The sequence below is a fragment of the Mustela putorius genome, unplaced genomic scaffold, assembly GCF_011764305.1.
Source record: "Mustela putorius furo isolate JIRA1106 unplaced genomic scaffold, ASM1176430v1.1 tig00003853_pilon_pilon_pilon, whole genome shotgun sequence".
NCBI lineage: Eukaryota > Metazoa > Chordata > Mammalia > Carnivora > Mustelidae > Mustela > Mustela putorius.
The window spans coordinates 19,248,916-19,319,055 of record NW_025422005.1 but is presented as its reverse complement, the minus strand read 5'-3'; the positions used below and the strand labels follow the sequence as shown (position 1 = coordinate 19,319,055).

The 70,140-nt window shown below is 47.5% G+C and overlaps 3 protein-coding genes across 6 annotated transcripts; all 3 read right to left on the bottom strand.

The window, feature by feature from the left end:
* Positions 1-12,662: 12,662 nt before the first annotated feature.
* On the bottom strand, positions 12,663-16,563 carry HMGN2 (high mobility group nucleosomal binding domain 2). The gene is made up of 6 exons (XM_004741100.3): positions 16,355-16,563; positions 15,333-15,377; positions 15,134-15,163; positions 14,729-14,779; positions 13,992-14,087; positions 12,663-13,531 (listed from the first exon to the last, which is right to left on the bottom strand). The coding sequence occupies exons 1-6, from the start codon at positions 16,367-16,369 to the stop codon at positions 13,496-13,498; spliced, it is 273 nt and encodes a 90-aa protein (XP_004741157.1). The 5' UTR covers positions 16,370-16,563; the 3' UTR covers positions 12,663-13,495.
* Positions 16,564-17,706: 1,143 nt separating this feature from the next.
* Positions 17,707-50,232, bottom strand: DHDDS (dehydrodolichyl diphosphate synthase subunit). 4 transcript variants are annotated; one of them, XM_013047296.2, is made up of 9 exons: positions 50,140-50,232; positions 49,513-49,627; positions 47,101-47,217; positions 44,106-44,248; positions 40,244-40,360; positions 39,217-39,318; positions 29,692-29,806; positions 27,389-27,496; positions 17,707-19,977 (listed from the first exon to the last, which is right to left on the bottom strand). In XM_013047296.2, exons 2-9 carry the CDS (start codon positions 49,573-49,575, stop codon positions 19,738-19,740), a joined length of 1,005 nt encoding a protein of 334 aa, XP_012902750.1. In that variant the 5' UTR covers positions 49,576-49,627; positions 50,140-50,232; the 3' UTR covers positions 17,707-19,737. The 4 variants fall into 4 exon arrangements, with proteins under 4 accessions (XP_012902750.1, XP_012902758.1, XP_012902755.1 ...); XM_013047304.2 differs by having other exon boundaries at positions 17,707-19,974; XM_013047301.2 differs by having other exon boundaries at positions 50,124-50,206.
* Positions 50,233-51,989: 1,757 nt separating this feature from the next.
* LIN28A (lin-28 homolog A) lies at positions 51,990-66,211 on the bottom strand. The gene is made up of 4 exons (XM_004741101.3): positions 66,059-66,211; positions 65,411-65,595; positions 55,621-55,805; positions 51,990-54,867 (listed from the first exon to the last, which is right to left on the bottom strand). The coding sequence occupies exons 1-4, from the start codon at positions 66,087-66,089 to the stop codon at positions 54,648-54,650; spliced, it is 621 nt and encodes a 206-aa protein (XP_004741158.1). The 5' UTR covers positions 66,090-66,211; the 3' UTR covers positions 51,990-54,647.
* Between the last annotated feature and the right edge of the window lie 3,929 nt (positions 66,212-70,140).

Sequence of the window (70,140 nt, the reverse complement as noted above, 5' to 3'; positions counted from 1 at the left end):
GATTCTAGTCTTCACTCGGTCATTAGTGTGGCCCAGGACGTGCCACTGGGCCTCAGAATAGTGTGGAGGTTTCTTATTTTTTTCTAAAGTTTTATTTATTTTGGGGGCGCCCGGGTGGCTCAGATGGTTAAGTGTGGAACTTCGGCTCAGGTCCTGGGTCCTGGGATCAAGTCCCGCATCGGGCTCTGGGCTCAGAGGGGAGCCTGCTTCTCCCTCTCCCTCTGCTGCTCCCCCTGCTTGTGCTCTTCCTCTCTGTCAAATAAATAAATAAAAATCTTTAAATTAAAAAACTGTTTATTTTAGAGAGAGAGAGAGCACATATGAGTGGAGGTGGGGCGTGGAGGCAAAGAATCCTAGCAGACTCCCTGCAGAGCCCGACAGGGGTCTGGATCTCATCTCCCTGAGATCATCTGACCTGAGCCGAAATGAAGAGTCAGATGCTCAATTGACAGAGCCACTCAGGCGCCCCGCGTGGAAGCTTCTAGAGCAGCCTTCCTTCAGGCTCATTGCATCCAAGTCAGATCAGGTTTAGTCCCTCACCAGCTATGCAATTTGGAGCAAGTTACTTAACACTCCTAGGGCTTCAGTTGTCCCATCTGTAAAATGGGAAGCATGATGTTACGAGCTTGTTGTGAGAATTAAATGTGGTAAGTCCGGCATGTTCTGCAGAGGCTGGCAGGCTTCCGGCGGGGGCTCGCTAACCATGCGGACTCGTTGGCGTTGGCTGGCTGCAGCAGGACGTGGCAAGTGATCCTTGGGGTTCTTTCTGGAAAGTCACCACCTTTCATGTCTGACCCAGCTTCTCTGAGGGCAAGTTAAGAGCCGTCCCCTCCGATTCCATCTTACGTGCAGCCTGGAAGAATGACAAAGCTCTCAGATAACTGGGAAAACCTTCTCTGCCCCCTGCGTTGCTGTGGGAGGAGGAAGGGAATGTTTCTGCTCTGGCCAATGTTAATGCCCCAACTTCTCGGTCCAGAGCCCAGTCCAGGCTCTGATCATTTACGTTCCCATCTTCAAAGCCAGCTCACTCATTCCCATCGCAAATGCCCTCTGAGCATCTGCAGAACTGAGTCAAGGGTCACAGAGTGGGTCCTGGAGCCAGATGGGCCTGGACTGGACTCAAGACTGGATCCCACTGGGTCTCCCAGACCCTGTTTCCTCACATGTAAAATGGAGAAATTGTTTCCCACTTCTCACGTGAATGAGGATAAGATCAAACAATCTCTTGAATCCTTTGGGGCTGTTTTTAGCTGCAAGCGATGGGTTATCTGACAAAACGAATCAAGGCATTTCATTCTCTCCCAGAAGGATCTAGATTTGGTAGCTCTGAAGCTGGCTGGGCAGCTGTCTCAGGCTTGTTCTTTTTGCTCTGCCATCCTTAGGGTCTTGAACTTATGATCCCAAAGTGGTTGCTGCAACCCCACACTCCATATCCTCATTCAACATACTCAAGCAAAAGGGCGCCTGGATGGCTTGGCTGGTGAAGCCTCTGCTTTTGGCTCAGGTCACGATCCCAGGGCTCTGGGATGGAGCTCTGGTCAGCGAGGAGGATGCTTCGCCCTTTCCTTCGGCGGCTCCCTGTGCTTGTGCTCTCCTGCTCTCTCTCTCAGATAAATAAAATCTTAAAAAAAAAAAGAAAAGAAAAGAAAAAGAAACCACACTCAAGCAGGAAGCCAGCAGGAGTAGGAGAGAGCAACAGCCCTTCTCCTCTAGAAACTCCTTTCTTTCCTTGAACGATCTTTCTCTAACTTTAGCAGGTACAAGACTCAGCTGAGCAGCTTGTCGAATCCCGGAGTCCCAGGCTCCTTCTCCAGAGATCCAGACTCCAGGGGTCTGAGGCAGGACTCAAGAACTGTGTGCTGAGGGCACCTGGGTGGCTCAGTGGGTTAAAGCCTCTGCCTTCGGCTCAGGTCAGGATCCCGGGGTCCTGGGATCGAGTCCCGCATCCGGCTCTCTGCTCAGCAGGGAGCCTGCTTCCCCCTCTCTCTCTGTCTGCCTCTCTGCCTACTTGTGATCTCTGTCTGTGAAGTAAATAAATAAAATATTAAAAAAAAAAAAAAGAACAACAACAACAAAAAAGAGCTGTGTGCTAAGTTCCCAGGGATGCAGAGGCCCCAGAGTTCACCACGGCTCACACTGGGGAATGTGTCTCCCCCTAGTGCTAACTTTGGTCCTTAAGAAGGAAGAGGCTGGGGCATCTGGGTGGCTCAGTAGGTTGAGTGTCTGGCTCTTGATTTCAGTTCAGGTCATGATCTCAGGGTCCTGGGATTGAGCCTCATGTCTGGCTACCTTCTCAGCAGGGAGTCTGCTTCTCCCTCTCCCCCTTCCCCCTGCTCATGCTCTCTCTCAAATAAACAAAATCTTGAAGGAAGGAAGGAAGGAAGGAAGGAAGAAAGGAAGGAGAGAAAGAAAGAAAGAGAAAAAAAGAAAAGAAAAGAAAGGAAAGGAAGGAAGAAAGAAAGAAAGAAAGAAAGAAAGAAAGAAAGAAGGAAAGAAAGAAAGAGGCTGAAAAATGGGTCCAAGCGCTGGTCCTTTATCGGGAAGATGCAGGCCCAGGGAGCGCGGGGTGGGGGGGCGGGGGAGGAAGAGACGAAGCAGTGAGCCGTCCAGGCTACTGCTTCCCAGCAAGCGCAGAGAGGCACGGCTGAGCACTGAGCAAATGTAATAATGAGCACAGACCCTGAAGGGAGGAATTTTGGAGAAAAGGAGGCAGTTAGCCCAGTTCCCTCCCTTTCCACCTACCATTTCCTCCTTTTCGATATTTGCCGCCGGGGAGCTAATGTCTCCACAGTTCTGGACTGAATCACCTAGGCATTGGCAGCCTCTGAGGAAGTCAGATCTCATGGGCCCTTGGAGTGGTTTTTCATCCAGAATCGAAAACGGAGGGGGGACTTGGTGCAGGGTGGGATCCAACAGGGAGCACTAATGAAGCAGCTGAGAAATCTGTGGGAAGCCACAGGCTTCGTGTCCACTGCAGGCGGGATCGTGCGGACCGTGGCATCTAGTTGGGTCCAGAGCAGATTTAAGAAAATTGAGCCAACAGTGGGTTAAAGCCTCTGCCTTCAGCTCAGGTTGTGATCCCAGGGGATCGTTCCTCCTCTCTCTTTCTGCCTGCCTCTCTGCCTACTTGTGATCTCTGTCAAATAAATAAGTACAATCTTAAAAAAAAAAGAAAGAAAGAAAATTGAGCCAATAGGATTTACTGATGGATTGATAATGGAGTGTGGGGGAGAGGGGGAAGTTAAGGTTTGGGGGGATGATGGTGCTGTTTACTTAGATGGGGAAAGCTTGGATGGGGTGTGGGGGGGAGTTACTTTGTGAGGAAAATGAATTTTCTGCCTGTGTTCAATGCGTGAAGTCTACTAAGTGATCTAAGCCTGGCCCTGAGCCGGGGAGGTTCTATCTGAGGATCAGAGTTTGCATCCCTGTCACATCCATGGTATCTGAAGTCAGACTACTGGTCGTGGTCACTTAAGAAAAGAGGTTGTTTGAACAGAGGAGGGAGAGACGAGGCGGAAACACACAATGGCCTGTTTAACGGGTGGTGGGAGCAAAGGCCTCCTCATCTGAGTGGGCTGAGGAGAGAATGGAGGGTTGGGACTGGTGATGGGGAGCTTTGGGGAGCTCTGCCATAAAGGGGAACAGAGAAATGGGGCAGGGGCTCAAGAGGGCCACGGTAGGATGCTTTGGGTGTCTGCGGGTGGGAATGAGCCAGCAGGGAGAAGACGGATAATGCAAGAGGAAGAGGGGACGGCTGCCCGGATTGAGTCTCGGAGCTAAGAGGGATGGAACCAGACCACCACAAGTCGTAGAGAAGAGAGGGGATCCCCCCACAGTGGGGGATGAGGGGTGTGGGTCCACTGCTCTGCAGGCAGGGAGCAGAGGAAGGGGACAATGAAGTCCCTCGGCTCTGACTCCATCTTCTGTGACTGAAGTTTGAGTCACTGAAGTCATTGAAGAGGGTGTTGGAGATGGGAGAGGAGACCAGGGTGAGAAGCAGGCTTTCCGCGTGAGAAAAGGTGACTATTTCAGGGAACTGTGGCAGGAGAGCTTGGCAGTGTCAGGGCCCACTTGAAGTGCGGACCTAACTATGAGGGGCATCGGGTCAGCGTGGTTGGGTCGGGTCAGCTGCTTGGGTGGAGGTAGCGGCCGGGCTGTGAGGGAGAGCCGGGCCGGAGTGGATGGGGTGTGCTTAGAGCTGGGCAGTGAAATCTGAGCCCAGGAAGGAAAGTGGAGACAGGAGAGAAGAGGTGACTGGTGCAGAAAAGGTGCAGAGAGGTCGGCTCAGTGGGCTGGAAATCTCAGTGAGGCTGGAAGAGGGGAAGGTTCTTCTAAAAGGCAATAATAAAAAGTTAACCACAGGACAAAAACACACCTTTCAGAATACCAAAAACAAACAGCTAAAAGAAAAATGAAAAGAGGGGGCTCCTGGGTGGCTCCTTTGGTTAAGTGTCTGCCTTTGGCTCAGGTCATGATCCCAGGGTCCTGGGATCGAGCCCCACGTACGGATCCCTGCTCAGTGTGGAGTCTGCTTCTCTCTCTCCCCTAACCCACTCCCCTGCTTGTGCTCTTGCTCTCTCCCCACAAAAAAAAAAAAAAAAAAAAAAAAAAAAAAAAAAAAAAAAAAGTTTAAAAAAAGAAAAGTGAAAGGAGGAAAAAATAGACAACAGAAGGACTCTATATGAAAGACTTGGGATACATGTAAATATAACAGAAAACACTATGATGGATCGAGGCCAAACATATTTACCATTTTATGCTGCTGTAGAACTGAGGAGCTTCTACAATGGATTTCTACAATATATTGGCTTTTGTTTTTTTCTAAGATTTTATCTGAGGTAAGGAGAGAGCATGTGCAAACTGGGGGTGCGGCAGAGGGACAGCAGCTCAAGCGGACTGTTGTGGGGCTCAGCCTCACACCCCCAAGACAGTGACCTGAGTCGAAATCAAGAGTCAGATGCTTAACTGACTGAGCCACCCAGGTAGCCCCAGGATATACTGTTAAGTGACATGCAAGACGGAGAAATGTATTGTATGCTTTTTTTTTTTAATTTATTTGAAGATTTATTTGAGAGAGAGGGTGAGTGAGTGTGGGGTGGTGGTGGGGCAGAGGGGAGGAGCAGAGGGAGGGAGAGTCTTAAGTAGACTCCACCGGCGAGCCCCACGGGGAGCTTGGTCCCACCTCCCTCAGATCACAGGGTGGAATCCAAGAGTTGGACGCCCAATTGACCACACCCCCAGGCACCCCTAGATGCTCACTTTATGTAAGAAAGGGGAACAATAACATATTCATCTGTTTAAATTTTTAAAAAGATTGGAATAATTAAATCAAATTAAAGAGGTCACTAAATGGGGGCGCCTGGGTGGCTCAGTGGGTTAAGCCGCTGCCTTCAGCTCAGGTCATGATCTCAGGGTCCTGGAATCGAGTCCCACATCGGGCTCTCTGCTCAGCAGGGAGCCTGCTTCCTCCTCTCTCTCTCTGCCTGCCTCTCTGCCTACTTGTAATCTCTCTCTGTCAAATAAATAAATAAATAAAATCTTTAAAAAAAAAAAAGTCACTAAATGGGAAGGGAGGGAATAAGGTGGAGGACATAGGAACAGAAATTAGACTTGAAGAGATCTTGTTTTGTAGATTAAGACTTGGAACTCTATTTAATGTATTAAACTAGAATTTTTTTTTTTTAATTCTATAAGGAAATACAAGTTGACATTTTCTCATGTCCGAGACACGTAGAAAGGATGGATCTGCATGTACATTTCCAGGTGTAACTCCACTTTGCTCACATGTCATAGATGGCTTTACAGGAATATTTTTATTGTGACATTTCATCATTTCCTTATTCAATACCGCACATCGTGCTTTGGTTCATCATTCCCTCTGCGGTAACCCACTGAGCGCCGCATGGGGCCCCTCCCACATCTGCGTGGCATCCTCCCATGGCGCCTGTGTTAATCTTCTCTGGGTTGTTCCAATTCTAGTTTGTGTGCTGTGAGGGCAGACCGAGAAATTCTTTTTTTTTTTTTTTAATTTTATTTATCCATTTGAAAGAGAGAGAGAATTAGAGAGAGAGCATGACAGGGGAGGTCAGAGGGAGAAGCAGACTTCCTGTGGAGCTGGGAGCCTGATGCAGGACTCGATCCAGGGACTCGGGGATCATGACCTGAGCCGAAGGCAGTGGCTTAACCAACTGAGCCATCCAGGTGCCCCAACCCGAGAAATTCTTAAAAAAATGGAAAAATACATAAAACAGGTTAATGTAAATGCGCATTCAGTGAGTAGCAAGCCACACAGAGGAACCACAATAAACTGGAAACACCGTGAACCAACTAGCTGTGTCTCAGGAAATATTACCAAAACAAAGAACTACAAACAAAACCTTAAACTCCCTTTCGTTATTCTGATACTGTTGTGTGATATGGAATTTAACAACTGAGTAACTGTGATTATCTATTTCATAACTCAGGGTACAGATGAGAATCGGGATTCTTATGTTGGGGGAAAATATACAGATGGAAGATACAAGAGTTAAGAAAAGTCTCTTAAGGGGAGCCTGGGTGGCTCAGTGGGTTAAAGCCTCGGTTCAGGTCATGATCTTATGGTCCTGGGATCGAGCCCCGCATCCGGCGCTCTGCTCAGTGGAGAGCCTGCTTCCCCCTCTCTCTCTCTGTCTGCCTCTCTGCCTACTTGTGATCTCTGTCAAATAAATGAATAAAATCTTAAAAAAAAAAAAGTCTCTTAAGTCTTGAACTTGAATGCAAAGTACAGATGTGTTTTATCTTAAGAAGAAACCATGTCGGGCGCCTGGGTGGCTCAGTGGGTTAAGCCACTGCCTTCGGCTCAGGTCATGATCTCAGGGTCCTGGGATCGAGTCCCGCATCGGGCTCTCTGCTCAGCAGGGAGCCTGCTTCCCTCTCTGCCTGCCTCTCCGACTACTTGTGATTTCTCTCTGTCAAATAAATAAATAAAATCTTTAAAAAAAAAAAAAAAAAAAAGAAGAAGAAACCATGTCAAAAAAAAAAGAAAAGAAAAGAAAAGAAAAGAAACCGTGTCCTAGCTTCGTCTACCAAAGGCCCTAAATAATGACCAATAAAGCAGTAGACCTTCTAGAACCTTGATTTTGGTGTTGCAATGCCATTCACCACTAAACGGAACTAGGATTTCGTTTTTTTTTTTTTTTCCTGGAAATAGATCACCCCAGGTCTGGAGCAGGAAATGTACAACCTAAATGTGGAATAGCCTATCATAGTAGTTAGGAGGGGAGTTACCACACGCTACCATCAAAAGGGTTGTTATCAAAAGGACTCGGCAGGCACTTGAGGCCCCCCCACTGGGCAGAAAGAACAGTTTGAGCATCATTAAGTGTAATTAAACTACAATGAATTGAAACATGTAAAATGTTTAATTCAATGACCATGAAACTAACAACATTAAAAAACCACTCACTGGTCACTTTCGAATGGAGGATGCTAGTAAACCCAGCTCGTTATTTTGGAAACTGGCCAAAGATTTGGGCATTTATCCTTTTTCTGATACGAACTCTAATTCCAGCTAACCGAAGAGCAGATGAGTCAAGAAGTTTCTCTTCACGCTGGTATTTTGGGCATTATGTGAGGAAGGGATGGTAGAATTAGAGGGTCCTCATTTTGCAACCCTTGATGAATTAATCAATCTAGGAACTGAGCTTCAAGGGCCGCAGTATCTAGAGACAACCAGGTGTGATGCGTCTCCAGCACACGCCGCTGTGCGGTTTTCTTACCACTAAATCTGAATCCAATCACACATCCAGATCTACTCCTATTTAGCAGGAAATACAAAGGATAAAGAAACCTTTGAAATGACACCATGGAGGCAGAAGAGCAAAATCCAGACTGGGAGAGAGATGGAGGGAACTTACAGGTGCCAAGAGACAAGAAATATGCCAACCATTTGCAATACAGAGATGCTCATTCAAACAAATACATTACTAAGAAAAAAAGCAAAAAGACACCCAGTTAGAAATTTGAGAGTTTGAAGACTTCATAATACTAAGGAATTAATGTTATTTGGGTATGCTAATGGTATTATGTTTTCTATGAAGTCCCTATTTGTGGGTGGAATGGTGTGTTCCATTATGGTAAGGGAGAGGAGCCAGTGGTATAAATTAAGCGAACTTAGCTACGAGTTGATAATTGCTGAAACTATGTGATAGGTACGTGGGGTCTTGCTCAGTCTACTTTTGCACATATTTGAGGGTTGGATTTTTTCTTTTTTTTTTTCTTGGAAGATTTATTTTAAAGAGAGCTAGAGTACACGTGGTGGGAATGGCAGAGGGAGAGAAGCAGACTCCCCACTGAGTGAGGGGCCTGACGCAGGGCTCCATCTCACCACCCTGAGATCATGACCTGAGCTGAAGAGTCAGATGCTTAACTGATTGAGTCGCCCACACGCCCCTAACTGAAATTTTCCATGACATGAAAAACAAGAATTTCCAAAGTCAAGTCCTCGTGATTTAGGCGGTCCCTGGAAACTTGTGATGATGGGGAGGAACGAAGGTATCTGGGCTATCTTTCAGGTCTCTTGCTTGAGGAACAGAACAGGTGCTGGTTGACTAAGCTCAGGAAAAGTAGGGAGGTGGGGTTGTGAAGCACACGAGGAGTCCCACCCCGTCACGCTGACTTGGGGTGCCTGCGGCCCATCAGGGTGGGACCACACAGGAGCGTGGTGGAAATACTGAACTCGAGAGAGATGTGGGCAGGGGTGAAAAACTGTGTGTCACTGGATGACGTCACAGGGAGAAACTGCAGAGAAGGGACTCGAGACGAGGTCAAACAGACAAATAGTATCTTAGGAACTGGCAGGCCTCAGAGAGGTCTAGAACAGTTTTTAAAAAGAGGGGAATACTTGAGCCTTATCTCACACTGTATATAAAAATTAACTTAAAATGTTTTAAAGACCTCAAATTAAGAGTTAAAATTATTCAGAACTCTTAGGAGACACCAGTATAAACCTCTATGACCCTGGACTGGGCAATGGATTTAGACAGGACACATAAAAAATAAGCAATAAAAAATTGAGTAAACTGGACTTCACCAAAACTAAAAACTGTTGTGTAACAAGTAAATGAAGAAAACCCAGAGAATGGGAGAAAACATCTGCCAATCTTAAATCTGGTAAGAATCTAATACCCAGAATATATAAAGCACTCCCGCACTGTACCAATAACAAGATAAATAGCCCAATTAAAACATAAGCAAGAGGGGTGCCTGGCTAGCTCAGTCTCCGGTTTTCTCCAGGCTCTGTGGGCCTCTTGATCTTGGGGTTGGGAGTTCAAGCCCCATGTTAGGTGTAGAGTTTACTTATCAAAAAAATAGGCAAAGGATTTGAATACTTAAAAAAAAATAAAGATATACAAAGGTTCATTAAACATGGAAAGATGCTCAACTAGGCGTCCTAGGACGAGGAAAACACAAATCCGCACTGAAAGATCATTGCCTACCCACCCAGATGCCTGTAATAAAAAAAGAAATGGGAAAATGTGTGCTGATGAGATGTGGAGAAATTGAAACCCTCGTGCACTGGGGCTGCTGGGAGTGGAACCCGGTGCAGCTGCTGTCCCAACACGGCCCCGCAGCTCCTCGGGGAGTGGCGGAGCCTCAAGACCCCGCAATCCTACTCCAAGGTATAGATCTGCAAGAGCTGAAAACATTGCTCCATGCCAACAGTGTGTTCTCGGTAGAGAAGGCGTCAAAACAGCCCTAAAGTGGAAACAACCCAAATGCTCTCAAGTGATCAATGAATAAACAAACTCTGGTACAGGTCTGCCCCACTATCCAGAAAGCAGAGCTCCCCCATGAACTCACAGACCGAACAAATCCCCACTCATACAGATGGACACATTTGAGTTTTCCTGGACCCCAGAAACACCTCTCCGGCTGGTCTGAGACCTGAGAACATGCTTGCTAACGTATACACAAAATAAATCGAGATACAGCATGGATGCTCACGCAGTTCAGATTATGAGACTGATGCACTGCTACTGCGCTAAGGCACTATGCTCACGCAGTTCAAGGGTGTTCTGGTGCTTTGGTCTGGAGTGTAAACAGTGGGAAGGGAACCTGGAGGGGCCACCTCCGCAGCTCAGTGGGGAGCACTGCCTGGACTCAGGAATGGCTCAGTGCTGCTCTTTTTTCAATTTTTTTTTTTTTAATAGGTCTTTTGTAAAAGCAAAGTGGCATAATGTGAACTTTCCAAAAGCATTAAGAGTTTACCTGTAAAAGGGAGTATTTGACAAAAGGGATCGAGCACGCGCTAGAACACCGTGAACCTTGAGCACCTCGTGCTTCCAAGCCAGTCACAAGCCTACACTTTATAGAATTGTCCAGAATAGGCCAATCTAGAGAGACGAAATAGATTCGCAATTGCCTAGGCCAGAAGAGGGAACAGGGAATGACTGCCAAGTCTGGGGTTTCTTTTTTGAGTGATGGAACATTCTTCAATTATATAGTATTGTTGCACAACCTTGTGAATATTCTAAAAACCATGAATTGCATGCTTTAAAATGGTGAATTCCTAATGAATTTCTAGTTCAACTTTGGGCTTCTGCTCAGCAAATGCAGTGAGGCCAGTCCTGGGGAAGCCTGGAGACAGCACGGGCCCTGAGCCCGGGCGGCGGCTGGCCACTTGTGGCACCTGTCCTCTTCTGTCATCTCTCCCCCGCCTCCCAGTTAATTCCAGCAGTTCTGGCCAATCCGAAGCAGAATCTGTGGTTTCATCCCTCTCGCCAGGATTGGTTTAGGGGCAGGCAGGTGGTCCAGGTCTGCCCAAAGAAACCCCGGTTGCTGAGAGGCTTCTGGGTAATCTTCAGGAGAAACCAGTCTTCTGCCTCTGGACACCAGAGTGTGGAGCTGAGGCCTGGAGCAGCAGACCTGGGGGAGGTGGGGTGGCTGGACAACATGCCACAGCCAACAGGGCACAGAAACTGGAAAGAACCAGCTGGGTACTTAGAACTACCTGAGCTCAGAACGTCATTTAGGGAGATTGGTCTTCCTCCTTGTAAGCCATTTTCTTTTACTTAGAGCCCAAAGCACCCATTCTATCTAGTCCAGGTTATGGTGACTGCTCCCCAGAGATGGGATAAAATGGGCTTGGAGACCGGGACAGGGCTGGCACGGAGCCTGACTACAGCTGGCTGAAACAGCTTCACCATGTGTTCTCAAGATTGGGTTCCGGGTATGTAAGCCCGGGTACTCTCATTGTCCAGGGCTAGTCCACTCAGCAAGTATTTCCCATGAAGGAAAAACGAAGTTCAAGCTTACCCTACTTATCCTAATTCCTAAGGAACAGGAATAAAGGGTTACTACTGGGTTTAACGTCAGCCAGTCACTTTGCGTTTTAACTGTAAAACACCGAATTTTTGACACAAAAATTAAAAGAGGCTTGGGCTGAGGGCCTAGCATGGTCCACAGCTGAACACATCTGACTGAATCTGAAGTCCCACAAACAGTGATTAAAGCAACCCCAGCTGTGGCTTCCTCCAACTCTGCAACTTCTGCTCCAATACCAAGCCGCTGTCTCCCTGACAGCAGTAACGTCCCCTCCGCAGAGGACACCTCCCTCAGAGTAAAAACTAGGTGTACAATTTAGAACGATTTCACCAACAGAGAAAGCAAGCGGCTGCAAGTTGCCTAAGTGGACAAATTCTCCAAAAGGTGCCCCCAAACAGAAGTCAGAGGTTATTTTTGAATAAAGCTGGGAGTCTGAACCCTGACTTTGCTACTCACTCTTGTACACGGGACCCTGAACCAGTTTCTTCATCTGAGCTCATTTCCTCACTCATAAAAAGGGCGTTAACACTTGCATTACACAATTGTCTCAAAACCGAAGACTAGAGATAATGCACCAGAAAATGATCAAGAAAGTGCTTCATAGACTAGTGCCACCTTTCCAAGGGGATAAACAAAGCAATGTTTTTTTTTTTTTTTTATCTCTACTTTGCTTTATTTCACCCAAACAATAGAGGTGACTTATGAAAGCACATTCCAATTGCAAGCATCGATTTATTACAAGCTCTATTTCCCCAAGAGCTAACTTCTTGCTCCTTCCTCTGGAGGAAAGGGGGTTCACTGCAGGGTTTCTTAACGGAAGCAATCAGAGTCCCCATTAACAGCTCTGGTTTGCAGTTAGAGCAGTTCACGAGCAAGGACAAGAATGTAATCAATTCACAGAAGACTTCTGTGTCTGTCTTAAGAACAGAGTGCCCGTCGGTCTTAGACGTCTACGGCCGATTGTATAGACACAGAAGCACTTTTTCCGGACACAAGGACTATAGTTGGTCCTCCTAATTTTCTAGTTTTAGGGAGATTTTAAATGTGAATGAAGTGGAAGGCTCTTCTGCTGTCCACTACCAGGCCAAAACCTAGACCTACCCAAACTCTGCCTTGAGAAATACACTTCACGTAATGCTGCACAACCAAGTACAGAAATCGCTCCTCTGCTTCCGGCCTCCACCAGCAGTCCGCTCCAGGGATCTTTCCTAGTTGCGCCTAGCACTGTGTCCTACAGCCGGACGAGACCAGAACGGCTGGACCGGAAAACCTCTACACCTCACACCAGAATGCGTCCTGTGCCAAGAGACCTGGAGAAACCAGGCTCCCCCACTCCTGGGAAAAGATTAGAGGCAGCATTCCAAGCCAAACTGTATCCAGCTTTATTAAAGATACTTTTCATAAACAATCATGGTATTTCAGGCAGGACATGGGCAGACAATCGTTAACAGTATACAACAACTTTCAAACTCCCTTCTTCAATGGACTACCAAAATCAGAAAGCCACTATAAAACCCAATGCAGTCTTCATGTGATGCTCGGAGCAGGGACGTTTAGAGTGAGGGCGGACAGTTCACATTTAGCATGTTGTTTAACAACTTTTCACAAGCCGACCCTGACTTTCAGGAAATGAAATGAAAATGGCAGGATTATCCATCTGAAGATCCACGAGCTAAAAAAGGAACTCTTTTGAGGGACGCCATCTCAGTGGTGACACTTTGTCAAGTCCAGATTGCCTGACATACTGGGAACCATGTCTTGGGGGGTCAGGTTCCAACAGGTCTCTGGGTTTAAGGGAGTCAAGTCTATGTTGAAGGCAGAGAGGGAGAAGAGGACATAAAAACTGAATTTTAGTTTTTTCCACACCACCAAGGGGTCTGTACCCAGGCGGCTCAGATGTGTCAACGTCAAGGAACCCCTCCTCCTGGGAGCCAAGAGGAAGTTTCTCAAAACTAGGAGGGGAAGGCGTTTTCCCCTTGTGTCAATTTAGCTTCAGAGATATTCTATTAGTGACATATGCCCTTCCCCCAAAACAACAATGAAGTGTTCTGTGTGCTAACAACATAGCTTAAAAAAAAAAAAAAAAAAAAAAAGTAAAACAAAATTCTGCATTTTTATAAAACTTGATAAAAAATAGTATTTCAAACTGTACAGTCACCAGAAGTACACAGTTATCAAAAATGCACACCCTTCACTTGGCATCTCCAGCACCTTCAGCTTTCTGTGCCTAGAAGAAGAAGAAGATCAATACAGTGTCACCACCTACAGATTTGACATGATTTTCATTCATATCCCATCACTAGCACTACAACTGCACCCACACCCAAGTTCAGATTTTAGATCCTTCCAGACTCAGTCCTTGTTTTGAGAACTTGGTAACCTTCCCTCTGGACCTCACTGGACAACTGGGCAAGGGAACACATTTGCATCAGAAGAGGAGTTTATCCTCAGCTTGAAAACACTATGGTGTAGCGTGAGCTCACAACACGGAGCTCACACAACAGTGCCCATTATTGGACAGCAGAGACTTTAGGATTCCAGAATGTAAGCTCATGGAAAAACCACAAGCAAACTCTGGGCTGAAAAGCACACTTGGGGCGATACAGGAGCAGGAGAAAGATAAAAGAAGCTTCTGGAATTGGTAACTGACTCAGAGGCGGCTCCACAAAGTCGGACAGCTGTTGTACCTGGTCTGTTTTGGCATCTCCGTTTTCTGCAGGGTTATTCCCATCCTTGCTGGCATCAGCTTTCCCCTTTTTCCCTTTGGGTACCTTCTCTCCCTTCTAAAAAGGAGAAGGGAGAAAAAAAAGAAGAGAAAAGAAAAGAAAAAAAAAAAAGAGCAGTTTCCTCAAATTTTGCCTGAGCAGGGTATGATCTGCAAAGTTCTGTACGACACAGGTTTATCAAAGATAACACCCACAGACTATAAACCCTCCCCCATTGATAAAAATGGATCAAAACAAGACCAAATTATCATCTGCTGTGGTCTTCAGTATACAAGTTTTTATTTGAGTGTAAAAAATAGAAGAGACAGTGCCTTGAATACTCAGGTTTAATATGTACAATCTCTTGTAAACTGGGGACTCCCCCGCCCAGAACCCTGTTGCCCCGTTATTTTTATCTTGATAAAGTTCTTGATTAGAAAACCCGTACTACAAAATGTCAGGGATAAATAAGGCAAGCTACCAAAACAAGTTAGAATGTCCATTAACAGGGTCATCAGTCTGCTGAATTAGGACACTGAAGGACAGGCCTCATCCTGCGAAAATGATCAATTCCAATATAACTTTTAAAGCCCAGTTCAAATAACTTTCTCATATCAAGTCTGTGTCAATGGATGAAACTGTTAGGACAGCAGAACTGCCAGCAATGTGGGAAGCCGCAGCAACTCCGAGGAGCATCCTAGTCTTTCAGTTCCACTCACCTTTGCAGGGGCCTTTTTAGGCTTGGGCTCTGGCTTTGGAGGAGCAGGTTTCTTTTATTTCAGGAAAAGAAAAATAGAATATTAGTATGATGGGCCAAAGAAACAATCTACCTCCAAATCACAGTACTACTGGCACATAAGTTTCTCTTATTTCCTAAAGCCTCTGGGGCTGGCTTTCCGTTAGGAGTTTCCAATCTCCAGGAACCCATTTAAGTAATATGCCAAGGTGTCCCACTTTGGCCACAAGCCACCTGAATTTCAGAACCAGCGAGTATCAATCAGGTGAGAGCCCACAAGACAGTAGTTCACTCAAAAGCTGCCACTAACCATAACCCACGAGAAACAAAGGGAATTTTTAATACTTTTCATTCAGGGATAAACATAGTTTAATAGCAGAACACTTACAGCAGATAACCTTGCAGATCTTCTCTGTGGCTATTAAAAGAAAAAAAAAATAGAAACAGGACAATTAAAAACCAAAAGGTAAAAAATTTTGTTATCAGTTCGGTCTAGACTATAGGAAGCGCAGAGAGCATAGGGAAATTCCGGACTAGAGGTGTGATTAATTACCAGCAAAGGAGTCCCAAAGCTGTTTAAGACTCACCTCGTCCTTCACCTTGGCTTTATCTCCTTTAGCATCCCCCTCAGCCTGCAAAAGACAAACAAAACCTAAGAAAGTTGTAGCTTCGAAGGCAATGCTTACGACTCACTACGCGTAACAGTCCTAAGGAAAAAAACTGAAGGGGAAAGTCTTGCACACAACTTTTCCAAGACATACAAATCTTCCAGTTTTAGCATCCCCCGCTCCTATGAAAATGTCCTGAATGCTCAGCAATCTTACTGCTCCACTGTGCAAGCATCATGTCCGAGATGGCCCAAAGCGCGCAGGAAAGGCGGGTGTCCGAGCCCCAGCAGGCCTGGAGCCGCCCCGGGCAGCGCGCGCTAAACTGGAGCTCGGAGGAGCGCAGCCCGCGCCGCGGCGCCAAGCAGAAGCAACAGCTGCAGATGGTGCAAACAAACCCCTCCGGAGGCGGGGCCCGGGCGCCGTTACCATGGCAGCCGTCGAGGGCGGGAGACTGGAGGCGCGCGCAGCCGGGGGAACTCGTAGGCGGCAGCGGCGCGCACCGGCGCGAGTCTCGTGCGCCCGGGCCGTGGGCGGAGGCGGGGCCACACAGTGAAGCCCCGCCCCAAGGGACACGGGCCCCGCCCCCTCACGGCGGCGGTTTTTTGGCGGCAGCGCGCTCCCCCGCCCGCCAAGCCCGAGCGCCGCCTTCCCGCCCTTTCGGGTTTGAATTGCCCGCCCGCGGGGAGGGGAGGGGGCATGGCGATGGGGGAGGGGGCGCGGGGCGGGCACGGCGAACCCGAGGGGAGCGGGATAAACAGCCGCCAACATGGCTCCTCCCGCCGCGGCCGCCGCTCCTCCAATATGGCCTCTGGCGCCCGCGGGCAGCCGAGCCGCGCAGGGTTAGCCCGGGGCAGCCTGACACCGTCTCGAGCTCCTGTGCAAGGCGTCCAAGCCTGCTCCAGCCCGGCGCCGATTCTCGCGTCCCGAAGCCGGGGAAGCGGCGGCGGCGGCAGCAGCGGTAGCGGCGGCGGCCCAGCGCCTGGGGCCCTCGCGCCACGTACCTTTCTCTTGGGCATGGTGGCGACGGCGGCGGGACGTAAGCGCTGGACGCAGGGATGCAGCGGCGCGCGGGCTTTGGCCGGTCCGGGGGTCGTTCTCGCCTCTTCTTCTTCACACTGCTCGGGCTCCGGGGGGTTTATAAAGTTTTTATAGCGCTGGGAGCCCCGGACCGGTTAGAACCGGATTTCACCTCCCGCCGCCGCTCATTGGCCCAGCTGGGGTCACGTGGGCGGGGTTTAAACTCACCTCCTCTGGAGGGAGTGAGGAGGGGGGTACGGGGGGGGAGGGCGCGCGAGACGGCGGCGCGCCTAGGGGGTGGGGGCGCAGTGGGGGAGGCGCGCGTCGATGGCTGTAAACGAGGAGGGGGTGTGCGATTCGGCGGGCTCTGCGTTACAGCTCCCGCCAAGCGCTGGCTTTTGCAAACTACCAAGTTCCTTCCACCTTATGCAACCCAGCTACCCACTTCTCCAAGCCATGCGACACTTAGGGCGCATCTCGGCCGCTTTCCTTCCTGTTCCCGCTGGGGGCCCCAGAAGAAGGGTTTGCGAGGCCTGGCCGCACCGCCCTTCTCCGCCGGAGGCGGGAGGAAGCGCGCGGCTTGGAGGCACAGGCTCCAATTCCCAGGGCCAAGGCTGACGCTGAAGTGGGGAAAGAGTGGGGAAGCCAGCTTGGCGCAGCCGGACGTGCATCCTTCCAAGCTGCCACTCCGAGGAATCCTTTCGTGCTCTTCACCTGGAAGGCGATCCACTCGAGGTGGGGTGGGGGCTCGAGGGAGGAGACTTTACACGCAGAGGTCCCCTTCGGGTGCTGTGGGGCAGGTAGGAGCTGTCCTTTCAGCACCCGTTTCCCAGCCGCCTCCCCAAATGCCAACGAAGCCCCCCCACCCCAAAGCCTGTCGAGTGGCTCCCTTAGGTCCCTGTATTCCCGGACCTCGGAACCCCGCCACAGAATGATGGAGAGCAGCCGCCTAGGCCTACTAACACTCCCCTCCCCCTACGCTCCACCCGCTCTGGAGACATCAAGCTCAGCTGCCCCCACCCGACGCGGCCACCAAGCCTGGGCGCTGCAATCGCAGCTGGCGAAATCCCTCCTTTCCACCCTGGCAGGCTGGCTTCCTCTCACTTGCGGGAGGACAAGGAGGGTGGACGATAGCAACCGGGGATTAGGAAACAAGTAAAGGAACAGGTGTTGCAATGGCAAAAGGGCTCTTCCACTGGCTCCCCCACCTCGCACGGCCCCCAAAGCTGGGGATCCTGGAGGTAGCCAAGCGCACCTGAGGGAGGGCAGACAATTGCAGCGGCAAAACCAGGTGTTCTTCTATTGTAGTTTGTAGACAAGTTTTACATCTAAGAAATAATTTTTAAAATTCTATTTGAAACCCAGGAGAACACAAGAACACAATAAATATCCTCAAGTGGGGGACTAGCTCACAGGTGAGAGGGCATTTACATAGGTCCCACCTACTTTCTTGAGGCAAGGATTGAGCGGGTTTGTACAAATCTTGCGGGCAGGAAGCAATCACAAGTTCTATCTGCAGCTTCTGCACCTCGGCAGTAGTGGTCCCTCAGCCCCTGCCTGTCCCACTCTGTGTACCTTACCCCCAGAATACAGGACCTAAACCCAGAGACATCAGCTTCATTCATCTCTGCTGTACCCCAGTCATATTAGGGAAAGTCAGACAAGAACGGAGACAGGACTCAATAGTCAGGCTCACTGGGCAGATTCCGTTTGTTGCCTCCAGCCCCTCATTCCCGCCTTAATTGTAGGGCTCTACATTATAGCCGCATAATTCATGCCTCCCTAATTAAGGCTGTCAACAGCCCCATTGTAAAGCTGGAAAATGTACAGCACCTGCTCTCTGGGAGCCGTGTGCCAGGGATTGGTTGTGGGGAATGCCAGGTGTGTGTAGGGGGCTTGCCAAAGGGTGCATTGATTGGCTTCTCAATCGCAGTGTCTGGCATTTCTGTCTGCTTCTGGGAGCAGGGATGATGGCCAAGGGTCTCTTGTGCCAGGTATCCTGGCACAGGAAGGGGAAGAGGAGACTGGAATATAGGGAAGTTAGGTGTTTCAAGACTGCTAGGAGCACTGCTTGCAAGACCCCACCACTCCCCTAGAGGGAGGTGCTGGGGAAACAGTTTGCAGAAAGTAAAACGGGGAGACTGAACAGAGCGGTGGTGTTTGGCTGGTGTGAAAGGCTGGTGCTTGCTGCTCCCGGCACCTGAAGCAGAGCTGCTCAGGCAGACAGCTCTACAAAGGCACTAATCCTCTCAGCAGCTCTGCAGCAAGGCCTGGCCAGGAGACGTTAAGGGACAGGACACAGCCCTCAACTTGGCCCTCCTCTCCCTGCTGGACAGCGTTGGCCCTGACAAGGTGAGACTCCGCCATGCTGAGAATAAATCGTCTCAGGGCCTACTTGGGGCCGGGTCAACAACAGAGAAGCCTCTGAGACAGGCGGCAAGAGGCCAGAGTCTGAGATGGTGAGGACAGCAGTCAGTTGGGAGAAGTGCTTGTTTCTACGCTCTGGGTCCTGTGACGTGTTCCAGGGTATGAGGCCTGTGGTGGATCAGACTCACCAGGGCCTATGGGCCCTTCTGTTACCCTGTAGTCATGGACGGGGCGGTCTCTCAGGGGTGTGGAGCCTGGCCCCATGCCCCGCAAGAGGAGGAGAAAAGCTTGTGTGGGCTGAGTCGACAATAGGTAATTGGATTGTAATCACCCGCCTGGCTTCCGCGCGCCATTGGGGGCGCTGAGCCTTTCAGTGAGCAATCAGCACTGTGCGGTGGGAGGGGGGTAGAGATTCAATAGCAAATCCCAGGTGGAGAGCCCAGGGGGAGGAGCAGCAGATGGGCACATTTTCTTTCTGTCACTCCCTCCCCTTCCTTGCCCAAATAACGCTGGCTGCCTATTAGCTATTTACCAGCGGATCCAAGGTGGAGCCAAATCTTTTGTGAAAGTCGGGTAGAAGATTAAGATGGATTGGTAAAGGGCTAGGGTTTGGGGGAGACCTCTGCCCTGAAATTCTGTGTGTTAAAGGATGTGCTGGTGAAAAAATAAAGTGCATTTGGAGCACACGTAGAGGTGGCAGAAGTGGCAGAGGCAGAAGGATCAGGCAGGGAAGACCTGGAGCTCCCTGCTCTCCAAACCTACTGGTGACCGGAGCTGGCTTTAGTGTACTTGTGGAGACTCTCACCTCAACCCTCTCCAGGGGCCACTGGGCCAGCAAAAGGTGTACCTGTGGCCAGCAGACCGGTCCTCTGGGGCTCCCTTGCCAAGCAAAGGAAACACAATTCATCATTAGGAGGGAGGGGCCTTTCACCAAGAAAAGAAAGGGGAGTGGGGCCCTGGAGGCAGAGGGCAGGTCAAAGTGGCAGGAGGCCAGCCTCACTCAGGCTGATGCAGTGCCCAGACGTGCCAGCCAGTCAGCCCGCTTGAGTTCCAGGGCCTGCAGGAAGCCCTGGACCCGCTCTTCCCGTCTGGCTGCGAGTTTGTGCAAGTGTGTCCGTCGGAGCTGGGCGTCCCCACTGGCCAGGAGCCCCTCGCGCAGCAGCTGCTCTGTCACTGCAGCCTGGTCCCTCTCCAGCTGCTGCCTCTTCCGCTCCTCTGCATACATGTCTCGGGCCTTCTGCTAGAGAAAAGTGGGGATTGGGTGGGGAGATCATTTTTAGGTGTGAGGGCAACTGGGATGGAGGCGGCAGGGAGGTGGGGCACCCAGTGGGCCAAGCTAATAAGCAGGACAACGGTGAATCTGTATCAGATCTGTACCAGATCAGGAAGTGTGCATGGGTGGTACCCAGGAGGCAAGGGCCCCAGCCCTGGCAGCTCGGGGTCCATCGTGGTTTGTTTGAGGTGGGAGCCTCTGTCTTTCATGAAATTCTTCTCAGGCCTACACTTGGAAGAGAACCAGGCAAATTTGGGTCTGACTTCTGGTTCCCCTACCAGCTAGCTTTGTGGCTTTGGGCAAATCCTCTCCTAACCTCATTTCTTCATCTGTAAAGTGGGGGTTGTGTCTACCTTGAAGAGTGGTTTTAAGGATTAGAGATAATATATGCAAAACCCTCTCCCGCACATTAGCAGGCTCTCACACGGAAACAGCAATTTCACAAGTTACTGTCTATTCTCTGCCGCAGGAAATGTTCTATTCCTGCCTGGGGCACAGTCACTAGGTCATCTCCTTTGGCTTCCAGGGTCACTCTACAGGTACCATTGTCCCAACCCCCTCAACTGTTTTTTAAAGTTTGGCTCCAGACTTGCCTCCTGTAGGGAGACCGACCTGACTCTTCCAGCAAAGGATCCTCATAGCAACATTGTGAGAAAGAGCTTCGGCTCCCTTAAGCCACTTACTGCATTCTACTGAGTAGAACAGGTGTTAGTGTCCACAGTCCACTTTTCTGTTAGAAAATAAAGCACAGGAAGGCTTGCCCAAGTGCCCAGGGCTCCTGGAACCGGCTCTGACACCAGGGAAGGGATCGTGCTTGCTGGCAACACTTCTCATTCGCCTGTGTTTCTTCAGACAAACCATCAACTCCCAGGAGGCAGAGACCGTGTGGCTTTTCCTCTCTGGCACTTGGGCACCCGGTACATGTGAAATACTCAACTGACCAGGTGACCTTAAGAAGGCGGGGAGGAAGCTCCTGGAGAGGGGAAAATCCCCCTGGAGCAGGACCAAGGCCTTGCTGTGCCTCCCTGACGTGATGCCACCCTGACTGGCCATGGAGCCTTGGCACCAGAGCTCCTCCTCCAAACCCATCCCACGTGTAAGAAACCACACTCTGCCACTAACTTGGCGTTCTATGCCCTGATGACCCTTACCACATGCTACCTTATAGTAGCATGTGTACCTGTTTGTGTCCTGCTCAGCCTGTAAACCTGGATTGCTCTGTCCTCCCCCTTTAAAGACTATCTTACATATGCACAAGCACTTGACCCTCTCAGTGGAGCTACTTTTTATCTGTTGGAGACGGACATAGAAGGTCAGAGTAGGGAAGTGATTTGTAGGATTTCAGCAATAAAGGTTTACTGCAAGGAAAGATGACAAATGGAAAATCTGGGAAATCCCTCCCTAGGCTCCTGTACAAACCCAGGCATTCAAGGGCACTCTTCTGCTAGGGTGATGAGCTTACACATGGAGTTACAAAGACCAGAAGGGTTTGAGAAGTTGCTGTGAAGGCCCTCCATCTTGCTGGAAGGGATTCTTCCTGGCCTTGGTTGGGAGGAACCCTGGGTTTTGCGTACAGGACCTTACTATGATGTACAGGATATCGTCTCAGCAATCCATGTGCTTGTGGGCCAATTAGGACATGGATCTAAACACAAAGTCCCATAATACAAGGCAGAGAGGCAAGAGAAAAGGTCAAATAGCTTAGAGAAGAGAGACATTGTTGCTGATGAAGGTCAAGGAACAGTGACGCCTCGTGGACAGGCAGAATATGAGCTGGTCTTTAACCAATGGGGCGGATTTGGATAAAGGTGGGGTATATGGGAGGAGGAGAGTACCAGGGAGTGGGAATAATGGCAAAGACACACAGAACTGACTGAAGAGCTTGACCAGGCCAAAGTGAGTCCTCTGCACAATGGGTGGCTTAAAGGAAAAATGAGAAACTGGGAGCCGACATGGCAGCTGGCTAGTCACAGTCAGCTGCTCTTCCCTCACCGCTGCTTGTGGCCAGAGCTAAGTAGGTATGTTCTGGTAGGACAGAAAGGAGGGGAGCACCAAGCCACAGAGGTAGGAAACATGGAGCTGCTTAGTCACTGTGTGAGACTCAGGCTTCTTCTGATGGCACCCCCAGACCGAGTGCCGGACAGGAAGGCTGCAGTCAAGGAAGAGCGCGGCCCCTAACTGCCAGGAATCAGATTTACTGTTAGGATGACAGAGCCAGGGGAGCTCCTTGAGACCCTCTGCCCAGCTCCCCATTGTACAAAGACATTGAGGCTGGGGTGGGGAGGGACATGGTCTAGGTCACAGCAGGCAGAAGTTCCACTGGTTTCTCCACTAAGGCAGCTTCTTGAGAGATTGATGGGCAATGTATCTCTGGAAAAGCTGCACTGGGTAGGGGCGGTGTGGGGCATCAGTGCATATAAATGCCGTCTGTCCGGCCTCCACATAGTCTGGATCTACTGCCACGTATCAGACGTGTTCGAAATCTTCTCAGGCACTCCGCCTCAGACAATCCAGGCTCAAGGAAGTCCTAGCAGTCAATCTCTCTCTCCCTGACCATACTGTCTACTGTCCCTGTGGAACACCCAATCAGGTGTGGGGGTATTAATAATTTCCTTAGAGACTTTTTGTACAGACCTTATGCCATCCTGGTGCAAGGGCTCCACGGAGCTTGCTTGGAGAAATGGGGCTCTGACCTATTCATCCAGACCTCTCCTGAGCATTAAGGCTCTCTGCTCTTGTTCTCTCCTCAGCAGAATTAGGGAGCAAGATGTAACAGCCCCTCCAGAACATAAATCCTCCAGTCCTCGGCTACACTGTCTGGGCCTGCAGAGAGGCTGTGGGCACTTGGTCACAAAACATTCATGAGCCAGGGACAAGTCCTCCCAGAAGCCCCCATTTGCGACAGCCAGTGTGCCAGGGACAGGGGATGCATTCTGGAGGGCTGCCTAGACAGCTACCCCTGCCAGAAACACCACGTACTGAAGTACCCAGGGTCTCCTTGCCTAAGGAACTATACCGGGACAGGACGAGAAGGGTGCTCCGAGCCTACGGCTTTTCTGGAGCCAGGAGAACTCTGATGAAGGGCTCAGAGACACAGATGGGAAACGATACTGGTCACCATTCTCTTTAGACAAACTCTGTTCCAGCAGGGCTCTCGGCACTTTTGCTATATCAGCTTACTGCACCCTAGCACAAACCTGAGGCAGGCCTTCTTTTTTGTTTTAAAGTGGGCTCCATGCCCAGCGCAGATCCCAGTGCAGGGCTTGAACTCACGACCCTGAGGTCAAGACCTGGGCCAAAATCAAGAGCTGGACCCTGGACCCATGGAGCCACCCAGACGCCCCAAGCAGGCATTCTTACTGACGCCACTCCTCTCATTTTACGGATGAGAAAAATGATACTGTGCCGGGTAAAGTCACTGCCAGTCACAGAATGGCAGGATTAGCAGGCGGCGCCATGATGCAAAGTGAGGGATGTCTGAGACAACAGTTCAAGCTTTTAACTTTTCCTAAGGAGAAGACAGCAACTACCTGAAGAATAAAGTAGAAATAAAACAGTCGACTGATCCAGGCCCATGTTTAATCTCTAACAAGTGCATCAAAGGGAGTGTGGTGGGAACACGTATCTTCTATGACACCACTCTTACAGATGAGATGGACCAAACACTTACTGTTCACATCTGTCCGTGACCCCTCATGGACCTCCATCCCTGCAGCTTGTAACCGAGGCTCAGTGGCTCTGCACTGCCACCCATCCCTCCCCTGCTGATGTTCCCTTTGTCCTACTGCATCTGAGTCAATACTTCCTCCTTTAACCAGCCCCCATTTTCCACAGCTGATGGGTGATCACCTGAAGACTGCCAGGGCCCCTTCAGATACCAAGGTCTAGCCCCAAACAACTTGTGGCTGAGTCCCTGCTTCACTTAGCCTGCACCAGGGACGATCAGCCCAATGAGCTACTCTAGAAGTCACCTCCCTGGCCTTTGCCCTGGCTTCCTGTAGGAACAGAGACACACTGTGTGGGACTTAGAGATACAGCAGCTCAGATTTTAACAATGGGAAGTTGGGAAATGGGATGGGAACACAGATGTGGAGGTTGGAAACTGAAAGGCAGGATCCCAAACAAGGAACCATAAAGAGTCTAGTTTGGTCATGAAACAGGGTACATAAAAGGAAGACCCTGGAAAGACCAGCTTTCTGGTCTGAGGCCAGACTGGTGAGGATGTTGTTAGTCTGGAATCTACTTTAATGCTTCTGCTAAGGTGCTGAGATTTCTAGAAACAGAGCTTTGAGGACTCCTGGGTAGATAGAGCCTGGCCAGGATCCCCAAGGGGCTCCCTGAAAAAGCGTTCAGGACAGTCAACATCTCTGTTTTAACTTTGGTTTCCTCACTTTAAAAATGGTGGCAATGGTATTGACCTTCTAGCACTATAAAGAATCCATGTAAAGGATGTCTGACATGTGGTAAGAACTCAGTAAATGTCTGCAGTTAGGGTTCCCAGGTACAGGATGGGACTTTTAACACTTGTCCTCAAACACGTTCCCCCCTCACCCCAGGAAATAGCAGAACCATCCTCCCAACCATCTAGGCCAAAACCTACATGTCTGGATTCCTAGTAACATTAATATTTGTACTCACTTTGTTTTATCCTCCGAGATCCATGAGTTTCAAAATTACATCATCAGCATTACCCGTAATGGGAACCTCTTGAGTAATGGTTAAGTTTCCTTTCAGTTTGTATTCTAGTCCATCTCACTAAAGATATATAGTCCGAGAACTATGTTCAGATAACCTGAACTAACTCTTTACTCTAGGGGTTGTATTATTAACTTTCATTTGTTTCTGTTTTAAATTTTATTTTTCCCCATCTCGGTCCACTCAGCCTTCCCCCTCGCTACAGCCACCCCCCAACCTTGCGGCACATCCTTTCACCTGGACCACTGTAGGAGTTTGGTCCCCCTGACTGCTGCCCCCCGCGCAAAAATCCTGAATGATTGTTGCACAATAAATCAGATCCTGTCATTCCTCTGATCAAAATTCTTCAGCTATGTCACCATGGCTCATAAGGTCCTATATAATCAAAGGCCTAACTCACACCCAGCTTCATCTCACTCCCTTCTTTGTACACGAAGGCCTCTTTGCACGTTCTTCCAAGATCCAGACTTGACAACCTCAGTGTCCTTGCACTACTGCTCCTCTTGTAGGGAATAATTCTTTATCGCCAGATTTTCACACATCTGGCTGCTTCTCATCTTTTGTGTCATGGCTTAAAAACCACTTCCACGGAAAGGCCTTCCTTGACTGCTCTGTTTAGTACCTCTTAGTTCCTTCATTACTTTATAGCATATCACTCTGTTTCCTTCACTGCCTTATTACAATCTGAAATTTTCTTATATACTTGTTTATTAACTATCTCAAGGAAGACGATAAGCTCCACGAAGGTAGGAATCTTGTGCTTAATATAATCCTTGACTCATAGTTGGTATTGTTTGTGCAACGAATCAAAGTAAGTCCTCTGACAGCCAGGTAGGAAAGCGCCTGAGAAACCTGAAATGAGGGGCGCCTGGGTGGCTCAGTGGGTTCAAGCCTCTGCATTCGGCTCAGGTCATGATCCCAGGGTCCTGGGATCGAGCCCCGCATCGGGCTTTCTGCTCAGCAGGGAGCCTGCTTCCCTCTCTCTCTCTGCCTGCCTCTCTGCCTACTTGAGATCTCTGTCAAATAAATAAACAAAATCTTTAAAAAGAAAGAAAGAAAGAAAGAAACCTGAAATGACTATAAAGGGCTTCCGAGCAGCCAAATCCGAGATAAGAGTATCCATGCACCAAAGCTCACACACCAACATTCTCTGGGCTTCAGAGCCAGTTTATTCTCACTTTACAGACCTCTTTCTAGCAAGCCCAACTGACTGGTTTCCTAGCCTATAGCCGATTTTAAACAGTAAATAGGAAGAGGAGGAGGGATGCTGTCGAAATTAGCCACTGATGGTGGTAGAAAATGCCACGGAGGCTGTACGGAAATATACACGAAATCCCAAAGCTATTTGGGGGCCATCTAGCTTAGGGCAAACAGTCCCACCCTCCACAGGCATCACTGTCCAGTGAAGAGCTTTAAGATGGCAGTTACCATCATCATTATTAGCAAGTGCCTGGTATATAGCAGGTGTCGATGATTATGTACAAGACACATTTTTGTTAAGTTTTCCAGCAAAAAGGGATAGAAAAAAAACTCAGGTTCTTAAAGGAGCTTTGGTCATGTGGAAAAATATGATATTAATTCCTCACTGATGGTGGATAGTTGAGACTCTGCCGTTTTTCCTTTCACTTGAACAAAACTCCCTCTTTCAATTCTTCATATTCTAATGATGAAGCACAGGACCAAAGCTTCATGATTTGACGGACTTTTTCCAGGAGTTCTGGACTTGGGATTCACGGACAGATTCCAGGGGTTATGTAAACCCCTGACATCTTTTCGGTGATGAGTACAATTCTATGCAAAATGCCACGTGTTAGAATGATCTGTGCAATTTTTCTAGGGAGATGGTCTATGGTTTCCATCAGATTCTCCAAGAGGATTAAGAAGGCCTGAGTTAAATCATTATTTCCTTCTGGTCATTGTCTTTCTAGACTCAAGAAACCGCAGCAGCAGCTTTGGGTTTAAAAGCCTGTGGCGTTGAGACAGTGATTCTGCCCCTCTGTTTCCAGATTTGGAAAACGCAGATACCAAACCTGGGGGATTGCTGGAAGGGTTAAATACAGAAACATACCGGAATACATCTAACGTACTAACGACCACGCACACTACCCTTATTATCAAGAATTTTCTAATCAGATGCAGGTGACTCTGCCTCCTATTAAAACCTGTTTCCAGATGTGGTGATCAAAACTGAAAGAACTTCAAATGTTGGCAGGACATATTTTATATAATAGAAAGACAGTGCTACTTTGTTCTTAATCCCTTCTGGAAGAGGCTTGAATTTTGCATACTTTCACTTTTACGATCTTTTACTAGATTAATACCGTGAGGGAATAGCCAGTCTCTCTGAGAAGTCTCCTGTGTTTCTGTGCAAAGAGATTATAGACATGTAACTTGAATCCCAGTTCTATCTCTTATTGGTTATACATCCTTAACAAAAGAATTTTGCTGTATTCACTTAAACAAGTGGGGCGGATGATACCTAGGCCATTGGGATCTTGGGAGCATTAAATGAGCTAGTACCTATAAAATGTTCACAGCACCTGATATATAGTAAACAAGGAGTAGCTACTATATTCATTAACATGCTTATTAGCAAGTGCCTCGTGTAAGTAGTAGGCGGTCAGTCGATGCTAACCTCTTCTTCCATCACATCCGGTCAGACCAGCCCTGAACTCTTTCTTACCTGGAGCATGCTGTGGTTCATCTGGTACTGCAGGATGGCCTCACAGAGGTTCCAGAATGCGTATTCTGGCCACAGAACGGGTTGGAACACCAAGCAGGAGTGGGAAGTCTGGGAAAGCAGAGGGAAAGAAGACAGGATAGTTTAGTAGCATGTTGCTAGAACATACTCCTGGTTCAGGCTTCCAAAGGAACAGGCTGAGCTTGACCCAGCGGCCCAGAGCTGAGAGGGCCCAGGCGGGCGCCCTGAGCTGCAGCTACCGCTGTTGCCAGCCCCAAAGTGCCTTGCTCATAGGGTGGGGTCATCTGAGGCACCTGTGTGCAGCGAGGCAGAACTACAGCAAGACTAGATCAACATTCCCACCAGGATTTTTCTAAGAGCCAATTTTAGGACTATGAAATAACATCTGGATTATGTTATTGGCTCTTGGCCCTTAGATGTCATCTGGGAGACATGTTGTCTGATAAAAGTCAGCAATGAACAAATGGTAGCCGGGGCTGTTATTTTTAAGGAGCAGAGCAGGGCACAGTGGTGAAGAGCTTGGGCTCTGGGGCCAGACTACCTGCCTTGGATCCTGGCTCCACCATTTATCATCCATGTGACCTGAGGCAAGTTACTTAACCTCTCTGGGACTTGGTCTCCTCAACTATAAAACTGGCTGACAGGAGCACCTGGTTTTTAAGGTATGATAAAAATTAAACATGATAATGTACACAAAGCAGTCACACTACAGAGCTAGGTGAACCCTAATAATAATCACTAATGTAAGAGTTCCTTCTGGAACATTCTCGACAGCCATCGCTTGATACCTTCAATAGTGAGGAGGAATTCAGTGCCTCAAGAGGGCTGACTTTAGTTATCCGATAGCTTGTTCTGCTAAACCAATGACACCTTCCCCGGAACTTCTACCAAAGTCTCAGGCCTTTGCTCTGGAACAAGTCTGTTTCTTCTTCAAAATGACATTCTTTCAAATATTTGAAGGCAAGATTAGAGCTGCCTGTTATTTGTCCCCAAGGTTGTCATGACTTGTTCAGTTTGCCTTTGCCTACAAATGATACATTTTGAAGGCAGCAGGGATTATCTCTGACTTGGTCATTGCCATATGCCCAACACACAAAGGAGGAACTCAGTATTTCTTTCTCAGAGAATGAACTGTCTCCGTGCCTCCCTTTTTCAGACCATTATCCTTCACTCATTCCTTACAAGGCATGAGTTCCAGATTCCTTGCTATCCGGGTTGGCCACTTCTGCTAAGTCCTCCAGTTTGCCAATGCAGTCTTTTAAAACTCAGTGCCCAGGGGCACCTGGGTGGCTCAGTGGGTTAAAGCCTCTGCCTTCGGCGCAGGTAATAGTCCTGGGGTCCTGGGATCAAGCCCTGCATCTGGCTTTTGGCTCAGCGGGGAGCCTGCTTCCTCCTCTCTCTCTGCCTGCCTCTCTGCCTACTTGAGATCTATGTCTGTCAAATAAATAAATACAATCTTTAAAAAAGAAAATAAAACTCAGTGCGCGGAAGTAAACTTTTCGGACATGATCTGACCCACAGAGCTGACCACCAAACCATAACCTGCACATTATTTCTTTCAATATAGCCAAAGACCAAAAGTATCTTCAGTAGCTAAATCTTTTAAGACTATGGTCCATCAAAATTTCTGGAACTTGCTACAAAGCGGAGTCTCTCCAACCTCTCCTTGAATGGTCATGTGTTTCTTAGGGGCCAAGTTAACAGATGATGGGAGATTTTCAAGCAAAAGCAAACTCATCTGGCTACGAGCTTTCAGGGGACCACAGGGTTAACTGAGCTAAAAGGCAACAGCAGGCCCCTAAGAGTCTACATATAGTATCTATCCCTGTGGACTGTGCTTGCATAGACACAGCTGCTTTCTCCAAAGGAAACAGACCTGTGACTGCAAGGCCAGGTTCTAGCCCACAGGGGCTGGAGTAGTAGCTGGCAGATTACCAGGGCAGCAGCTTAGGCTCAGGAACCCAAGATAGAAGGCCAGTGCTTTGAACAGGGGCACAAGTGAAGTTTTCACCACAGCTGGATAGCCTTGATTTTCCTCTAGGCCCTTCCGAGAGCAAGAACTACCCAGGCTGGCAGAGCCAGGGACAGAAGAGGAAGGACAGCAATGTGACCAGGCACAGCCTAGATACATTTCTCCAGATTCCTGCCCCCCCCAACCCCCACCCCTGTTCTCCGGTGCCAGCGTGGCTGCGAGTGGGGAGGAGCCCTGCCACATCCATCCTGCGGGTGCGATCGCAGTTTTCAGGCTGACACAAACACAACCACCATGGTTGCAAACTGCTTACCTGCCACAGCAAGAAGTCGCTGAGCCTCACTTCCCCAGAAGTCCGTATCAAGATGTCAGGGTGCGGAGAGTGGTTGGTATAGAGGCACTTATCGAGCAGAGACTCAGAGACATCACTAAGGTGAGTGGGGAAGAGACAAGGGTAAGCACACATCTCTTTTCGGCTTATTCTCATGGTGAACTCCTACGTCAGGCTTCCCAATTCTTAAAACACCACGAGCCAATATAGGCAGAGGTCCTAAACATTTAAATGAATGTATGATTTTAGTCCTCACAACTACAGGAAGTATTTCAATCCTCATTTTATACATAAGGAAACGGGCTCAGAGAAGATAAATAACTTGCCCAAAGTCATTTCACTGCAGGCCTAAAACCAGACGCACCCACTAGAATGTGTCCTTCACTTAAAACACCTTATTTTCTACAGTGCATACATCCAGGGCACATGGGAGGCTCAGTCAGTGAAGAGTCTAACTTCAGCTCAGGCCATGATCTCAGGGTCCTCCGATGGGAGCTCCGAATTGGACTCTGAGCTCAGCAAGGAATATGCTTCCCCCACTCCCTCTCCCTCTGTCCCTCCCCTGCTCATCTGCATACATACACACACTCTCTCTCTCAAATAAATAAAATCTTTTTTTTTTTAAAGATTTTATTTATTTATTTGACAGACAGAGATCACAAGTAGGCAGAGAGAGAGGCAGAAGCAGACTCCCCACTGAGCAGAGAGCCCGACGTGGGGCTCAATCCCAGGACCCTGGCAGAGGCTTTAACATACTGAGCCACCCAGGCACCCCTAAATCAAATCTTAAAATAAGTAAAATAAGATGTACACATCTGACCCTGCAATTTGATACAACACTAATGCAACTATTTCAATAAAGATAAATTTAAATGCACTGACTGGGAAAGATCAGAGCTAACATTAAATGAAAAAACAAGCTTCAGAAAATATACAGTGCAGAGGCGCCTGGGTGGCTCAGTCAGTTAAGCGTCCAACTCTTGATTTTGGCTCAGGTCATGATCTCAGGGTCATGAGATCAAGTCCCATTTTGGGCTCCACAATGGGCATGGTTAAGCCTGCTTAAGATTCTCACTTGCCTTCTTCCTCTGCCCAACAACTCCCTCTAAAAAAAAAAAAAAAAAAAGGGAAAAGAAGAAATAGAGTACAAGGGCATCTGGGTGGCTCAGTTGGTTAAACATTTGCCTTTGGTTCATGTAATGATCCCAGGGTCCTGGGATCGAGCCCTACATCGGGCTCGCTGCTCAGTGGGGGGGGGGGGGTGTCCGCTTCTCCCTCTGCCCTTCCCCTCATGTGCATGCTCTCTCTCCCTCTTCCAAAAAGAAGTAAATAAATACAAATTTTAAAAATAAAAATGAAAAATAAAGAAAGAACAAAGTTTAGAAAGACATAAACACCATACTCTCAATGGTGATTACTTTTGGAAGGAAAGACTATCTCTTTTTTACTTTACGTACTTCTGTTACTGTTTGAATGTACTATAAAGAACATTTTTTAGGAGCACCTGGGTGGCTCGGTTGAATAAGCGTCTGCCTTCAACTCGGGTCATGATCCCGGTACCCCGGGATCGAGTCCTGCATCAGGCTCCCTGCTCTGCAGGAAGCCTGCTTCTCCCTCTGCCTCTCTCTCTTTCTGTTTCTCATGAATAAATAAATAAAATAATTTTTTATTTTAGAACATTTTTTAAAAAGATTTATTATTTGAGAGAGAGAGGGCGTGAGGTGTATGTGTGTGTGCAGGGCGGGGTAGCAGGAAAGGGGGAGAGAGAATCTCAAGCAGACTCCCTGGTGAGCGCAGAGCTTGACCTAGGGCTCCATCCCAGGACCCCAAGATCATGACCTGAGCTGAAATCAAGAGCCAGCTGCTTGAATGACTGAGCCATCCAGGTGCCGCTGAACAGCACTTTTAAAAACTTCTAAGTCATGAGGATCTTGAAACACTGCAAAAAAATCCATGTTCCTTAAGATTTTAAAAAACAGCAAAATGATCAGCCCCTGTTAAGAGCTACTTTCTCAAATAGACAGACATTTAGAAAGGAGACGGAATGGAAGAAGAATGGGGACTGCTCCCATTTATCGGAAGTAAAACACGCCTGTCCGTGAAAAGAAGCTATCTGCAAGGCTAGTCCGCTGGTTCTAAGAACACTGATTACCTGTCCTACCAAGCACCAAGAGGCAGAATTTGGAATCTGTAAGTGGTAAGACTTGCATCTCGGGAGGATCTAGAAGATAAAATTTCTTCGTGGGAACATTCTTTAAGGAGCACAGTTAAAAAAGCAGGGATCTGGGCTGTCTTTTTCCCAACCCCCATCTCCCCACCCGGTAAGATTTATTTATTTATTTGAAAGAGAGAGAAGAGAGAGGGAGCACAAGCTGGGGGAGGGGCACAGGGAGAGGGAGAGAATCTCAAGCAGACTCCCTGCTGAGCACAGAACCCAGCTTGGGGCTCGATCTCACAACCCTAAGATCACGATATTAGCTGAAATCAAGAGTTGGACACTCAACTGACTGAGCCACCCAGGCAGCCCTGGGCTGAGTATTTAAAATGAGACTACATTTACCATCTGTGTTCCTTTGGGACCTCTTTCTGCAAATCACAGAGGGAGTTTTCACTTATGAACTGCAAGAAGAATTTCCCTAAAAATCTGATAGTCTCGTCTTAGCTGCATGGTCTTAATTCTCTAAGAAATCTGAGGCCCTGTATAATAAATCTAATTTCTCAGTTCTCTTTTCTTTGAAATGGGAACATTTGTCCTATCTATTTATAGGTTGCTGTGAGGGTCAAATCAAATCAAGTAACAGGGGCACCTGGATGGCTCAGTTGATTAAGTATCCAACTCTTGGGGCACCTGGATGGCTCAGTTGGTTAAGCAACTGCCTTCGGTTCGGGTCATGATCCTAGGATCCTAGGATTGAGTCCCACATTGGGTCCCCTGCTCAGTGGAAAGCCCGCTTCTCCCTCTCTTTCTGCCTGCTACTCTGTTTACTTGTACGCTCTTTCTCTGTGTCAAATAAATAAAACCTTAAAAAAAAAATTATCTGGTACGCCTGGGTGGCTCAGTTGGTTAAGCCGCTGCCTTCGGCTCAGGTCATGATCCCAGGGTCCTGGAATCAAGTCCCGCATCGGGCTCTTTGCTCAGCAGGGAGCCTGCTTCTCTCACTGTCTCTGCCTGCCTCTCTCGCTGTCTCTGCCTGCCTTTCTGCCTACTTGTGTGTACTCTCTCTATCTCTGGCAAATAAATAAAATCTTTAAAAAAAAAAAAAGTATCCAACTCTTGATTTCAGCTCAGGTCATAATCTCAGGGTTGTGAACTTGGCCCTGTGTTGGGCTCCCTGCTGGCGTGGAGATCTCTCTCTCCCTCTGCCCCCAACCCTAAAAAAACAAAAACAAGTGAAATAACAGATCTGAGTGTACCTCAGGAAGTAACTATAAAGTATTATGTAAATAAAGAAGAAATGTTATTTCCAATCCCACCACTTTACTGTGTGACTTCAGATCCCCACTTAATCTCTCTGAGTTTCAAATGTGTCTGCAAAAGGTTTGCTCCATCTACTTCAAGCAGTGGGCAGAATTCTTAACTGAAAATGAGGTAACTCTAAGGGGGCAGGAGGAGATAAAATCAACAAAATGAAAATAGAACACCTGTGCTATGGCCAACAAAAATTCGTCATTACTTGGCATTAGCTGTCTACATGAAGACTTTAAAGAAATAATGTTCTTCTTCTTTTTTTTTTTTTTTTAAAGTAATCTCTCACCCAATCTGGGGCTGAAACCATAACCCCAAGATCAAGAGTTTCATACTCTACCGACTCAGATAGTCAGGTGCCCAGAAGTAATTTCTGTTAAAAAAAGTGAAATACCGGGTGCCTGGGTGGCTCAGTGGGTTAAGCCGCTGCCTTCGGCTCAGGTCATGATCTCAGGGTCCTGGGATCGAGTCCCGCATCGGGCTCTCTGCTCAGCGGAGAGCCTGCTTCCCTTCCTCTCTCTCTGCCTGCCTCTCTGCCCACTTGTGATTTCTCTCTGTCAAATAAATAAATAAAATCTTTAAAAAAAAAAAAAAAAAAAAAAGTGAAATACCAGCTTTCACCTACAAAACCAGAGTAGTTTACAATTCTGTTTGGCAAGAATAAGATGAAATGGACACACCCAGATTCTGAGGTAACAAAGCAAAATCCTGATAAGAGTTAAGTTTATAAACTTCCTTGTAGCATTATTTGTAGTAAGGACAAATTAGAAACAACCTACATAACCAACAACTTGAATGATTAAGTCAATTAAAGCAAGACACATTCTGCAGCCATTAGAAATGGTGAGACAAAAGATGAAAAATATGAGGCATAGAAAAGTGCTCATATTACAACATCAAGTGAACAAAAGCATAACACAGGTTGTAATGTGTTCACAGTGTGATTTCTTTTGTTATAAATATTTATGTCATTACTGGATTTGTGTTTTAAAAAGACAACTCTGGGGGCGCTTGGGTGGCTCAGTCGATTAAGTGGCTGCCTTTGGCTCAGGTCATGATCCCAGTATCCTGGGATGGAGCCCCACATCAGGCTCCTTGCTCAGCAGGGAGACTGCTTCTCCCCTGCCTGCCATTCTCCCTGCTTCTGCTTGCTCTCTCTCTGTGTCAAAAATAAAGAAAATCTTAAAAATAAATAAAATAAAATAAAATAAAAAGATGACTGGCTGAACTTTGAACCACAACTCATCACTGCTTTCATCACATCAGCTTGTGCCCTACGCATCCATTAGCGTGACCCAGCGGCACGGGTGACTTATGTGTGTACATGAACCAGACTCGGAGCTGCCTGAGGGCAAACCCCATGAAACCTTCAACTCTGTGTTCTTGCCCTTCTAGCATGGCAACTTCTTGGGACAGAGAAAGACCTGATACAAGTTTGAATAAATGAGTGAATGGATCACTGGAAATAGATCTCAGAAACAAATACATATTGGTTTTCTGAATGTGAGGAGCTTACAGGCTAAAAAAGTTTTTGACAATGTACTTGCAAACAACCTAGAACGTAAATACAGGTAACAGACATTGTCACCAACTTGATGGGAAAAATCCACTCAGTTGATTAAACTCACACACACATATCTAAGCAAACAGTAAGACCTACAAAGACATCCTAAAAATCAAAGTGTTACCAGGAGTGTTGCTGATCCTGGAAGACCTAAATTTTCATCTTCCTTTTTCTTTTTTTTTTTTTAAAGTCTTTTATTTATTTTTTTAAAGATTTTTTTATTTGACAGAGAGAGATCACAAGTAGGCATAGAGGCAGGCAGAGAGAGAGAGAGAGGAGGAAGCAGGCTCCCTGCTGAGCAGAGAGCCCGACGCGGGACTCGATCCCAGAACCCTGAGATCATGACCTGAGCCGAAGGCAGTGGCTTAACCCACTGAGCCACCCAGGCACCCAATTTTCATCTTTCTATATCCAGTAGTTTGTAAATCCTCTCTGATGAACATGTATGACCTTTATAAAAGTATGTCCATATTGGGGCTCCGATCAGCCCAGTCCAAGTAGAACACTAACCTTTCTAAGCTTGCAGCCTCCTTCCCTGGCAACCCTGACCCACCCACACTTTATCTATCTGCTTGACTAATCCACGTAGGCAGGTTCCTAAGCCACGTAAGGCAAAGAAAATTAATATGGGAAAACTTCCTGGGCAAGAAAGACGAGATAAAGGTCAGTGGTTGTCACTGTGGTATGAGTATCAAGAACACTGAACTTAGGGGCACCTGGGTGGCTCAGTGGGTTGGGGCCTCTGCCTTCGACTCAGGTCATGATCCCAGGCCTGGGATCGAGCCCCGCATCGGGCTCTCTGCTCTGCAGGGAACCTGCTTTCTCCCCTCTCTCTCTCTCTGCCTGCCTCTCTCCCTACTTGTGATTTCTCTCTCTCTGTCAAATAAATAAAATCTTTAAAAAAAAAAAAAAAAGAACACTGAACTTAGAAGCATGATCAGAGTTCTAGTCCCAGGCAAGAATACACACAAATCTACTGGCCAAAACCTTTCTTTCTTTCCAGCATAAACATTTGTCTCTTTAAATGAAACATTAACTGGAAAGCACAATAGTACTGGGAACAACTATGAAATCACCCCATAGGTCAAGAATCAGAAAATCACAAAAACCTGCACCTACTCATACAACCCTGTTCCTCTTCGTCTCTCATCTTCCTGCCCGCCCTCCACTGACTTAACCAGCATCTTAATTTCTTCCCCAACAGTTCATTTTCTTTTTCTTTTTTTTTTTTTAATTTTATTTATTTATTTGACAGAGAGAGATCACAGGTAGGTAGAGAGGCTGGCAGAGAGAGAGAGAGAGAGAAGCAGGCTCCCTGCTGAGCAGAAAGCCCGATGTGGGACTCGATCCCAGGACCCTGAGATCATGACCCGAGCCAAAGGCAGCGGCCCAACCCACTGAGCCACCCAGGCGCCCCCCCCAACAGTTCACTTTCAATCCATAGCTTAATTGACCTCTCTAGAGCATTCGACACTGTTGCTCCCACCAATGACCCCTTCCTCCCACCCTGCACCAGCAAAGTCCCTCTTCTCTTGGCTTCCGTAATACCGACTGCCTGGTTTTCTTCCTGCCTTTCTGGTTGTTCATCCTTTTTATCCCTTAAGGCTTCTTCTCCTCTACCCAGCCAGCACAACTCAGAGTTTCTCAAAACTCCATCCTTGGCCCTCCCCCTCTCTCATTCCAGACTCTGACATCTACGTTCAACATCTACAGTTTATCCCAAATCAAACTGCTGACCTTCTTTCTCAAACTGGATCCTCCCTCGGAGATCCCTAGCACAGGGAAGGGCACCGCTGTGCACTGTTTCGGAAGTCAAAAACCCTGGAGTCTCACATAACACATTTTTTTTCCAGACCTGGCCCATGAAGGCCTCTCAATTTTATCTACTTCATAACACTCGATGCGGTCTACTTGACTTCTTCCTCCACCACCACCACCATGCAAGCTCCATTCCAGGTAATCCCTACCTGAATTATCCCAACAACCTTTCTATTACCGACAACCTCCTCACACTACTACTGCCTCTTTCCTCGGGTATTGCTTTTCCTTCCTTCTCTGGCCACTTATCATTTCCCTAGCAAAGCCTTCCCTACCAGGTCTATTCCTCTTACTCTAAATTCTTGTACCATGCACTGATGCTTTTATAACATTGGTCACCATTATAATTGTATGTCAATGTGTATAATATTGATTATGGCCTGTTTCCTTTACCAGAGCTCCCTGAGCACAGGACATACATACTTTTATTTTTGCCACTGTACCCACTCTGTACAACATGCTTGGCCTACATTTATGTGGCATTTTTAAAATGTTTGTTGAGTGAATAAATGACTGACTGACTGAATGAGCTATGTGGCACAGAAAACCACCCAGCTGTTGGAGAGGAAAAGGATTTACAGAACAGCCTTAAAAACAGTCTCCTTTTCTGCTTATCTAATTCCACTCTCACTGAGCAACTTTCTAATCGTTAATTTAATTTTGCAGATAAATCAATTATACCCAAGAAAGGAATCAGACAAATTCCTGAGTCCCAAGGTCCAGGTGACAGAGGAAAAGGACAGGTACTCTGAAATCAGACAGCTCTAGTGATGAGTCAGCTCTGGCGCTCACTAGCAGAATGGTCTGGGGAAAGCCGTTCAACGCTCAGCTCGGTTTTCTCATCTATAAAATGGAGAAAACACCTGAACCTCTCACACATGAGATCAAGGACTAAGTAAAATACAGAACATAACACATCGCCTGTGTTATTTTTGCTGTTATTTTACTCTTGCTATTATTAGCTGATTAATAATATTACTAAATGTTACACTAACAATAACATGACGGGACTGAGAGGCTAGATGGCTTCCAAAATCTTTCAAGCTCTAATAGTTGGGACTCCACATGCTGCTTGGAATGAATAATTGTCTTTTTGGAAAATACCTGAATTTTGCATGAAACTGTAAAATGAGAGACCTAAAGGACTAAACCCAGCACAAGCTGCATTCCTGAGAAATCATTCGAGGGCAAACACTGCCAAAGGGCCAGAAAGACATCCTTTTTTTTTTTTTCTTTTAAGATTTTATTTATTTATTTTTTTAAAGATTTTGCTTTTTTTATAACTTTTTTTTTTAAGATTTTATTTATTTATTTGAGAGAGAGACAGTGAGAGAGAACATGAGCGAGGAGAAGGTCAGAGAGAGAAGCAGACTCCCCGTGGAGCTGGGAGGCCGATGCGGGACTCGATCCCAGTACTCTGGGATCATGACCTGAGCCGAAGGCAGTCGTCCAACCAACTGAGCCACCCAGGCGTCCCAAAAGATTTTGCTTTTAAAGTAATCCCTACACCCAATGTGGGGGCATAAACTCACAACCTCCGAGATCAAGAGTCCCATGCCCCACTGACTGAGAGCCCCATGCCCCATGGAGGACATCTTTTCTTTTCTTTTTTTTTTTTTTTAAGATTTTATTTGAGAGAGGCAGAGATAGTACACATGAGCAAGAGGGAGAGGGAGAAGCAGACTCCCTGCTGAGCAGGGAGCCTGATATGGGAGCTTGATCCCAGGACCCCGAGATCATGACCTAAGACAAAGTCAGACACTCAACCTACTGAGCCACCCAAGTGCCCTGGAGGCCATCTTTTTAAAAAAATTTGTGAATTTTAAGCCATCTGGATGGCTCAGTCGGTGAGGCATCTGCTTTCGGCTTAGGTTGTGATCTGGCGGTCCTGGGAAGAGGCCCAGTGTTGGGCTCCTTTCTCAGTTGGGGGATCTGCCTCTCCTTCTCCCTCTGCCCCTCCCTCCTGCTCATTCTCTATCTTAAATACATAAATTTTAAAAATTAAAAAAAAAAAAAATGAATTCCAGAGGCACCTGGCTGGCTCAGTCAGTGGAGCACCAGACTCTTGATCTTGGGGTCATGACTTCAAGCCCCAAGTTAGGTGCAGACTTACTTAAAAATAAAACCTTAAAAAAAAAATTAATTCCAATATAGTTAACATGAGTGTTATATTAGTTTCAGGTGTAAGGACATCATTTTTTTTTTTTTTAAAGATTTTATTTATTTATTTGACAGAGAGAAATCACAAGTAGATGGAGAGGCAGGCAGAGAGAGAGAGAGGGAAGCAGGCTCCCTGCTGAGCAGAGAGCCCGATGCGGGACTCGATCCCAGGACCCTGAGATCATGACCTGAGCCGAAGGCAGCGGCTTAACCCACTGAGCCACCCAGGCGCCCAGGACATCATTTTTTAGTGAATGCCACAGCTTTGCTACCTGCTACGCCATTTTCTCTGGTGCTTCCTGAGTTGTGGTGAACACAGAAATTCTGAAGTAGGCTACAGTAAGCCTATCCTAAGCTCTGTTGCGGGGGGGTGGGAGGAGTGGTCACGCCCTCACTCTGTCTACATGCATCTCTCATTTGACTTCCAGCCCAAGGACATGGCTTAGGAGGGGCAAGCCTGGCTTCCCTACCGGTGATCATGTTAAACAAGCAGGGATACCTGGGTTCCAGCAGGCCCTGCTCCACTCCCCAGGCCATCTCTCTCACAGCATTGCTGATCTCGTGACGGGATGTGTAAGCAAAGCAGACATTCAGGAAACACCTGAGAAAGGAAGAAGAGAATAATTTACCAGAGGAAGGGACTAAGTCACTGTCTGTAGAGTACTGCTTCCCCAGAAGAACACACACACACCCCAAATGTGAATCGTGGATATCTCTGAAAGGTGAGATCATGAATTCTCTGCGTTTTCCAACTTTTCTTAGAATAAACATGTTATTAATTTTGTAATAAGACACACACTAAATGACCCTTTTGCCCCTAACCCTCTCTCCTGCTGCCAACCAGCTTTCAGAGGACGTGAATTCACTGTGATACTAGTACAAGCAAAGTAGAACAGGAAGGAAATTTGATGCAGTCCACTGCCAAACACATATTATATTCCAAAGGCACACCTCATGAAATATGATTACTGAACTCTGGTCACCTCTGCATCTGCATGACCTCCCAATATCAGCCTCTCCATGGGTTAAAGGAGTGGGACAGAGAAAGATTTTCTTGAAGGATCTGCCTTCAGAGACAGAGATATACCATAGACAGAAACAAAATATATTATAATACGGGGTATCAGACAGGTCCTAGAGTACTCTGATCCAGAGCTCAAGGCCACATCCATAGCTTATCCACCCTATAATGCTCATTTCGACCCTAGCCCATCAAGTAAAAAACTAATAATAATGATTATTATATATATGTGCATATGTAACCTATGTATATGTATGCATCACGGAGGGTAGGCGCATAGTGGAGGAAGAGGATGAAACACTCTATGTGTATGTTCGCACACATTTGACGAGGTAGTAAAAACCATCTCTAGCCCGCCCTGCAGACGGAAGAGGTCTCTAAGCATTCCCAACCCCTCCTGGCCTCTTGTACCAAATGCATACCAAGAAAGCCCAGCATGTCTCCCTCAAGCTAGCAGGGAGTCAGAGACCACTCTGGGATGCTCCGGGGAAATGGGAACACTTACTTGTTATAGTTCTTGGTGGCCTGCACCGCCTGTGCAATCAGCTCCTGGAGATCCAAGGGCAACAAATGCAGATCGCCCAGGACCCGGATACACACCCCATGCTTCTGCAGTTTCTCCCTGATCAGGAAAAGGAGGCAGGGTTGGGACAGAGAGTCCATGGACCTGGAGAACTTCTTACACTCAACTGCCAGTTCCTAAGTGCTGCCCTGTGTGTCAGGCACTGTCCCAGGTGCACTGTGTCACCGCATCCCCTCAATGACTCTGACCCAAGTCTGCCACATTCCTCATTCTACTGCAGGAGACAGACACTCAGACAGGCAGGCAGACACGGCCCAAGGTCAGCCGGCCATTAAGGGCAGTATCAGAACCGAAAGCCAGGTCTGCCTGATTTAAGAACCCGAACCCGAATTCTTTACCACACATCACACCGCTTCAAGTGTCCTTCTCGGCAAGTTACATTTTATATATCCTGTCCCGTTCTGACAAGGGAATGAACTCAAGGGCAGGAGCTATACTGTTCGTTACTTCTGTACCTTCTGATAAAAGATGTTAATAACAGCAACATCTCAGATTAATTTAATTTAATTTTATATATTTTTAAGATTTTATTTAGCCACCTGACAGAGAGAGAGTGATCACAAGTAGGCAGAGCAGCAGAGAGAGAGAGGGAAGCAGGCTCCCTGCCGAGCAGAGAGCCCGACGCGGGGCTGATCCCAGTACCCTGAGACCAACCCATTGAGCCACCAAGCGCCCCCTCAGATTAATTTTATGTTTACTAAGTGCCAGACACTGGTCTAAGTGCTTTATACGCATCAGTACGTTCTATCCTTACACCAGCCTTTAAGGGGGACAGTATTATCATTACTCTTTTATAGACGAGGAAACTGAAGCACCGGGAGGCTAGGTAATTTACTCAACATCAGACAGGTGGTGAGTGGAAAGCTGAACCTAGGGAGCCTGGTTCCTGGGCCTGTCCTTTTGGATCATGGTATCTTGCTGCCTCCGTAAGTTATTCCCAAACTCTGCACAGCGGGCATGAATTCTGTAACCCAACCAGCTCCCTTCACCTGGGGACACTATGGAAAAACTGAATGACAAGTGTTTGTTAAATGGGAACTTAGTAACAAGAAGATTCCGTAGGGCGGGCAGGTCCTTGAGATCCCTGGTCCAGAGTGCAAGGCCGCATCCATAGCGGGTCCACTCCATAACCTGCATCACTCTGTTTCCAGAGTGAAGCAAGATCTAGCCACCTGTTTTCATGAATCCACCGAAGCTGCTACAGTAGACAAATGAATACTCGGGATCAAGGCAAAACCAGAATGAAAAGAGCTAGATTCAAATCCTAGAGGCAGCCCTTACTGGATGACCTTGTATAACAGCCTCTCTCAGCCTCAGTTTCCCATACCCTGTGAACTGGGGTAATAACCATCCCTGTCCTACTCTCCACACTGGCCTGTGTTGAGGGAGAGGATGTACCTGTAAGTGTTTACTCTCAGACAACAGTCGGGTTACTTGAGTGAGGTCTACAGGGAAGGAGAGGCAAAAGCCCTGGCAAGGAGCCAGGAGACCCAGGTTCCCAACCTGGTTCTGCCATAAGCTAACTGGGGAGGTTTCCACACCATGGGCATGCCTTGTGCTTCTATCCACTAGGGCTGTCTCCCAACTGATGAAACTGAACTAGTCCCGTGAACTCATTAAAGAACTCATTCTTTAAGTCACACATTAAACAGAACCCCAGGGGCACCTGGGTGGCTCAGCTAGTTAAGTGCCTGCCTTCAGCTCAGGTCATGATCTCAGTGCCCTGAGATCAAGCCCCGCATAGGGCTCCCTGCTCAGCCTAGAGTCTGCTTCTCCCTTTTCCTCTGCCTGCCACTCCCCCTGCTTGTGTTCTTTCTCATTCTGTGAAATAAATAAATGAAATCTTAAAAAAACAAACAAAAAACACACCAAAAAACCAGAAGCCTAATATATAAAATAGGTAAATGTCAACCAGCACCCTGTGCCCCCTTCCCTCTGGCTTTTTGCACACCCACTCCTCAGAACTCTGAGGGTCTACTGCACATTGCTGGAAAACCACTGAAAACATTTCTTCTTGTTCTGTCCAGGACTTTAGAACTTAAGACCATTTTCTCTCCTGCTGACTGATTAGCGCAATCTCAGAGGCACCTATACTGCCATGCATTTTGATCTCTCAGGAACTGTGAGATTACCTCCTGTCTTTCGGAGCAGTGTAGCAGACAACAGCTCAGCTCTAGAGTTGGAAAGGTCTTTTTTTTTTTTTTTTTTTTTTTTTTTTTTTTTTTTTTTTTTTAAAGATTTTATTTATTTATTTGACAGAGAGAAATCACAAGTAGATGGAGAGGCAGGCAGAGAGAGAGGGGGAAGCAGGCTCCCTGCTGAGCAGAGAGCCCGATGCGGGACTCGATCCCAGGACTCTGAGATCATGACCTGAGCCGAAGGCAGCGGCTTAACCCACTGAGCCACCCAGGCGCCCGAGAGTTGGAAAGGTCTTGTCTGTCTTGCCTCTGCCTGTCTGATAGCTGTGTGACCCAGGAGACACACCTAAACTTTTCTGGTTTTCATTCTTCTCCTCTCTACAACTAGGTAATAATAATCTCTTTCTCATAGGATAATGTGAATATTAAATGAAAATACATGCCAGGCTTAGGGCCTGGCACACAGTGTGATCAGAAGAATTTCTGTACATGTGACGTACAGAAGAATTTGAATACCTGGGAAGTGCCCCCAATGCCTCCAAACCCAGCCCTTGGGTGGGAACTCTGAGCCACACGGGCTCTGTTGGGGACCAGGAAGCTAGGTCTGTGGCCAAGTCTTGTTATCCTATTATGGACCTACCCCTGACTACCTTCCCCAACCCAAAATCCACCCTGGAACAGAAATGACAAAATTGGGTCACCTGGGTGGCTCAGTGGGTTAACCCTCTGCCTTCGGCTCAGATCATGATCTCAGGGTCCTGGGATAGAGCCCCACATCAGGCTCTCTGCTCAGCAGGGAGCCTGCCTCCCCCTCTCCCTCTGCCTCTCTACCTACTTGTGATCTCTCTCTCTCTGTCAAATAAATAAATATAATAAAAATCTTAAAAAAAAAAAAAAAGAAATAACAAAATTGTTCTAGGCCCAGCTCCACGAATGCTCTAGGCTCTCTGTTCTCTCATCCCCCTGGGTCCTGGTACAGGGAAGAGCTGCACAGAAAAGGGTTGTAATAAAGACTGGAGCAGTCCTGGCTGGGGAAGTTTCCACACTTTGAAGCAAATCATCTCCATCAAACTTCCTCTTTATTCCTTTCCAGCCTTGCTCCCTAAGTTAGTTTAAACTTAGTGACAGCAAAGAACAGTACTGAGTCTTCCCCATAAAGGCCTCATACACATTATTCTGTCCCTTCCAAGAGTATAGAGCAGTATAGTAATGTTTTAGGATGATTACATGGCAGAAAAGGACTTTTCCAACATTTCTCTGATGCTACTCCCCTGATCATAGTTTATTGGTTGTGGGGTAGAAATGTAAAGTGGGCTATTAATTAACGGCTTTAGTTAATTCTGGGCTGCTCTCGTGAAGCGGTCAAAGGCGGAGTTCAGAGAGTAGGAAGAGGCCCTAGCTAATGGATTTCAATTCCTGGTTTCAGTTTTGCTTGAGGCTGGTTACACTTGTCTTGAATTCTGTGAAATATCTCTGTATCATCAGATAAACACCTACTTTAAAAAAAGGGGGGGGGGACTAGCTTGCATTGATGCCATCAGAGATCTGACTAACATTAAAAGGGTTTAGCGTTCCTTAAATAAGCCTGAGATAAGAGGGGTGAGGGTTATGGTCCGAGCACACTCCCCACTCCGATAAAATCTTACTGTTCTTCCATCAAGCGGCCGAACTTCTGACGGGCCAGATCCATTAGCCCGTCTACCTCACTCTTGGAGCGTTTGAAGTTCTCAATGCTGAATGCGTAGACCGTCACCTCTAGGATGCCCAGGTTCAAACACCAGCGCAGGGTCTGAGAGGGAGAAGGCAAGGAGCTAGGGTACGAGGAAGAGCAGGGAGGCAAATTACGGGATGCCTCCGCTCCCACTCCGCACTGGAGGCGAGAGGCAGACTTTTCTCCTCCCCAAACCCAGTAAAGCTAGGATAACCCCAGTGTTTCTGTCAGAATAACAAACCAAGTAAGCAGAAAGCCACCACTTGAGAAACTGAAAAATGTGAACTTAATGAGTAAACTGTGGTTTATTAGAAAGAACCCTTTACCGACAAGAGTCAAGATCTGGGTTCCAGTCCCCAAATCCAACGTGCACTTGCTGTGTGAGGGTAGGCAAATCATTTAACTTCTATGGGCCTAACTCTCCTTATCTGTAAAACAGGAGCACCGTCCATCACTCACAAGGTGGCTGAAGGACAATATAAAACACAAGGTATTAGGGGCACCTGGGTGGCTCAGTCAGTTAAGCATCTGACCTCAGCTCAGGTCATGATTTTAGAGTCCTGGGAATGAGCCCCACACCAGGCAACACCCTCAGTGAGAAGTCTGCTTGTCCCTCTTCCTCTGCTCCCTGCCCCCTGATTATTCTCCCCCTTTCTCTAATAAATAAATAAAATCTCAAAAAAAAAAAGAAACCCACACACAAGGAATTATTACTCTCGACATAAGCTCATTTTTCCTGTCAGATTGAGAGGCTGATGAGTTATAAGAATAAAGGCATCGAGTACACAGCTGTGTAGCATTAAATCTAGAAAGGGTTTTCACATATATTATTTCATTCCATTCTCTGAAAAACCTCTTGAGAATGGCGCTGCTGACTTCAAGTCTACTTTATAGAGGAGAAAAACAGGCTTGGACAGTGGAAGAAATGTGTCAGAAGGCTACAACTCCATTGTATGAATCCTTTATATAAGGTTCTAGAACAGCAAAAACTAACCTCTAGTGATAGAAATCAGAATAGTGGTTGCCTCAAGAGGGGAAGAGGACATGGGACAGGGTTTGACTGGGAGAGGAGGGGCACAAGGGAACTTTCTGGAGAGATGGGAACGTTCTTTATCTTGACAGGGGTATGGATTAGACAGGTAAATGCAACAGTCAAAACAAAATGCATTTCCCCGTATGAAATTATACCTCGAAAAGAGAAGTGAAACTCATATTTAAACCCAGTCCTTGGGGAATCTGGGTGGCTCAGTGGGTTAAAGCCTCTGTCTTCGGCTTGGGTCATGATCCCAGGGTCCTGGGATCAAGCCCTGTATCGGGTTCTCTGCTCAGCAGGGAGCCTGCTTCCTCCTCTCTTTCTGCCTGCCTCTCTGCCTACTTGTGATCTCTGTCTGTCAAATAAATAAATAAAATCTTTTTAACAAATAAATAAATAAATAAATGAACCTTTGGGGGTGCTCTAACCCAGAACCACTAAAGGCAGAGAACTAACTAGAGCTGAGACTAACAGTGTTGAGACAGGGAGCCTGGAGGTTAAGGGTAAGGAACAGAAGACATTCAATCAGAACTGAACCTAAAGAAACAAGGCTGAAGTGAGCTGCCTTTCTAATCCCTTAACAGACATACACACAACCCAGTTCATTGCCACCTGGGGAAAACTACAGTGAGAAACTGACACCTGAACAGACTCAGGCTCCACAGATGACAGGGAAGCCACCTTTTGGCCGGCACAGCTGGGGTGGAACCTACCACTGACCAGTCTTTATAGCGGCGAATGGTAACAACGCCAACTTTCTGAGCACTTTATGCCAAAACCGTTGCCACACACTCTTCATAGTGCCATCTTATTTCATCCTTGCAAAATCTCCGAAAGTAGAGATTATTACTGTCCTCATTTTACTGATAAAGAAATGGAGGTAAAGGGAAGCTGTCTAACTTGCTGCAGGTCACAGGGTCAGGAAGTGGTAGAGCAGGGGTGCCCACAAGTTGTGAGTGATTCCAGAGCTTAACCTCCCAAGCACTGGGCAAAACTGCCTTTTACTTAGTCACAGAAGAGAAGCTGAGGTCAACAAACCTAAAGACCTCCTCACAGTGTTCAAGTGAGTCCCACATCCACTCACTCAAGGCAAAAAGTATCACTGCCCTGGCATCAGGCCATGGTCTTGTGCTGGGAAGCTGAAGGCTGTCCAGACCGAATTTCCATCCTTCTTAAAGTTAGCTTCACAATGACAGACCACATTCTGTTCTTATTGTTAAATTTAATGTTTTCCAATTTGCAACATGCATTAAAAGCATAAAATCCCCTTGGCCTTTGCTTCCAGTGATGATCCAGGCTGTCTGGCACTCTTCCCAGTTTAAGCACTAAAAGGCCTCAGTCAAACCAGGATAGGCAGTCACCCTACCTTTGCTCCAGAAATGTTACATCCAAGAATTTATTCTAAAATGGAACTATTTATAAGATTGGATAATAGTCGAGCAGCTAAACAAATTACGTCAGAACCTGGAAATAAAATATTCTATAGGCATTAAAACATATAGTTAGAAAAGCTACATATCAACCTTGGAAAAAGACTTGCCAAAATACCCCATAAAATAAGGTAACTAAAAATACATGTGTAATTTCACAAATACTAAGTCATGTTAGAACATATTACAAGGACGGGGGTGATGCATAGAAAACTATAAACTGCTGGTTTACTGAGGTGGTAAGAGAAGTCAATTTTGTTCTTATTTCTAATTTTCTGGGATGATTCACTATATAACTTAATTTCTGTTCATGCTGATATGAGACCTAAGCAGGCAAGCAAACTACAACAAACGGCTGTTAAAAAATATATATATATACTCTCCACAGTAAACTCAGGGCCTGATTCTGTAGCTATTGTCCAATTCTCCACACACTGTTCCCGCTGGGTGCTGCCGCCCACACTCACCTCGGCCAGCTTGTTGAAGCCCTGTGAGTGGCCTTCCTGCCGCTCTACCTGGCACTTCCTGGCATAGCGACGGTTTCCATCCATTATAAAGGCAATGTGTTTGGGCATTGGGCCTGCCTGTGAAATAAGAAGACAAATGAATCACGCAGGAAGACACTAAACCCCTGGCTGAAAGGCTTGACTTAGATGTTAAGAGCTCCTATGAGAAATAACTGGGTATTTTTGAGCTGCTGGCTCAATAAATTGGTATTTACCTATTTATATAAATTCATTTATATTGAGCACTTACTACATGCCAAGTATTATACGAGGCTTTTTATACTTCATCTCAGTTTTTGCTTCATATAAACCTATAAAGTAAATAGTATTAGCTTCATTTCATAGGTGAAAAAATAGGCTCAGAGAGGTCAAGTGACTTGCACAAGTCACACTGCTAAGAAAAGTCCAAGTGGTTATTCAAACTGAGGTCTGTATGCTTCCAGAGTTCATCTTTTAACCATATGCGCTTGACCACCACTTTAGTTTCATGTCTCCACCTAGAAGGCACAGGAACGATACTGACAGCTACAGTCCAGTGGTAAGGGTATCCTCCACAGACAAGAGCAATCTACTCTATCCGACCACAAAAGGGGGCTCAATGTTGTTACTCCCCTAAATACCCATGAGAAGCTGAACACTGGGATTTTCAAGAAAATGTAAATGTCAGGAGCCATTTCAAAGCAAACAAATAAGACAGTTTGGGGACCCAATAAAATGTTTTATCTGGCTTAGAGCAACCTTTTGCTGTCCATCACAGCAAAAATGCACTCCTTAGCCTAATTTTCCTCACTGAAGGACCTCATCACTAACTACTTCCCCCATACCTCTCCAACATTTTCAGCTTTTGTCCTCCACGTCTTTTTTTTTTTTTTTTAAGATTTATTTATTTATTTGAGAGAGAGAGAGAGATCACAAGTAGGCAGAGGCAGGCAGAGAGAGAGAAGGGGAAGCAGGCTCCCCGCTAAGCAGAGAGCCCGATATGGGGCTTGATCCCAGGTCCCTGAAATCATGACCTGAACCGAAGGCAGAAGCTTAACCCACTGAGCCACCCAGGTGCCCCTCTCCACGTGTAGTCTTAAAAAAAGAAAAATTCCAGTCAAGTCATGCAGCTTTTTCTTCCTAACATGTGACTGCAGTGGTTCCCCAGGAAGATGCTTTCTATTTCCCCGTCTGCCAGAGATCACTTGGCATTTGTGTATGAATGTGCGGTGGGGGGATGGGGTACAAGGCTTGCTGACTCATAAGTTCACTGCTACACACTGCCTGACAGATTGCTGAAAGACAAAACCAGGCTGCCTGGCGTCAATCTCAAACCTGTTATATGCAGAAAATATAACATTGTTGTGATCCTCAGAGAAAAGCGGAGGCAAAATTTGGGCAAGGGGTGTAGGAAATAGAATGACTGTAGTCTTCAAACAGTTGAAAACAGCCCCAATAACAGCAGTCATTAAAAACCGCTAGACACTGGGATGCCTGGGTAGCTCAGTTGGTTAAGCAGCTGCCTTCAGCTCAGGTCATGATCCCAGGGTTCTGGGATCAAGTCCCACATCAGGCTCCTTGCTCGGCAGGGAGCCTGCCTCTCCCTCTGCCTCCGCCTGCCTCTCTGTCTGCCTGTGCTCACTCACTCTCTCTCCCTCTGTCTCTGACAAATAAATAAAATAAAATCTTAAAAAAAAAAAAAAAAAAACGCTAGACACTGTGCTGTTTTCAGTCTATGTTTCATCTCATCCTCAAAACAACCACATGAAGTCACATAGGTTAGTAAATGATAAACCAAGACTTCCATTCTGTTTGTCTCTAGAGTCCAAACTCTTAACCGTTATGCTCTACTGCAACATCAAGGAATGATTATTCTATCTAAATCCAGAGAACAGTGCAAGGAAAAGTAGATTAAAGTTCCAAGTTAACAAATTTCAGCTCCTTATAAGGAAGACCTAATGGTCTAGGTTACTCAATGATATTGGGAGGTCCTGGGGTTCCTAAAAGTGTGAACGTTAGGACAATAATCTGCCAGATGTAGACCTGGAAGTTACCTTGCAATTCAAACACTCATTGGTTCCATTATTTTATTTTTTTTTTTTAAGAATTTTATTTATTTATTTGACAGAGAGAGATCACAAGTAGGCAGAGAGGCAGGCAGAGATAGAGGAAGGGAAGCAGGCCCCCTGCTGAGCAGAGAGCCCGATGTGGGACTCGATCCCAGGACCCTGAGATCATGACCTGAGCCGAAGGCAGTGGCTTAACCCACTGAGCCACCCAGGCGCCCCATTGGTTCCATTATTAAATTCCACTTAACGTCATGTGTTACTCAATTTTAATAACAGGTTTTGACACAAGATTACCCAACTAACCAGGAGGCCAAGTGGTACTCACCTTTATGATGTTGGCACAGAACCGTTCCCAAAGTGACAGCTCTCCTTCCTTGATCCATGACATCGTTCCTGACCTGGCAGATGAGCCCAGAACAAGAAGACACCAGACAGGTAACCTTGGATAAACAAAAAAGAGACTAAATCACCAGAGCTTGCAAACTGCTTCGGATGACTTCGCAGAGATTTATCTGGACTGTGGAAAGTGGCTAGGTTTAGGATCCAAAGACTCTGGTCTGTAATTCTTCACCACCCAGAGTTTATAAGCCAATGAGACCTTTGGGGCAGAGGCCTTTCCTTGGTTTTGGCTTGGTGGACCTTGCTGCTATCCCCTTTTCCTCGGCATCTGCACTGACTGTTCCTGAACATCCCAGTCCACTTCCTGCCACATCGTAGTGCCTACATCCTGATCCTTCCCCGGTTTCCTTCTTCTCCATCTTCCCCGAGACCGTTTCCCATTCTGCGCACCAACACACTAATCCTTTCAGGTGTCGCCTCCGTCACCTCCAATCTCAGTATTCTCCAAATTATTTATTCCCTCATTCATCTCTTCCACTGTCCCCTCTGTTTCTCCCACAGCCGCCTCCCCGCCCAGCAGTCTCCCCTCTCGCCCACCGCTTGAACCCAGCACCTGCTCCGATCCGCCCGGCGCCTTCCAACTGCTCCACTTCCTCACGACGTGGCGCTGGAAGAACACGTCATCGTTGGGCGCTGGAACACGCCCCCTCTGTCAACCAATGGGCGGGGCTCCGCCCTGCGCCTGCGGGCTGGGAGGAGGGGCGGTGCTAGCGTTGCGGGCGAAATTCGCCCTCCCGGGATCCGAGAAAGGAGGATGGAGGGAGAGAGGTGGAGACCGAGCGAAAGACCGAGCGCCGCGCTCACGTGACTGAGGGGGCAGGGGAGCGGGCTCCGGGCCAAGTGGCGGGGTTCAGATCACCTGGGGGAGCCCGGAGGTCTGTAGAACCAGATCAGAGGTGTCAGGCAGGCTGCCCCACAGGGCAAGAGTTCGGGGATCCCCATGTCAGAAGCGCAAGGGCTCAGCAGCAGCTGGTAGCAGGTTAGGACTGTTAAGAAATGGGGCTGCTTGCTGGAAGTCCTGAGAAGTGGGCGTTGGGAGTCCTGGTTCAAGTCTTAAATTCTGTATTTACATGTTGTAGTTTTATTTAGTGGATTTAATTGCTTGTTAACTTCCTAGCCCTAGTCTGTCTCACAGACGCACTTACTATCAATGCACCTTGTGACTTAAAGCACTTATATTTTGGGCTTTTCATATTCAGGACCTGCCCAGAGCAACTCAAAATGGGATTGAGGCTGGGAAGAGCTCTAAGAATGACCAATGAAAGGCCATCAGTTAACCCTGATCGAAAGATCAAAGGCATTAAGCTCTGGAACCTTTTAGGAAAACTGTTGCAGGAACTTGAGGGACTCACAAAAGAAACTAAAAAGAGTTCAATTTTCTAAAAATAAATAAGTAAATAAATAAATAAAAATAAATTAAAAAAAATTGTTTTCAATTTCTAAAGAACCTTATTGTAGTTTCTCACTTTGTAGTCTCATCAAGGAAACAAGGCCAGGAAGAGTTCTTGCACTGGTAGCTCCCAGTTCATCATGTCACGTGAAAGGGTTACTTTTAACACACGTGATCAAAGAAAGCCCTAGAGAGGAGTAACCCACCCCATGAATAGTCTCAAGCTTTTCCCTGCTTCCTGCTTTGCATCCTGAGAATTAAGTTTCAGTCTAGCTGATTAGATCAATTTTGCAGGAAGACCATTTTCTGAAGCCCTGCAGTTTGCTTTCAGCTACTTCCGTGGTCAGTTTTGACTTTTGGTATGAAGTTTCTGGAATGCATGTATGAAACTTCTTACTCTTGTCCTGCCGTTCCTGTGCACTTTGTGTACTAGATGGCACGCCTCCAATGAATTTTTTAAAAAATCCCCTCCCTTGTTGGGGAAGGTCGGGGAGGGGGGACGCTAGATGTTTTAAAATACAATGTTCATTAGAAAGCTACCACACTTGGCCTCCAAGAAAATGTTAACGTTTTTGTATAGCTAATCAGTGTTACTTCCTCTGGCCTCAATTTCCCTAGTTTCACTATTTCCCTGCCTGGGGTGCTGCAGGGGGCTAATTAATTAAGATTTGTAAAAGGCTTTGAGGAGCAGGGGAGAAAGTATTAGGGTCTCATGCCCCAAGCCATGGCCCCATCCTTTCATCCCAGCCAGTGGCACAGGCAACCCCATTCTTATGCATGCCATGCTCCTAATCCCCTCTTGAATGTGGCAGCTTCCAAGGAACAGGACAAGAGGCCTTAACTAGAAACAAAACTCCACTGTAATGAGGTGCTAAGAGGACTGAATTTTCAAATTCATTTTTAACAAAATGGCTGAACAGGAACTGTAATGGCTCTTCCCTGACTTGAGTCCCAGTCCAAGAAGGTAGGAATTATAGAAGAAAAAACAGCCTAAAGACCCAACAAGAGGACAGTTTCAGTACCAATAAGTTTTTATTTATTCATTGTATTTTCCCAGGGTAAAGAGAAGGGAAAAGGGACAGCATGTGTGTTACAAAACAATAGCAAGTGGGAAAGGAATTATCTGGCACAGCAAAATCAACCATCAAATAAACACTCCCCAGAGATGGGAGTTACTAAAGCCCCAGGGGGCTCAGTCTCCTGCAGTTCAGAAAGGAGGGGAAGGAATCAGGGAAAGAACAGATAGGTACAGCTTTCCTACCACCCCCCCGCCATAAATTCAAAATTCAAGATTTCACACAAAGCTTTGGTTTCTAGCAGTAAACATGGAGTTACATTCGTCCGTCTCCTATTAAACAATCTTGCGGCCGCTTTGACGTAAGTTTCTTACACCTGCATAAAAGTTCCTGAGTGACTTGGATATACATTCATCTTCCCTTTCTTGGTCTCCCAACCCTACTTTCTATATGGAAGGCCCGCACCCTTCATTGCTTCTGCTGCTCTCTACCCTAAGACTGGAGATTCAAGTAGGTTTATTCCAACCAAATATAAGCATATTAATATGAATCACATCAAGGAATGGTTTTGGCACAGGAGATTGGGAACAAGGGAGGAAGTGTTCTTCGCTTCTACCAGATGGAAATGTGGATGTGTGGGGGCTTCTGGGGGGAGGGGAGATAAATGAGGGGTAGGGTAGGAGTCAGGTTTTTAGGACAGAAGATCTGGCCCAAAATAGGAAATAGGGGAAGGGAACACAAAAGAAAGGCTGGTTTAAGACCGCCACGCTTCCAGAGGATCACCAAGCGATGTTCCAGATTCTTTTCCTGGTGCAGAACTTTTGTCAAAGATGCTTTGGCTATTTTTCTCAATACAAAGAGAAGTTTGTAAACAATAAAACCCCAAAAGAACATGGAGAAGACCAACACATTCTATTTACACAAACCAGGCCACCTAGCAATCACCCAATCTGCTATTAGTGAAGTCCTACGAAACCCAGACAAATAAGGTAACTGGGGGGGGGGGGCAACGAGCAGGGGAGACAAGAACCCAGGATCAGACACACATCACCCAATGCGTTCTATTGCATTTGCCCCGTTTCAACAGTGAGGTAGGTTTGTGGTGAACTCACAGCATGTAAATAAAACCTTTTCTCCTTTAGCTACCACGACACTATCACTGCTACAGCAGGGCATGGCACTGGCTCTGGGCACCTCGAAGAAGCCATGGCTTATGGAATCTCTGGAAGCCAGCAAGAAAAGCCCAGAATTTATAAAGGTTAAGAAATTTAGCCTTTGCTTCACACACCCATCCCTGGGCAGCTCAAGATGGGTCCAGAGTTATTATTCTTAAACCCAACCTTACCAACTCATTTTAAAATACGCATGTGCACACACACACTCACACACATACACCCTGTTGTGCATGGTAGGCCTAGCCCCAATCCAGTAGAGGATGCATCTGGTATGTAAAGTGAGTCCTGTCCCCTGGGATTAGAAATCTGGAACAGGAATCCCTTATTACACGTATAGACAACTAATCTGGGCTTCCCCTCGGCACCCTTCAGCTGGTGCAGCCTCTCCTAATACTACTTCCTGGACCATCTTTTCCTGTTCAGACCAATTTCCAATCTTAAAGCAGGAGGTCAAGTCATGGGGAAACAGAGTTAAAACCTAGTCTCCCACGGATCACTGAAGGTAGAGGGGTTTCAAGAGAACACTATGGCAGAAAAGCCAGCTCTAATTGCCAAAAGTGAGGTAGTTCAATAGGCTATGCACTCCAACTAGATGTTCGCCCTGGTGCTCAAACAGCAAACATTCCTGCTGTGTAGACCCGGAGCTGCTGCCGACTTATCCCTGAGATCGCTCATGTACCTGAGAACACAGTGCAGGAATGAGGGCCTTAAGATTAAAATACACAAAAATACAAAACCAGAATATTTATATTACGAAAACAAAGTTAAAATGCACAAGATACGTCATTCGCACACAGCTAGTGCAGTTGGCATCCTGGAGAAAGTGGGGCCCAAGGTGCGCTTATCCATGGGAGCAAATAAATAAAATTCTGTTGGCCCGGAATGGGGTGGGAGTCTGCTTAGGAACAGTAGGTCTGTGGCCGTTCCCCCAACCATCCTGTGGCTACTGTCACAACCCACTGCTTGAGACAGTCCTCGGCACCCTATATCCCAACAGTGGGTTACGAGACAAGATGTGGAAAAACCCTGCCTTACCCCCAAGAGACTCCTGCCCACAGAATGTAGTGGTTCGTGGGTTGGGCCCATCAATCTGGTCTCATGCTTAATCTCTACATTCTGGCATGGGAAAAATTACTATTACATCTCCTTCTTCAAAAGGAAAACCATTTCCCTCTCCAGGCCACGTTCCAAAGTTGGAGATCCGGGGGTGGACACTCAGATAAAGCACACAGGGAAGGATTTTCTCCAAAACCCTCGAGAGCATCTGGATAGAGCACGGTTGGAGTTCATTGGCCTCACCCCTTCCCCCCTACCCTGCACCAAGAGGGAAGAGGGGGTGATGCTGTGGACCCCGGCCTGAGATGCACGGCAGAGCCAGCTGCCCCCTACCCGCCCTGCCCCCACTTTCTCCACTCTGCCGATTGCTGCCTCCTCCTCAAAACTTCCTGATCGCAAAAGAATTGCCCCCACCCACTGTAGCTCAATTCTGGGCCTCTGGGAGCAGGGCAGGGCTATGGATCTCTTCTTCTTCTTCCTCCCGAAAGTAGGCAGGCTTTCCCTGTGAGCTGGGTGCCTGCTGGGCCTTCAGGGGACACGAGGCCACCATATGGCTGATGCTTTGGCAGAAGTGGCACTTCTTAGGCTGGGGTGGCAGCTTGCATTCCTTGGCATGGTGGTCTAGACCTCCACAGTTGTAGCACCTGGTACAGAGCAGGACGGGAAAGTTGAGAAAGGAGCTAGAGCACAAGTCTACCTCTGAGTGAGGACACCTGGGCTCTGTTCAATTACTCTATCACTCCCCTTCCTGGAAACTCATTTCCCCACTTAGAAAAGGAAGAATATGACCACGACTGATACTTCCAAGTTCTTCCCAAATCTGTAATTGTCTAGATGGTATTTTCAGATTCAGGTCAACCTGAAAATACTGAAATATCAATGGAAATCATGGACCCCAATTAGGAATTGCAATTTGGAAGATAGGTAAGATGCTACCTACCTAAGATGCTACTCTTAAGAAGTGGTACCTGTCCTTCACTAAAAAAGAGAGATAATTAAAGGACTCAGACTATATGGTCTGCTCCAGGACACAGGGAAGACAAAAGAAACCAGCCACTTGGGAGAGATCTAGAAGAAGCAACAGGGACATACACCAGTTTGTCCCCAGCACTTAGACTTTCACATTCGTGGTCTCCTTTGCTTCTAAAATAATCAATAAGGCCAGCATCACTACCCCTAATTAGCCATGGAGGCAAGAGCTCACAAAGCAAAATTACTTGTCAAGTCAAAGAGCTAGGTTATCAAGTGCCCTTCTCACCTACAGCCCTCTCCCCACCTCCCACACCCTAAGGCAGAAACCCAACACCCGAATTGTTGCTTCATTTTGTTCTTTGGTGTCCTGGTCCAAGAAAGGGGCTAGATCGGGAGAGCACTCCCCTTTCAAGGGGCCTTCATACCTGTCTCCCTTTGATCTGCGTTTCTGCATGTTCTTCCCTTTGGGCCGCCTCTCACTCCCAATACAAAACACCCCACCAGGGCCGGTGACCCTGATGGATTCTAGGCCCTTAGCAGACTTCTTAAAGGTGAACTCCACTGCCTCACCCTCCTTCAGGCTCCGGAAGCCCTCCATGTGCAGCTTGCTCTGGGGAAGGGAAACATGATTTAATATTAGTCTCCATTCTAACACCAAAAAACTGCACACACACATTCTTGTAGAGTATGAAGAAGAAATGTAATATTTCCATGTTTTCAGTAAAGAAAATGTCAATCAAAAGAGCCACCACAGTTAAGAACAAGAGATCTATGTTACATGAACAAAGAACAATCATTACATAAACAGATGCCGTAATATTTTGGGTAGGGTAGTTATTCTCATTTAAACTAAAATAGAACAGATGGGAAGTTCTTAAACTTAGCATTCATAAGAAATCAACAAATAGGGCGCCTGAGTGGCTCAGTGGGTTAAAGCCTCTGCCTTCAGCTCGGGTCATGATCCCAGGGTCCTCGGATCGAGGCCCACATTGGGCTCTCTGCTCAGCAGGGAGCCTATTTCCTCCTCTCTCTCTGACTGCCTCTCTGCCTACTTGTGATCGCTCTCTCTGTCAAATAAATAAATTAATTTAAAAAAAAAAAGAAATCAACAAATAGGGGCGCCTGGCTGGCTCAGGAGGTGGACTGTGTGGCTCTTGATCTTGGGGTCAAAAGTTCAAGCCCCATGATGGGCTTAGAGATGGAAGGAAGGGAGAGAGGCAGAGAGGGAGGGGAGAGGAGAGAGGAAAGGAAGAAGAGAGGAAGGGAAAATAAACAAATACAAAATTGTAAAATATAACACAGCCTTGTACACTTTAAAAATATTGAGGTGTGAAAAACAAAGTTTGAGTAAGTACAGAACAATTAAGTGGGATGCATGCTCCTGGACTGGGTCCTGAAACAGGGCAAAAAACCCATTCTGACAACTCACAAAATTTACATATGGAATACAGATAAATGTTTCAATATTAATGCCCAGGGTTTTTTTTATCTTTGTACTGAGATTGTGAAAGGGAATGACCCTAGTTTCCAAGATACACACTGAAATATTTAGCAATAAAGGTGCCTGATGTATCTTATGATTAAGGAGCCAAAAAGACAAACCATAAGAGACTCTTAGTCTCACAAAACAAACAGGGTTGGGGGCGGGGGGGGGGGTGGGGTGGGGTTATGGACATTGGGGAGGGTATGTGCTATGGTGAGTGCTGTGAAGTGTGTAAACCTGGCAATTCACAGACCTGTATCCCTGGGGCTATTAATACATTGTATGTTAATTAAAAAAAAAAAAAAAGGAGCCAAAAAGTGTATCTGTACAAGAAGAATGACAAGGCAAATGCGACAGAATATGAAGACTTGCTTAATCTGGGTAAAGGTCCTATGGGGCGTTCTCAGGATTATTCTTGCAACCTTCTTCCAAGTCTGGAATTCTATCAATGTAATGTTCCTGCAAGGTCAAGGGAAAAGACAGTATGACCCATGCAGATGGATCAGTAAGTTTAGTCCAAGAGACCCAAGTGTATATAGAGAAATCAACAGGTGAAGAAAACAGTTCAAACTGTTGAGAATATTAGCTACCCATTTTGGATATTGAGCAAGACTTCTATATTGTCTATCTCATTTATGCAAAATATATTCCAGAGGGTTTAAAATCAAAGTGTTAAAAAAAAAAAACAAAAAATAAACACCTTGTGAAAGTCAAGAGATAGACTGATAAAACTTGCTATGAACCAAGAGGTAAATAAATCTGAATTATTTGACTTGAACAGATGACCAGATACTACTGGGTGAAGGAAAAAAAGATCAAAAGATCCAGAATGTTTGAAACAATCCCATTAAAACACCATGTTTATACCATTATTGGGAGTTCTCACATAGCTGAGCGACAATAACAGGGTCAGGAAAAACCCAGGGTTCCCCTTTTAAAGCTCACAGTCTTGCCACTTAATACATCAACATCTCCATGCTGGTGGAGGTGACCCCCCTCTCCCATACCCTCCCCAGGACAGACTTCATGATAGCTTACTCCATTTCGGTCAAACATCCAAAGAGTGTATCAAATGTCAACAAAGTGCAGTCATCGAAAATAGGGTTCAGAGAAGCAAAAAGACCACTGCACCCAGTCTTGGCTTGCGGGAGCTTGAATAAGGAACATTATGTTACGCAGGTGGTGGTTGGTAGGAGGAATATTTCAAACTGGGACTTGGGCCTTAGGGGCAACATGCTCTCTAGCCAGATGGGATCCCCAATTTATCCATCGTTTAAATTGTTTTAATTCAGATGGCATTTCTGAAGACAAAGGTCCCACTGGGATCACCAGCAAAAAGCCTAAGCCTGAGAGCTACACACCGTAGTTCCTGAAATGTTGGTTTTACCAACTGTTGGCTGCATGACCTAAGTCAATCGTTCACCTTTGGCCCTCAGTTCCTTCAGAGACTGTAGTAATAGGTACATTACCCAACTAAGCTTCTAATGAAGATTATGTGGGTATGGAAACATCAAGAATGTGCTCAGCTAATATTTCATGTATTATTATCTATAGCTTTTGTTCCCCCAGTTCCATCATAGGAATAGCCTCTCCCTTCTTTTCCTTCCCACAGGAACAGCCTGGGACAGGCGGACGGCTCCCCTCCCCCAAGGTTGAAGTGAGGGCAGGGGCAGAGAGTCAAAGCAGGAAATAAAAACAATGCAGAAAGGCGAATGCTGTTGCACCAAAACAACTCTGATGTAAGTTACATTTGACTTGTTTCTTACTCAGCTAGGACAAGCCAATCTGCCAGGAGGTACAAGCCCAGGTCCTCCCATTTGCTTAGTGGGCTGCGAAGCTGGGACACTCCTAGCTCCAGTTGTGATGGTGGAGCAGATAAGTGTTTAACAACAAGGGTTTGGAATCTGAGGGCCTGTTATTCCCTTTCTGTGCTGACCTATAAAATGGAGCAAAAAGTAATTTTATAGAGGAGCTCTGAGGTTTTGTGCATGAAGAGTAGTTAACACAGAGCCTGTACACACAAATCCTCAGTGAGCGGAAATTATCATCAACCCCTTCAGACTGGAACAGGGCAGGGTCACAATGAGAACCAAGTTATCAGGAGTCTCAAAATTTTAACTCTGGTTTTTATAACTACGGAAACTCGGAAAAAAAAAATCTATTTACACCTCCTAGGTTTACTGGGAGAACAAGACAATACCAGTGGGGGCAATGTGAAAACTGCCTGGTACTCTTGGGTCATCCACTCCCCAGGATTGGAGGATCTGAGGTCTGTAAGATCTCAAAAGTTAAAAAAAAAAAAAAGCCAAAACAAAACAAAAAATAACCCTGCAGGCACCTTACCATAGCTGGTCAAGATTTAGACTGGTGGTCTCCAGGGGTGGCTCCCTGCCCCCCCAACCCCGCCCCTTTCTACAACACATAGTTTGAATTCCTCTCTTATCAGATAGGTAATCACCGTGCTGCCCCACTGAGCTGGCCTCACAGGGCCTGCATCAGAAAGGAGCCTGAAATTCTTGCTACCACCCCCACCCCACCCCCAACCACACACAAAGCAGGGCCCCGCCCCTCTCCCCATCCCCTCCAAAAAAAGAAAAGGCTTGGGGGGGGGAGGGGTAAGGCTTGAGCTCCCCCAATAGAGCCCAGCCCCAGGAAACAAAGAGTTGACACTGGTTGGTTCTGGTGGTCAGATTCCTGGAGTTCCTGAGGCTGCAGCTCCGAACCCCCCACCCCCACCCCACATTCACCACATTCATCAGTTCCTTCCTCTCCACGTTGGGGTTATGGTCACGGAGAGAAATGGAGAGACACCTTTCTTCCCCAGTCAAGTCGGCTGGGTCTGCCAAAGTCACCACCAATAGTAGCCATCCTTCCTTCTTCCCGACCTGCCATCCCAGCCTTACAGGGACAGAACTACACAGGACCCCTGCCCCCCTAACCCTCGCCTCTGGTCAAATCCTTTATGCAGGAACCTGAATGAGGATTATTTATTCTGATCAATTATTTGAAAAGTTGGGGTGGGGGAGGGAGACAGGCTTCCTTCCCATCTTACCTAGTTTGTTCGGCGAAGGAGGGTGGGCAGTTCCCAGGGGACCCATTGCACTGGGGAGGATGGCATTTCTTTTGGGTGGCAGGGAAGGGCTCAGGCCAATTCAATATTTAGACCCTCTGCTTCCTTCTTAATACCTCACCACTGTCTCCACTAACCTTCCACTCTTCAAACACTCCAGCCCCAGCATCAATCTGGGGCTTCGGCAGTTCACATAAAAGGAGTGACATTCTGTCATTCAGAGAATGGAGTGGAGTAAAAAGGACACTTGAGTTTCCCTGGAACTTGCTCTCTGAAGGTCGGACATACATGGTTTGTTTTTTTTTAACCATTTGTAAAAGCAAGGCCACCCCCTTTATCACCAGCTCCAACAATGCCCATGTTTAGCCGCACTGCTCCCTTCTGCTGCTTCTGTAGCAGGAAACTTGCTTTGGTTTCAGGGAGGCAAGCATGACAGGAGTTCCTGGTTTTTCTGCAGCTCTCAGGGCCATTCCAGCAAAAGACTGTCTAGTGTGCTGTCTATTCCCTCAGCCCTAACCACCTAGCGGTACACAAACGTTGGGGAATAACCCAAGTTCCCCACTACCCAAAGTCACTGATATTTACTCATGCTTACTAAAAGCTAATTAGAGCTCTAAGCACTTAACCCCTTATACCAAGTCTGCCAAGTAGGCCTCATAATCACCCCATGTTACCACTGAGATCAGGGAAGCAAAGAAGGGAAGTATATCGTCCAAATTCAGTGAGCCACAGAGGTGCTCTGATGCCCACTAGCCTGACCCTCCAGCCAGTGCTATGCAGTATAATGCAAATCACACATACATATTCTAGAACTTTCTGAACCAGAAGTAAAGGAAGCCAATGAAAGAAAGGACTCAGTCCTGAGGTGTCATCATAGTCCTCCTACCTGAGCTTCATTCCTGAAGGTAGGGCTTGGTAGGGGCTAGGAAACCAACCGGTTCTACCTGAAACAGCTTGTCTGATGATGTGTCAGAGAGGGTTGAGGAAAGAGATCAGCCAGAACTAGAGGCTGCCCACACAGGGACAGCCCCCACATGGCACCTCTGCTCAGATGCAGCGGGGACCCCAGCTCCTGCGTTCTCCACCAGATGGCGCTGTTCAGCAGCCTGTCTGCACTGAAAGCCAGAGCGGGAGACTGAAGGAACAGCCAGATTGGGAACCGCGAAGCCTTATCTCCCCAACTCCTGGGGCAGTCAGTAATCGTCTGTCCTCAGGAAAGCGTTTCAAGGGGATCACACTTTCAAGGACAGGGAACTGACTTCTCACCAGGCCCCCATCCACCCAAGGGGTGCAGGAGAAAGGGTCCTGGAGTTTTCAGCCAGAAACCTAGTTGTTCACTTACTCTTCTTGGAATTTGAGTTCCTGCTTGAATTAAGTAACTCCAAGCTGAGATCATTTGAAGTGAGTTTGTACACACGAGGTACTATCCCTGAAAATTTTCTCCTCCTCCCCCACACCACCTGACCCCAGACTTCATAGAGATAGTAACTGTTACTCTTGCCTGCAGGAAGAAGGGATGGTGGAGGCTTTCCCTAGAGCAGCTCCCGCCTCCGCCCCCCCAAAACAGGCAATTCTAGTAGGGTGGTTTGATTAGGAATGTTCAAGAAACAACCTTGCCCTGGGGAAAGTCACTAAAAACCACTTACCAGCTGAAAGGTGACAAGTTTCTCAGATTGAAAACTCACTCAGGATCGTGGCACAGCCTTTCCTTGGGACACTGTCTAGAAAGCATGTCTCTTCAGAAAGAGAGACCCGAGAAGATCCCATAATGCTCAAATTAACCTCTACCAACTTTCTGAAAATTAGGGTGATTCACTTAGTTTTTTAAAAATCTGATTTGTCTGGTTAAGATGAAGAACTACGGAATGACCAAACTTGTGGCTTCCAGTCCACAAGCAGAAACCAGAGGATCCCATCTGGGTCTCCACACTGTGACATTCAAGCCACCAGCTTTCACCATGCCCCTCAGAGCCCAACCCTATTTCAGACCTCAGTTCCGAAAGAGCAGTTATCAGCATAACACACCCTCCCTTATCTCTAATCTTTTTCTCTGGAGGAAGATCTCTGCTGACAGGGACCCCAAACTGTTACTGTCCTCCTGATTTAGGAGCTCCTTCTTTCTTCACAGGCATTCCTTCTGCCCACCAAGCCCATACTAGTGTAATAGGAAGAAACTAACCAGACAGCTAGCTAGTCCCACTCTTTAGAAGAGCTTACAGGTTAGTTAGAGGAGAGGTAAGACAAGCACATCACTAACTAGATATGAGGTGAGTAATCAGAAGCACCAGTAAAGTTATAAAGCAGGTGGGAAATATCTCTACATTCTCCCCTCCCCAACCCCAGCACCCAGGAGTCCTAATCCAGACCCCGCCTGAGGTAGCTCTCCCACTCAGCCTTTGCAGAAAAAGCAAGCCACGTGGCTTCAGTATTGAAATTTTTTCTCCTAACCCAAACTTGGTCCCTTAGTCAGCTTGGGGCTCTTCTTTTGCCTCAGGCCTTCCAATGCCGCTTTTTAGCTAGAAAGCCATCTCAGACATAGTTGGGATCTGAAGAACTGTAGAGTAAGCAGGGAGCCTTTTCTGGTGCTCCAATTTCTACAAATCTTGCGGATTTGGGAGTTGAGCCACAGGAAACATGAGTTAAGCCAAAACTCTTACAATAGCTATGAAGATATCAAAATTCTTGGTGAATCTTAAACAATTTTGTGGCTTCTTGCTCCTGCTTTCCCTGTGTAACTATTTCTCACCTGAGGGGGGATTCTGCCTCTGGGACGGCATGGTCTGGAGATGTTTTTAGTTGTCACAACCAAGGGATGCTCTGAGCAAAGGGTTATCTTCCTCAAAATATGTCAATTGAGGTTGAGAAACCTTAATTTAAGGGTGGGCCATCTGCCAATACTATGATTCTTAAATTCTCGTAAACACATGGTTAAGCAGAGGTTCTGGATCTAAAGATGTGTCTGAACAGAAGTGTTGTTTAGAGAAATCTCTTTTACCTTTTTTTTTTTTAAGGGTAAGGGGAGGTTTTCTTTCCTACTCCTCTACTCCTGGGGAGGCCTGAATTGTTTTGAGAGGGAGCACAAGAACAGTCGTGAATAGTGCTAGAAACCAAATAAGCCCAACCTTGGAAAGGAAAAGAAAATATTAAATTTCTTTCCCCCCTTTTCCTTTCTTAGAAAGGGGCTTCCTGACCCTCTCCCCTGGCAGACATTTAACGGGACAATTATCCTTCTCATCATCTCGGGCTCCAGGATACCCACCACCAGCAGCCAAAGAAGGGGAGGTTTTCTTCCTAAAGAGAGCAGCCTTACCCCCTTCTCAGCTGCCCCCCCCCCAATACCCAGACTTTGGGAACACGGGAACACATTCCTTCCACAGAACAATCTTTAGGGACTGTCCTGAATCTACTCTACATTAGATCCCCAAAGAAATAGTTCAGATTTCTCAAGTGCAGGGACTATAATCACCAGTCTACTGCTGTCGTAGGGTTTGAGGATCAACCCGAGCCCGGGCAGCATGCTATCCTACCAGGTAAGGTTCAGGGAATTTCCACTCATTGTCCTCTGTGACTGTTGGTAGAGGGCATTTAGAAGACAAATTCTTGATTCCTTCTCCCTGCTCAACTCCCTCTTGATAACTTACTCAACAGTGGCATGTCCCTGGACATTCCAAGACCCTGAAATCCAGATTATCTCCCAAATGACCCATTTAAAGGAGCTTGATGCAGTTTCCACTCCCCAAACCTGAAGATCCTGGCTTTCCTCTAGAAAATCCAGTATTTTCCAACTGCTTTTGATCCCAATGTTAAGTGAATTGGGGCACAGATTCATCTGTTCAGGAACACCTTCCTTGGGACTGGACAGCACTAACGAACCCCAGATGAGGGGCTACATTCCTTCCAGCCCCTATTTGGCAGCCTTTGGAAGGGACGCAAGAGAATGTTGGGTCTCTTTAATTCCAAGCCTCCCAAAATTGGGGAAGCTGTCCAGTCCATCTCCAGACCAAGAGATTTTAATCTCTTTGTGATCAGATAAATGGGAAAGTGGGAGAGCTGGCTACCCCGCTGAGGAGGGCCATTCAAAGCTGGTTCCTGTAATAAAGTGATTTAATAGATCTAAAGAGGCCAATTCCCTTCATTCTCCCGCAATTACTTCCTGTGGGTTATCATTCACATATGTAAATGAGACAGGGAGTTGGGGGCAAAGCCTGAACAAGTTGTCGGGTGGTTGGGGGTGGGGGTAAAGGGTGGGAGGAGATACTGGACGCAGCCAGGAGGTGGGAAAGTAAGCTGCGGCGTACCCACCCGGCAGGGCAGATGTTCCAGTAGCCCAGTGACCCCCCCCCTCCCCGCCAAGTACCCCAACATGAACTGGGTCCCGGCACTCCCCCATCTCCCCACTCCGTGTCCTCGCGTGGAAGAGCACGCTCGGGAGACTTCCTGGCAGCCTCCCACCAGTCCACCCAGGATCTCCCTTCTCCACCCCTCCCCCTCCAGAATACCATCCCTGAGGCTCCAACCCTTAATCCCCACATCCTCCTTTCCCCTCCCCCCAGGCTCCTAAAGCCAACCTCTCCGAAGTAACCCCTCCCTGCCCGGTCTGGGTGTCAACCTATGATCAATTTCTCTTCCCAGTCCCACACCAAACCTCCGAAGGTGGAAGGGACTCTAACAGCAACTTCCTTTCCGTGGTTGCTATGGGTGGCTGGTGTCCCAGGACCACCGGAACACTTCTAAGATATACAGGAGGGGGTGAAAGGAAGAGGAAGCCGGGGAGGAGGGGAACCTGAAGTCTCTGGCTCCTTGTTCGAGGCTGGAATGTTAGGACAGCAATCAATGGCCGTCTGGGGCCATAAATGCCAAGCAGAGAATAGGTCCAGAGGCTAGACTCCTCCACCCCCTGCCCTGCGACACTGAATTTCACCCCCACTGGGCTGCCTTGCTTTAACTGAGAACTTGGGGTTGTGACCTAACTCCCTCCCAGCCCGGACTAGGAATCTAAGGCCTGGACTCCGGTTTTCCTTCCTGGTGGAACTCCACGGCCAAAGCCCAGTAGGTTAATTATGTGCCTGAGATGGGTACGTTGGAAGAGGTTTCAGGTTCCCAGAGTCTTCAAGGATCGGCCAAACTCACTAAGGCCCCAGGGCTTGAGTTTTGGGTGACCACCTGGGTGAGGAGACCCAGCTGACTTCTCAGCTTTACCCCTGCTTGATCCCAGAGAGGTTTGCCTGCCTCTCTCCCGCCACAGAGCTCCATTCACACTTTAGTCAAAGACGCTGGGCGCTCAAGGCCCTGAACGGGGCATGTGCTTCCCTGGCCGGCCTGCTCGCCCTCCCCCCACCGGCAAGCACAATACAACCTTAGTTTCTGCCACATGGGGTCACCTCCCTGCCCCCTGCCCCCTTCCCAAGGGAAAGAGGTAACAGACACGTGGTAAGCCAGAAAGGTTCCGGGAAAGGTTAGGGGTACTGTTCATAGACTCAGCAACCCTCCCGGTCCCGTTGGAGTTAATGGGGACTCAGGACTGGGGTGCCACGACACAGATGGGAGCGCACAATGAGGGCCCACGATCTCCCTCAATATAACAGCCGAGTCTGTCCGCCCAACCTTGAATATGCGCGCCAACATCCCCTTCCCCCGGCGAAGTTCCCAGCGTCTGTCTCACCTGGTGCACAAAGACATCCACCGGGGGGTCAAGCGCGACCCCTGCGCGGGCGGTCATGGACAGGAAGCCGAACCCCATGCGCACGTTGAACCACTTACAGATGCCGGCACCGTGCAGCAGCTGCGGCTCCTCGGCCGCCCGGGCGGCGTCCTCCTGCGCCTCCTCCGGCGCCTTGGCGCAGCCACCTGGAGGTTGGGAGGACGCTCAACTGGGGGGCCACGGAATCGGAGGGTGCTCTCGAGACCCAGCAGGGATACCCGAGTGTCCAGCCCGCGGATGGGCACCCAGGTGGCTGCAGCTACCAACCACCTGGCGAGGAAAGACATGTCCTGGCCGCCTCCCGCGCTCCCCAAGCTTACACTTAAGCCAGTGTTGCCCCAAAAGTTTTGCTCCTCTTCCCACAACACGTTGCCTGGGGATAGATGGCCGGACAGGCCCCTCCTCTTCTCTCCCTCCGCCCCCGTAGCCTCGGTGTGCACGCCACTGGGACACCAGGGTTCCTTGGTCCAGAAATGGCCCCTGAAGCAGGAGGCCGCACAGACTTAGGGTCCTTCGACCAGTCTGGAGGACATTTCCCCACCTCCCTTTTATGTGGCTCCTGGGCGCCCCTGAAACCTAAGGTGTCCCCAGTAAGTCCCGAGCTCGAACCTGCAAACTGCTGGTTTGACACAGAGCCCATGGTAGTCGGCTGAGCCCACGGCCCCGGGCCCCTGGTCGGGTGGCTGCTGGCCCCAGAGAAGTCCGGAGGCAAAGGGGTGGCTCGGAGAAGAGGCCGCTACATCTTCCCCAGCACAATAGCGGTGGGAGGGCCCACGGCTTTTCAAAGGCTCCCAAATTCTAAAAGACAATGACCCAACCCCCCGCGGGCAGCCCCCTCCCCTCCCTCTTCTTTCCCCTCCCTTTCCCTCTGGCTCCAGCTCCGGCCCTCCCCCATCGTTGTGGTCTCTGACACCTCTGGGGTGTCTCTTCTCAGAACCTTGAGGTTTGACACCCCCTCCCCACACACACACATCTGGAGATGGGGGCCGTCAGCTCTAGAAGTCTTGAGTACCCCGGAATTTGGAATCCTGCACTTTAACGACTTAGTGGGGGCCCCCCAAAGCAGCATACAGGTGGGGGGCTTATGGAGGGGGGTAGTTCTAAAACCATGTGACTGCTCCCACACACACTCACACACCACCCCCACCCCCCGCGCAGATAATTATACATTCCAGAGAGTTGGGGGAGGGAGGTGTGAGCCTGGCAGCCCTGGCCAATCAGAGACTCAAACCACCTGTCAAGGGAGAAATGGATGAGCCCTCCCCCTCCCCCAGCTCTTGAGCGCCCCTCCCCCTCCCTTCCCCTTCAGGCCTCCGAGCTGACCCGGCTGCTTGGCGCTGACCCGCTCTCACCCCCCACCCCCGTGTGCTTAGATAGACCTGGAGTTCAGGACATTAGGAAGCCTGGGATGGGGAAGCGGGGGGCGGGGGGCCGGAGACGCAGCAGGGCTGATCTCCAGTCCTGACCAAGGCGCTTCCTCGAAAGGGGCTGTCTCTGACTCACTGAATGTCTCTGCCTCCCTGAGTTTCGACTGTTTCTCTAGATATCTCAAAGTGCTCCTAATTGATTCTGTGTAAAAAATCCTTTCCTTCCAAATCTGTGTCTAAAACTGATTCCACGTGGTGCTTCCTGGGCGAGCAGGAGGAATCCAAAAGTGTTCCTCCCTCATCCAGCTGTCCTCATCCTGTCTCCATCCCAAACGCGACCCTATCCGCGGGAGAGGGACTAGGTGGGTAGGTGGATGGAGGCATTTCTTCCAGTATTCCGGACACTCCTGGGTTCCCGGACCCTCGTCTTTTCAGAGTCCCACCTTAAAGTGTGCTTCCCCCAACAAGGAGTGTGGTTGGTGGGGGAACTGAAGTATAGGATCTCCTTACTCGAAGAGGTAGCCTCCCTTTCTAAGAAATAAAGAGGGTTGGTCAAGGGGGTGGCTAGTGCCCCGGTCGGAGATGGACAATGGCCGGGGGCTCAGTGCACGGCCCTGGCCCTGCCCCTTCACTTCCGGTGCTCAGTTCAAACTGGACAATGCCAGCTCCGGCCAGTTCCCCTCCCCCACTGCTACAACCCATTTAAAGAGACAGAGCCTGCTTTCGGGGGCATCCGCTTGCTGGGAATTCAGTCTTCTCCACCAACTGTGCAGAACCTCTCGCGCTTCCCACCCTGAGCCTGTGTGTGTGTGTGTGTGTGTGTGCGCGCGCGCGCGTGCGCCCCCACATGTGTATTTGAGAAAGAGAGAGGGAATGAGTGGGGGTAGGGAAAGGAAAGAAGAGCAAGGGTCTGTGGAGAGATTATTTTTTCTCTTTTCTACATGGAATGCTCTTCAAGAGACTAAAACTTGAGTGTAAGGGATGGTGAATTGGACATTGGGTGATAAAGAGGACAACCGCGGCCTTTTGCTACTCCGCCTAAAAAATACATATGATTAACAAATGTCATTAGCAGTGCCCCACTCCCAACTGAGAACCTTACATCAGCCAAAGCCATTTGTATTTATATAATCCTCCCCACCTCAGAATCTTATCTCCCCTCGTTACTAGCGCCTTTAAAATATAATGCACTCCCCGCATCTCTGTCCTTAAGATCCAAGAGCAGGTGACTGAGGTCTGGCTGAAAAGATGGAAAAAAGAGTTTCGCGGTTTGGTTTCACTTGGTCGGCTCACTAATCAGAGTTGTTTCCTCGGCAAACGCGACCAGCCTCTCTGTCCAAGGTCCTGAGAGTGCCAGGAGCCCTGTCCACGGTGCTGAATAAGGCCAAGCAAGCTTCTAGCTCCCAGCTCCCAGCTTTGAAAACGCCTTCTTGACTTCCCACTCCAAGTCCTTTTCAGAAAACCTAATTCTTCTCACCCCTTCAGTGATGCTGACACACTTGAAACAAGCGAAGGCATTCTCTTGAATGACAAAAAGAGGGCATTTCCAGCAATATGACTCTGTGAGAGCAGAGCAAGTATCTCAAGCTCCCTTTCAGAAAAATGGATATAACTATTCATTTGGCCACAGAAGATGAGGAAAGAGGAGATGGCATTTTCTGATTCAAAGGAAACCAGAGTAGGGGCACCTGGCTGGCTCAGTCAGTAAAGCATCCAACTGTTTATCTCTGGGTTGTGAGTACCAGGTCCACATTGGGTGTAGAGATAACTTAAAAATAAAAGATATTTAAAAAATAATAAAATCTCTGGGGTGCTTGGGTAGCTTAGACATTAAATGTCTGCCTTTGGCTCAGGTCATGAACCCAGGATCCAGGGATAGAACCACCTGTCAATACCCGCATGGGGTTCCCCGCTCAGTGGGAGGCCTGCTTCTCCCTCTTCCACTCTGTCTGCCTGTGTTCCCTTTCTTGTTGTGTCTGTCAAATAAATAGATACAATCTTTTTTTTAAATTATGTCTTAAAAAATAAAATAAAATATTTTTAAAAAAAGAAACTAGAGCAGGGAAAAAAAAAGAAAACCAAAGTAGAAGAGAGACTAACCTTTGTTTTCTATTTATTTTCCTAATTAATAAGAAAATAGAAGCACAGGTGTTGGAATCAGCTTGCCCATGTTTGAATGTCGAGTCTACTTTCACAATTCTGTGAAGTGGGGCAAATTTTTTAACCTCTCTACACCTCATTTTCCCTCTCTGTCCAGTGGAAATAATGAGAATATCTAACTCGTACAGTTATTATGAGGATAAAGTTAGATCATACATGTAAAGCTTTTAAAATATGTCTGGGGCGCCTGATGGCTCAGTGGGTTAAAGCCTCTGTCTTTGGCTCAGGTCATGATCCTAGGGTCCTGGGATTGAGCCCCACATTGGGCTCTCTGCTTCAGCTGGGAGCCTGCTTTCCCCCCAACCCCCGCCTGCTTCTCTGCCTACTTGTGATCTCTCTCTGTCAAATACATAAAAAAATAAAAATAAATAAAAATAAAACAGTGTCTGTGATGGCTTTTAATAATATAAACTATGGGGGTGCCTGGGTGGCTCAGTGGATTAAGCCTCTGCCTTCGGCTCCGGTCATGATCCCAGGGTCCTGGGATGGAGCCCCGCATCTGGCTCTCTGCTCAGCAGGAAGCCTGCTTCCTCCTCTCTCTCTGCCTGCCTCTCTGCCTACTTGTGATCTCTCTCTCTGTCAAAGAAATAAATAAAATCTTTTAAAAAATATATAAACTATGACTTTTTTAAATTTTATTTATTTATTTGACAGAGAGAAAGATCACAAGTAGGCAGAGAGGCAGGCAGAGAAAGAGGGGGAAGCAGGCTCCCCGCCAAGCAGAGAGCCCGATGTGAGGCTCGATCCCAGGACCCTGGGATCATGACCTGAGCCGAAGGCAGTGGCTTAACCTACTGAGCCACACAGGCACCCCAAACTGTGACTATTATTATAGCTACTGTACATACAATTGTCTCTATGAGCCAGAACCTGCTGGGTCACTTACTTCTTAGGACTAGGGCCCTTCATGTGTTCTTTCTTTCTGCATTGTCTCCTACATCCTTACCAGTACCCAGCACAGTGCCTAGCTCATAGAATACGCTCAAGAAGAGTGTCCTGAATAAGCTTTAATTGACTTTAATGGTATTGACAATTAATAATTAATTGATAATTAATAATTTAATAGTAATAATAATTAAATTAAATTAAATAATAATTTAATAGTAAACATCATTATAACTCCTAATATTTATTCCCCTGGATTATCTCGCTCAAGTCTAAACA

Coding starts and splice junctions, on each gene's coding strand:
- HMGN2 (XM_004741100.3), bottom strand. Junction 15,164..15,332: donor AAGCCAAGGTGAAGGACGAG/GTGAGTCTTAAA, acceptor TTCTTTTAATAG/CCACAGAGAAGATCTGCAAG. Junction 14,088..14,728: donor CTAAAAAGGCCCCTGCAAAG/GTGAGTGGAACT, acceptor TCTCCTTTTTAG/AAGGGAGAGAAGGTACCCAA.
- DHDDS (XM_013047296.2), bottom strand. CDS start 49,575: ATGTCATGGATCAAGGAAGGAGAGCTGTCACTTTGGGAACGGTTCTGT. Junction 40,361..44,105: donor GGCCGCTTGATGGAAGAACA/GTAAGATTTTAT, acceptor TTTCCTGATCAG/GGAGAAACTGCAGAAGCATG. Junction 29,807..39,216: donor CAGGGCCTGCTGGAACCCAG/GTATCCCTGCTT, acceptor CACTCACCTTAG/TGATGTCTCTGAGTCTCTGC.
- LIN28A (XM_004741101.3), bottom strand. CDS start 66,089: ATGGGCTCTGTGTCAAACCAGCAGTTTGCAG. Junction 55,806..65,410: donor TGGATGTCTTTGTGCACCAG/GTGAGACAGACG, acceptor TCCCTTCCCCAG/AGCAAGCTGCACATGGAGGG. Junction 54,868..55,620: donor CGCAGATCAAAGGGAGACAG/GTATGAAGGCCC, acceptor GCTCTGTACCAG/GTGCTACAACTGTGGAGGTC.